Source organism: Cupressus sempervirens, chromosome 7 (genome assembly GCF_028749045.1).
Source record: "Cupressus sempervirens isolate cs-2001-9-10 chromosome 7, ASM2874904v1, whole genome shotgun sequence".
Classification (NCBI taxonomy): domain Eukaryota; kingdom Viridiplantae; phylum Streptophyta; class Pinopsida; order Cupressales; family Cupressaceae; genus Cupressus; species Cupressus sempervirens.
This window is the reverse complement of record NC_143124.1, coordinates 526,925,169-526,997,257: the sequence shown is the minus strand read 5'-3', so window position 1 is coordinate 526,997,257 and position 72,089 is coordinate 526,925,169. Positions and strand designations below refer to the sequence as shown.

At 33.6% G+C, this 72,089-nt stretch overlaps 1 protein-coding gene across 1 annotated transcript; it reads right to left on the bottom strand.

Annotated features, from left to right (window-relative positions):
• Positions 1–54,291: 54,291 nt before the first annotated feature.
• Positions 54,292–59,327, bottom strand: LOC149547839 (exocyst complex component 5-like). The gene is made up of 6 exons (XM_089794807.1): positions 58,936–59,327; positions 58,666–58,837; positions 55,368–55,686; positions 54,913–55,014; positions 54,662–54,743; positions 54,292–54,552 (listed from the first exon to the last, which is right to left on the bottom strand). Exons 3-6 carry the CDS (start codon positions 55,464–55,466, stop codon positions 54,521–54,523), a joined length of 315 nt encoding a protein of 104 aa, XP_089650933.1. The 5' UTR covers positions 55,467–55,686; positions 58,666–58,837; positions 58,936–59,327; the 3' UTR covers positions 54,292–54,520.
• Positions 59,328–72,089: the final 12,762 nt, after the last annotated feature.

Sequence of the window (72,089 nt, the reverse complement as noted above, 5' to 3'; positions counted from 1 at the left end):
ATTTTGGATATTCAATGGGTTCCACTATTGGTCATCATTCTAAAAAAGGAGGAAAATGGTAAGTCTACATAGATTATAGAGAACTCAATTCAGCTACTAAGAAGGACTATTTTCTACTACCATTTGTAGATCAGGTTCTTGATAATCTTGCAGGAAAGAAGTACTTTTCCTTCTTAGATGGGTTCACTGGCTACAATCAAATACAGATAGCACTAGAGGATCAGGACAAGATCACATTCACGTATCCATGGGGAATGTTTGCCTACTCAGTCCTACCATTTGGTCTGTGCAATGCACTTGCAACTTTCCAAAGAGTTGTTCTTAGTATTTTTTCTAACATATCTATAGACTGTTTGGAGATATATATGGACAACTTCACCACATATGGGCATACCTTTAAGGAAGCTCAATAAAATCTAGAAAAGGTTTTGCAAAGATGTAAAGACTACAACCTATCCTTAAATAGTGAAAAGTGTTTCATGATGATGTAGGAAGGTGTGGTGTTGGCACACTTTATTTCCTCCAAAGGAATTGAAGTGGATCCAACAAAGATAGAGGTTATATGCACATTGTCTGTACTAGCTAAATTGAAAGATTTCAAGAGTTTTCTAGGAAATGTAGGGTACTATTGATGCTTTATCAAAGATTTTAGTTAAATTACAACCCCTTTGTATAATTTTCTTCGAAAAAATGTAGAGTTTGTATGGAATTCTAATTGTACAAAGGCCTTGATGCAACTTAAGGAAGTCCTTTCAACAACACTAGTTCTCTGAGGACCAAATTGGGAGCTACCTTTTCACATACATACTGATGCCTTAGAGCATGCCATTAGAGCAATACTTGGCCAAAAGATGGATTCAAAGTAACATGCAATTTACTATATTAGTAAAAATCTTCAGGGAGCCGAGTATAATTACATTGTAACTAATAAAAAATTGCTTGTTGTAATTTATGCTATGAATAAATTCAGACATTATGTTACAAAATACCATATATTTGTACATACAAATCACTCTGCTATCAAATATCTGATGAATAAACTGGCAATCTCTGGATGTTTGGCTTGGTAGTTACTGTTAATGCAAGAATTCAATATTACCATTATCAATAAACCACATAAGGAAAATTTTGTAGCTGATTTCTTATCTAGTCTTCAAACACTTGATGATCTTGCAGCCATAGAAGATAGATTTTTTGATGAGCGTCTCTTTCTTTTGTCAGCACAAAACCTATGGTATGCTAACATTTCCAACTACCTAACAACTAGTAAGACACCTTCACATTTCTCTACAAAGGAAAGGAGGTTGTTGGCAGAAAAGAGTTCCAACTTTTCATGGATCTCTAGTTTCATGTTTTATATTGGACCAGATTAGGTGATACAAAGATGTCTTAGAGAGGATGAGAATTATGATGTTCTTCATGCTTGTCATGATGAACCCTGTGGTGGCCACTTTGCTTCCAAGAGAACTGCATTAAAGATTTTAAATATAGCCTACTACTGGCCCAGGCTTCACAAGAATGAAATTCAATATACCAAAAGATGTGACAAATGCTAGAGAATGGGTCAACCAAAAAAAATAGATGAAATGCCCCCATAGCCACACATAGTGGTAGCACCATTTGATAAATGGTGGCCCTATTGAGCCACTTTTAGAAGGGAAAAGTTACATTCTAGTATGCACTGATTATGTCACCAAATGGGTAGAAGAAAAATCAATGAAGCATCCTCGTGATAATAATGTTGCAAAGTTCCTATATGAATGTATCTTTACAAGGTTTGGCATTCCAAGAGAACTACAATCAGATCAAGGCCCTTAATTTACATCTAATTTTATGGCTACTCTAATGGAGGAATACAAAATTAGGCATGAAAAATCTTCCCCATATCATCCACAAGCCAATGGATAGGTTGAAGTGACAAATAGAGAGCTGTAAAACATACTCACTAAAACAATGTCATTGCATAGGAAAGATTGGGCGGCTCTACTTCTTGAAGCCTTATGGGCATATAGAACAACATGGAATCTACTACTAGGTTTATGCCCTTTGAACTCCTATATGGAAAGAAAACTATAATGCCCATTAAATTTGAGCATAAGACTCTACAGATAGCTTTGGAACTTGTTATTACTCTTCCTACAATACAAAAGGATAAAAATTTTCATCTCAATGAGTTGGAAAAATGGTGGAAGTTAGCTCTTAACAACAAAGAACTAATTCAGAGTCAAAGGAAGCAATGACATGAAAAATTTATCAAAGATAGGGAGTTATCTATTGGTGATTTGGCGCTCCTGTATGACTCTAGATATCAACACCATCAAGGGAAATTTTAGACCAAATGGCTTGGTCCATATGAAATTGCAGAAATTTTTATTAATGGAGTAGTCCAAATGTCAACAATTGATCTAGTCAAGTTTAAACTCCTGGTTAATGGGCATCGCTTGAAGATATATCACAAACTAGCAACCTGGGAGGAATTTCTTCAACAGTTTAGCACAATAGAAACATCACTTCCTGCAACCACTCTTTCTGAGTCTTCCACTCAGATGCTTATAACCCCTTGAATTTATTTCAAGGCCTTCATAATAAAATTTCAAATTTTATGTGAAATCCATTTCTTTTTTTGGCTCACTCCATCTCATCTACTTGTCTTTTCATTATCACTCCACTTCATTAATTTCCATATTATGGTATTACTTGGAGCACCCTTCCTATCACATATCACGTCAGTTACATTTGACCCCTCTACATTTATTTAATTTATTATTTATTTAGAAAATTGTGTTATTTTATTTTTAGAATTTGCAATCTCTAAGGTCTAGTGGGACCTAGTCTCTAATAAGTTGGGGGGAGGGAAAATCAAAATCATAAGTTGATCTTAATTTGGCATGTAGGATGTATAGGGGAAAGGTCACCTCAGTAATGAGTTGGCAACCCTTTGTATTTTTGAAGTGTGCAAGAAATAATTTAAAAATGAACCATTAAATTATGATTTCACATAAAGTACATAACTCTCATTAATATGGCATATTTTTTGAGCACGATCTTCATCCTGAATATGTTTCAGTGATTAAAATGCCGTCATGTAGTACTAAAGGATATGATGTTTTCAAGTGCCTAATTGAAAGTTCTTAAATTATTTTTCTCTTTCTCGATGTGCCATTATTTAAACTAAAACCCTTGTAGCTATTTCTTCTCAGATTTTCAATCAACCATAGTTGAACTCATCAGCTATAGCATTCCTCAAAGGATAACATGGGTGGAGAACCTCAGCAGCATGAACTAGTGAATCACAGAGTCCTACTGGCAAACCCAACAACATGCAATTTGTTTCAATAGTGGGGTTGGTTAGCTTACTGCCTTAGCCTCAAGCAATTTGATCAAGAAATTACATTACAATTTCATAATATGCTATGAGATGGGTATGAAATTGTCAAGGGTATCAGGATACAATTTATAGAACAAGTGGTGGTAGAGGTTACTAGTCTACCTACAGATGGGGAATGATGGACATAAGATATGGATGCACGAGTTGCAAAAGCATAATTCACAGTTCTTGGAGACCCTCTACTAGAGGAAAACAAGAAGCAAGGTACATTATGGTTATCTCTTCCCCTTCAATTCATTCAACCTACTGAGTTTATCATAAGGTATTTTACCTGTGAGGGACAATATACCTATTTACATGTTGTTCATTTCAAAATTTTGAGTGATCTACAACATGGTGACTATCCTGTAAATCTCCCTAGTTTTCTTTACAATATTGTTAAAAGGCAAGCTGCCTATGTACAACGAGGAAAGACTCATTTGGTATCCCACCATTGCTTAATAAGAGCCATAATAGAAAGGAAACTGGCTAGGTAACATCTAGGGACATGGGATGATTTTGTGAAACTCAAAATAGTGGGACCCCAAAGGAGTGGACCTAAAGGGCAAGGGATGGGGACAATAGAGAAAACTATCGTAGGAGTTAGAAAGGTAGTATATAAAATAGTTCAAGAATCTTTAGCTTTTGTGTCCACACCTAAGGCTATGAAAAAGATAATTCCACCTTCAAAGGCTTAAATCTATAAAAGGAAAAAATCACACAAAGATACCACAAGGAAAGATTTTAAGGAAGCACCTCTAGTGCCAAGGAAACCATATCTAACCTTAATAGAGGAAAATCTATTAATAATAAGGGTAAACAAACAATCTCTACCCTCGTAGTATGATGAAGTGCCAGACTAGATATTGAATTTTCTATTCTACATGTTGATTTAGAATCTCCAATTCATATGCCTACACAATCCCCAAAGCATACAATCCATACCCCTAAACAAGAAAATGTTCCTGAGGAAGCTTCTTCGAAGCCAAATAGCACTAATTGTAGCTTTATTAATATAGATAGTAACACAGACTCTTCAAAGAAAATGATGTTTGATTTTGAAAAACAAGAACAAGAGGCCAAAAATTTTCCACCAAAGGAATACTCATCATTTGCATAGGAAAAATTTCAAGAAATTATTGAGACATTTCAAATGAATAAGGCTATGGTGCTCTATACTGTAGCCATTGTGCCTTCAAAAAATGTGCCTCCAGAAAAAGTTAACAGTCTTGTTGCTCATCATCCCTTTGAAGATGACAACCTTGTTACTCATCAACATGACAACCCTATTGTTTGACACCACACACCACCAGACATTTCTACTCCATTAACAACCAGTCTTAGTTTGTACCAACAGTTTCAATAGTAAAAGTCAAATTGGGACCTAGAGAGAAAACAATTGCTCAAAACTATAAAAGAACATTCACATAAAATTAAAGAGAAAGATAGTGAAATCATGGTCCTACAACAACATGTCACAAAGGTGAAAGAGCTCATTCCAGAGCTTATAAGCTATAGGTCACCATCCCCATTTTATACACTATTCTTAAAGGAACAAATGATTAACTTTCAATTGTCTCAAATTTCTCAGGGGTTGAATCCTTCTTTGCACACTCCCCATGATTTTTTTGTAGCATTCAAATCAGTCCCAATGGAAAATCAGTCCCAATGGCTATGTAGAATCTCCTCTTTGAGCTATATGTCCATAACCTTGCTATTCCAAATGATAGGGATTCAAATTCTCTATTATATGTGGGGGATGTAAAATTCAGAGTGATCATGTCATGGATGCAGAATGAGATCAGTCAAGAGAATCAGGCCTCCCCTTATAGGGAAAAAGAAATGTTGGAACCATTGTACATTTAGCCTGAGGTATGAAATACTCACAGGGTGTTCTTTGATTGGCTCTCTGTTACTAATAATGCAAGTGGTGCTGCTAAGATTTACCCTATCTGAGAACATACATTTCTAGATTGGGAACAACATTGTTCCAAAATTGCTCCTGACACCATAAGGGCTTCTACTCAAAGATGGGTCTGATTGTCAAAGGATTTGAAAACAAGGGCATTAAACTCTTTGCAAAATTTGGAGATGACTATTAACAAGATGCCTAGGTATATGGTGCTAGGTAGAAGTCAAAATAATTATTGGGTTCCTCTTCATTTCCAACCACCAATACTCCTACATCCTATGCTCAAAAAGTATGATTCTTTTGCTGATTATAATATGGCCATTGAAGATCAAAAATGAGAAAGGTTAAAAAAAATCATGGATACTTTAATTATAGGGCTAATGAATCAAGTGAAAAGATTGCCAATGATCTTAGGCTACAAATGAGAATCAAGAATTTATAAATGTTGAAGGGACCAACATTAGGTTAGTTGGGGGAAAAAATGATGGCATAAAGAAATAAATGTCTTTTTGATCCTTTTGTGAACATTTGTTTATAACATGCTGAACTTTGTCATCCTTTAAATATAATATTTTGTACTTTTTGATGTATAAGATATGAACATATGCCATAGAAATGATAATCAAAATTATGGCTAAAAGGGTTCATTTTTTTGATAAAAATCTTTCTTCATGAATGTTTGGCATGGGTAGATCTTCCTGCAACCAAAGAGATTGCAAAGATTGTCAATTGAATATTAATGCTTTTTCTTTATAAATCAATAAATATAAATAAATGCTTGTAGGTCTAGGTATCCAAGCCAAGTCAAAATTAGTCAAAATAGCTCAAGTTAAGGTCTAGCGATGTGGAATCATGAGTATTGAAGGAGATGCGTCATGGCACCATTATAGCCAAAAATTTAGCAACAAAACTAGAAGGGACCTATTTAGCAAAGTAATAAGGGACCTATTCAGTGGCATAGAAAGGGGACCTATTCCAATAGAATAAGAGGGACATGATGAAGCAGCTGAATAGGAGAGCAAGCATCTAGGTGATCAGTTAAAAATGCAAGGAATTATTGTGTGGTACCTAGATTCTTGGAAGTTATTGAAGTCATATAGTAGAGTAGATTTAGCATCCTCTATTCTCTATATTAACAAGAACTTGAGAAGATACCTTATGTTTTTATTATGTTGCATGTTTATATGAATTTCGAGTTGTAACAAACTATCATTTATGAGGAAGTCATGATTGTAGGAATTTGTTATTTCCTTTCTTTTAAATAAGACCTTTTTTGTAGCTCAAAGGTCAAGTAGTGAATGAACGAACATAGTTAGATGAGAGTTACCTGTTATATTCTATTGTTTTTCAAGTCAGTGTAATGTTGTTTATTGAATGAATACATGAGTTTACAAAGTTTCTACACTTCAATCTGAGTTTATCTTTTCTTCATTCTTCCATGGGATCCCATGTGGAAGGTGGAGTTTACTTTAGCAATTAGGAGTTAGACTCAGTTGTCTAAGTTAAGTTTAGAACTGTTGTTCCTATATCCATTGGAAATAGAACCAATTACTATTCCTACAATAGTAGGTGCATAGATGTATGGTTAAGTAGTTATCTGAGTTTTCTCCTAGTCATAAGATAGTTGTCTTTCCTTTTGATCAAATAGATTTCCTTAATGGTTTTTTTATTCAAGGTAGTAGTGACTTTTAGTAGAGGCTAGAGAATATACTTTGCAGACATCATCTCAAGTTCACACTCCTAGATTAATATTTAATGAAGATCAACATAGTACTTTGGTAGTAAAGGATGCCCAATGCTTCAACTAAAAAGGTGTTATATTGGCTTGACACCAAATATGGAATAAATAAATAACTTGATAAGTCAATTGGGAGATAATTTTGAAGCAATCATGGATAACTATTTTGAGGAATTCAAAAATAAAAATAAAAATCAAATGAGGATTCCAAAATCTATTGTAGATAAATATTGTAATCTCCTACTAGAGAACCCAAATGAAATAAATCCAATATGTTACAAAGTTTATGAAACTATTTTTTTAAAATTTTAAACAACATCAAAGTAATAGTGCAGAAGTAATATACACATACACAACATTTACACAAATGCAATTACAATATAAATTTCATTCCTGAAAGGTTTCTTCACATTGAGTCACATTTAAAAAGTTTATAATAATTAGTTTAATTCTCTAGTACAATGTCTCATGATCATAAACAAATAATAGATATATCATCTAATAAGAAAATGCATAAGTACAACTGATACAATGAAAATACATCCATCGCACATGTTGGAAGATATAAAAATAGATACATCAGAATACAAGATACATATTAACATATATACATCAACTAAATATATGTCTCCAAGATATGAATATGAATGATAAAGGTACATCTCTTACAAAACACATCCAATAGCTAGTGATGTGAGGGGGACCGAAATGATAAGAAGACACTACCTCCTGATTGCATCTTTACCAAGTCAAGCTTCTACTCTTATTGTGTAGGGAAGATAATGAAAAATCCACAAATGGATAATCAATCATAAAAAATTCTTAGTAAAGGAATTCTAATAGCCAAAACTACCTCAAAATTAACACAAGCTACTCAAGAAAAAGAGAAAATCAAAATCAAAAGGAAACTCATTCCAATACCAACATCACACATCAAGTCCACATCTAGATACCAAATACAATATTGTATCAAATCAAGATAAAGTTTATGAAAGGTATCCACCTTAAGTCAAAGGCCACATGTCCAAGAATAATAATCAATAGATAACAACCATCATCAATAAAAGAAAATCACGAGCAATAAGAACATCCAACAATAAGTGCACCACTAAAAAATAACTGACACTCATCAATAAAAGTCAATTGTCAACAATAAATGACATCCAATCAATGAGTAACAACTCACAATAAATACACCATCAAAAGTAATATTCAACAAGTACACCAATAGAGGAAAATTTTAAAAAACTATGAATGAGACTCAGGCTACATTCTAGGGAGTGTCATCATATGTTTAAACTACTTGAGTTACCCTAGACTAGTCTCTCATTAGACCCTAGAACCTTAAGCATTGAGTTACCCTAGACTGGTCACTCTAGACCCTGTACCCTCAATGTGACACATGCCAAACTAGAATACCCTCTCATGAAGATGAGGAAGACCACTCATACCTCTCACTAGATATCACCTCATCCCTATCCTTAGATTGTAAAAGCACTCAAGGAATGGGGAGGAAAATATTTATAACTTATCTTTTTAGTGTATCTCAAGGAAAAAGGGCTAGGAAATATATTTTAATTACTATATTATCATGTATTAGAAAAATTACAATGAGTTTCTTTGGTAGCCACTTTAGGCCCTAACCCCATTGCAAGAACTTCAACAGGCATGCATCTAGACTACCTTCTTAAAATTCACAAACCATAATTATGTAACATAGCACAAAAGTAATACTAATCAAATTTGGATCCTTAGTAGGAAACACAAAAATAACATTGGTGTTTGAATGTTTATAATAACTATGGGGAAGGGGGGGTGAATCAATTATCCAAGGTCCAAATTTTTAAATAATTTTTTTAGTACTTAATAGATTCATATCCATAAAACCATAGACATAAATAATAATTACATGCAAATATAACCAATAACAAAAAATAATAGATCACACAAAAAATAATACAAGGCACCAAGATTTAATGTGGTTCGCCCAATCCCTGGGTTATGCCCACCAAACAACAAGTCTGATATTATTGTGATCTAGTGATTACAACTTGATTATAATCTGTAATCCCTTACAGCTTAGTATTGTTGCAAGAACCAATTTTGCATCACAACTTAATGAAAATACCTAACCCTAAGCCCTTTTATACAAGTATTTTATGTCATTTTAGGGTTATAACATGTCGGCCATATGTATAGTACTTTCTTGATCAGTCACCACAATCTAACAATCTCCCACTTGGGGACTGATCAGGGTCCACACTAAACAAAAATCTTTCATTTAGAGACTGATCTTATAGCTATACCACTACCACATGGGGCTCCCACTAGATCAAACCACCCTAGACTTTGCTATTCTTTGATTCATGGTCAGTCTAGAAGACCAACCAAAGCTGAAGAGGAGTTCAAATTCTCTCTTGTTACTACCCTTGTTAACATATCTACTGGATTGTCATTTGTATGTATCTTCTCCAGCTTTAACTATCCATCCTCCAAGATTGATCGAATGAAATGGTACCGCAACTGTATGTGTTTGGTCTTAGAATGTAGAGTTGAATTCTTTGCAAGATGAATGGCACGTTGACTATCTATAAACAAATAATCATCCCTCTGAGGGTATCCCAATTCTTCCAAGAAGAACTAAAGCCATATCATGTCCTTGGCTACCTCTATAGTAGCAACATACTCTACCTCTATAGTGGTTAAAGCATTAACCCCTTGTAACTGAGAAACCTAGCTCACAACTACCCCACCAATAGTAAAGACATAACCTATAGTAATCCACGTAGTATCAATATCCCCTACCAAATCTAAGTCAACATAGCCCTCTAAATCAGTAGTAGAGCCTCCAAAGTGTAAACACTTATTAGATGTTCTGCTCAAATATTTTAGAATCCATTTGACTGCATTCCAATGCTCAATTCTTAGATGACTCATATACTTGCTAATGACTTCCATTGCATGTGCAATATGTGGCCTCATACATACCATATCATACATCAAGTTTCCTATAGCTAAAGAATAGGGTACCTTGTACATCTTATCTTCCTCTTCATGTGTCTTAGGACACATCTTCTTAGTCAACTTCAAATGACTAGGTAAAGGTGTACTGACAGCTTTAGCATTCTCCATAGAGAAACATTGCAAAACCTTCTCCACATAATCATCCTGAGATAGAATCAATGTTCTGTTCTTCCTATCTCTACAAATATTAATACCAAGGATTTGTTTTGTTGCCCCCAAATCCTTCATAGAAAATGCATGTGCTAATTAGCTTTCAGCCCCTTAATGTGATCCATGTTAGACTTAGCTACAAGCATATCATCAACATATAAACATAAAATAATGTAGCTATCATCATCTAACCTCTTAAAGTAGACACAATGATCTAAATGACACCTATTGTAACCATGCTCATGCATAAAATTGTCAAATTTTAGACTCCATTACCAAGGTGCTTGCTTCAAGCCATATAATCTTTTTTTCAATTTGCACACTAAGTCCTTAGATTTGACCATAAATCCTTGTGGCTCAGCCATATATATCTCTTTATCCAAATCACCATGGAGGAAGACTATTTTAACATCTAGCTATTCTAAATGCAAATCTTCAATAGCCACAAGACTTAAAATAGTACGAATAGAAGTCATTTTAACAACAGGAGAAAATATCTCATCAAAATCAATTCCCTTTTTTTGTGCAAATCCTTTTACAACTAACTTGGCTTTAAATCTTTTCTGACCCCCTTCCTCTTCTTTCAACTTGTAAACCCTTTTATTCTATAAAGCTCTTTTACCTGCAAGCAAATTGCACAAATCCCATGTCTTATTCTTTAGCAGAGAGTCCATTTCATCTTTCATTGCAAACTCCCACTGAATCTTAGTATCCACTTACACAACTTCATCATAACTTTCATGTTCACTAGCATTAGTAAGTAAAATAGAATACAAAGAGGGAGAGAATCTTTGTGGAGGTCTAATCTGCCTTGTTGACTGTCTAACATTCATTGGTGTATGTGGTGTTTGTTGTTGTGGTTGTTTCACATCATGAGAAATGGCTTGAACATCAACTTTTGGAGTATCATCTAGCACTACATAATCATCTTCTTTCTTCTCATATTGCTGCAACATATCTTTGTACAAATTTTTCTTATTGAATATGACATCCTTGCTTCTTAAAATTTTATGATTTTCAAAATCCCAAAGCCTATAACCAAATTCATTAATGCCATATCCAACAAATACACATTTCTTTGACTTAGCTTCTAGCTTGGTTCTATTTTCAAAATCTATGCGACCAAATGCTTCACAATTGAAGGTCTTGAGAAAAGAATAACTCACCTTCTTACTAGTTCATGCTTCCTTTGGAATACCACAGTTCAAAGGAGTAGATGGACCTTTATTAATCAAATATATAATAGTATTTCCAACCTCCACTCACATGTGTAAGGGAAACCCAACATGCAACCTCATGCTCCATGCGCACTCCATTATAGTCCTATTCATGTGTTCAACCACTCCATTTTCCTATGGAGTCCTTCAAATAGTTTTCTATCTATGAATACCATTATTGGAGCAATAATCTTCAAATTCATGATTGCAATACTCACCACCATTATAAGATCTGAGACATTTTTATTTCTTACCAGTCTCATTTTCAACCAAGCATTTTCATTTCTTAAAAGTTTGAAATACATCAGATTTCTATCTAAGGAAATAAACCCATACTTTTCTATTTGCATCATCAATAAATGTAACATAATAATGAGAGCCTCCAAGGGAAGATACTTGAGCTGGTCCCCATACATCTGTATGCAGAAGCTCTAATTTCTCCTTTTTTTTTTCCTTCCTAGTCTTCACAAAACTCACTCTCTTTTGTTTTCCATACACACAACTTTCATAGAAATCCATATTAACACATTTCAAATTTGGTAAAACTTTCTTGAATGAAGTTCTTTCATACCATTCTCACTCATGTTCCCAAGTCTGTTGTGCCACAATGCTATATTAGAATCTATAGCAGCTATTTGTTCTCCCTGCTCAACTGTAAAAATTATTTCTAAACATTCATTTTTCTTTGAAATAATGAAAGTAGAAGGAACAATATGAACTGTATAAACATATAAGGTGCCTACTTTCACACATTTTGCTACTACGAGGGAACCTTTTGAAACCTTCCAATTTTTATCATTAAAAGTAACTACACAATCCTCATCAACGAGTTTCCCTACTGAAATTAAATTCTAATCAGCCTTGGAACATCTCTTACCTCATGTAGTAGCCAATGATTCCCATTTTGCAACTTAATCTTAATTTTTTCCTTTCCAAAAATTTGACAAGGTTCATTATCGCCCAAATAAACAAGCCCAAAATCCCCTTGGACATAATTAATGAAATAACCTCTATGAGGTGTAGCATGAAATGAAGCACCAGAATCTAAAACCCGTGAATCATCAACACTTTCTAAAGATAGAAGCAAAGCATCCTCTTTGGATTTGTTACTTACCACATTTTCCTCCTTGTCTCCATTTGGTTTATCACCTTCATTTTTCTTTCAATTCCAGTAATCTTTCTTTTTATGACCTAGTTTCCCATAGTACCAGTAGTCTTCGGTCCTCTCGATTGAGGCCTCCTCCCCTTTGACTTTCCTCTTGATTTCTCACAATTTCCAAAGTTACTTCCTCTCTCAATTGTTCTGCCCCTGCTTTGTGCATTCAAAGCACTTTCTGATGTAGATCCACCTGAGGTTTTCCTACAATTTTTCTCACTCAAAACAACATTGATCACATCTTCACATTTTAGGGTACTAGATCCAGAAACAAAATTACTCATAGCCATTACCAAGCCATTCCAACTTTCAGGCAAAGAACACAAAATCAAGAGAGCCCTAATTTCTTCATCAAAATTGATACTCACAAAAGATAACTAACTAGTAATAGAATTAAACTCATTCAAATGATCTACAACAGATCCACCTTCTACCATTTTCATATTTAATTAACACTTCATGAGAAAGACCTTGTTGAAGTGGAGGGCTTTTCATATAGTGGCGCTAGGGTTTTCATCAACTCTTCTATCATCTTCGCTTTTGTAATGTTAAATTCCATTGATGGTGCTAAGCATAGCCGAATGCTTCCAAGTGCCTTTCTATCCAAAAGATCCCATTCGTCATTTGACATAGATCCTTGATTCTTGGCTTTGCCTTCCAATGACTTCCATAAATCCTTCTGATAAAGATAGTCTTCCATTTGCATCTTCCATAACTAGAAGTTTTGCCCATTAAACCAATCAACCCTTAGCTTACCCTCATCTGCCATCGCTCCAACTCAACCATGAGACTCCCACTTAACTATGAGACTTTCTTGTAGAGGATAACTGAAAAATAACTTGGCTCTGATACCACTTATTAGCATTAAACCAAGGACATAAATAACAATTACATGCAAATATAACCAATAATGAAAAAATAATAGATCACACTTAAAAGAACACAAGGCACCAAGATTTAATGTGGTTCACCCAATCCCTGGACTACGTACACCAAACAAAAAGTCTAATATTATTATGATTCAGTGAGTACAACTTGATTACAATCTATAATACCTTACAGCTTAGTACCACCACAAGAACCAATTTTGCATCACAACTTAATGAAAATACCTAACCCTAGGCCCTTTTATACAAATATTTTATGCCATTTTAGGGTTACAACATGTCAACCATATGTCAGCTACAATGTTGGCCATGGCCCAATTTTTTTTGACCCCAAAGAATTTATGAAGTATGTACAATACTTTTCTGATTAGTCACCACAATCTAACAACATGCATCCATTAGAACATCCAATACCTTAACTTAGTAGGCCATTTTCCTAGGTCAAAATAACTTTGTAGAAATGTTAGCATGAAATACCACAAACTTATTCACATAAGGATTTTACATGGAAACCCAATTTGGGAAAATTCACTAGTAACATGCTACCAATTTTCACTCTTCTAAAGTGATGCCCTATTAAAGGCTAACTATGTTAAAGGTTACAATACACATTGTTAAATGTGACCTGGATAAAGAATTTCAATCACCCTATTAGGAGTGAGCTTTGTTAGAGGAATTTATAACATTCCATTAGAATGTCACCCAGTCAAAGGATTTACAAATGACTGTTAGGTCAAATTTAATCTAAAGGATTGATCTAGATTGATATAGTTGTTAGAAAGTAACAACATGATTTAATCTGATAATAAATATAACTCACTTGTAGATTAAAAATCTTTGGTTTAGTCCTCCATTTTGCTTGGAATTAATACTCTTTATCTCTGACAACTTGTTTACCTAAGCATTCATCCTCTTAAGCCTTCTTTCTTTGTATACCAATTGTAGACTCTTATATCTGATTACCATATGAAGCAACACCATAGACTTCTTGTCTTCCTTAGGTTCTCACACATGATAACAATTGCTCCTAGCCTAGTATCTCTATAAATTGATAATTTAGGTCTTTTTTTGCTTAACCATAATCATCCATTCTAGGGTTAGGTAAGATTCAATGACTCTACCTACTTTTTCATTTAGTCCCATCTAGAAAATTCTTCTATAATCCTCTTTGAATTCACCTCCAAATAGTTTATCTTGAATTTTGTGCCACCAAATCATCAAAGAAATCTTCCACATGCATCACACAATTCAAGAACTCAACTTTGTTAGCTCAGATTTGTCAAACCTTTAATTAAACTCTTTTTACTATCACTTGACATCTACACTATTCACTAAGCAATAATAGTCTTCTGATCCTTGGCCAACACTAGGTTGTTCGGCATCAACTAAGTCTTCCTTAATTGGTCACTACTATTATTTACTTGATGCTTGAAACATACTATTTTTTTTTATGCTCGACACATAATTAATTTTTCTTAGCCTAAACTAAGTTTACTCAACTTATACTATTTTCTTAGCCATGCTTGGCAGACACTTTTTATGAAAAATCTTCTTCTAAGCTTAGATTAAGTAACCATTTACTTTAGCCTTAAGTAGATCAAAAATACATAATATCATCAATGTCTTACTTGGTCTTAATGCTCCTTTTATACACCAAATAACTCAACCTTTCTCTAGGTACTCTTGTTATCTTATCTATTCAATTCTTCTTTATCAATCAAACAAATGATAATATTTAGATCAAAGAAAGTTTGATCTTAACATATCTATGTAAAAATCAAAGCGATGGGAGTGGAGAGTGATGGGAGTGAAGAGAGCGGGTGTTTTCAAAATTTGAATTCATGCAAGAGAGGGAATTCCTTGGATGGTCTATTTCGGGTCCCTGGACTGGAGCACAGACAACAAGATGGAGGCTATCTAGCTACTCCTGGCACTGGGGACAGGTCAGAAAGTGCGGTTGGGGGTCCAGCTGTCCTAATCAAGGAAGCAACCAAGTCTCCTTTGGTTTCCAAAACAAATGTGCAAGGACCTAAAAAATGGTCCTCACTCTTTGGGGTTAAACCCTTTGGTAAGTCCTCTTTCCCACCTATTAAAACTATTTAGAATTTGGTGATTGGTTCTTGTGCGATAGCCATCCCGAATGAGATTGTGGATCACAATATTCAGACTATGGCTTCTACTTTGGTTGGGAAATTTCTGGGGCCTAGACCGAGCATTGATGAAGTTAGGTAGCTCATAAAACATAAATGGGCTCTCAAGGGCCAAGTCTCGATCTTGGCTATGGTGAAAGGCTTTATGTCTTTCGATTTCACTTGCTTGGAAGACCTTGCTAGCATTCTGAGTGAAGGGCAATGGGCCATGGGTCGTTCTTCCCTTGTGCTCCAGAAATGGTCATCTGGCATGAGCTTGAATGATTCTTTTTTTGCCCAAGCTCCTGTGTGGGTAAGACTGCCAGAACTACCACTTGAATACTGGAATGAGGATGTCTTTGGGGGTATAGCTAGGACCTTTGGGGAACTTCTCTCAACAAATCCAATTACTGCTTCCAAGTGTCACCTCAATTTTGCATGCATCTACATTGGGGTGAGAGATGGAATAGACATGCCTGAGTTCATTGAACTTCATTCCAAACTTGGAGTGCACAACCAAAAAATCATCTATGAAACAATCCCCTTTGCGTGCTTCCTCTATCTGAAGGTTGGTCATAAGGCCCACCAGTGCCCCAAAGAGGCAAAGAAGAAGATCATGAAACTAGTCATCCCTGATCATACCATGAAACTTGCTACACACCCTTCTGGTAAGGGAAAGATGAAGATGCTACGGAGGCACAAAATTTTTGTGGTGTAGGGGAGAAAGGCTGTTAGCCTAAAAGACACAGTAGTGAAGGACACTATTCAGAAGGATCCCCCCAAGGAGAATGTTGTTCCCCCCCCCCCTTGAATAGGGCCCTGTCTTGGAAAAGACAAGCTCAGATCCATTGGAGGACCCTAAGGTGCAAGTAAGCTCCCCCTCCTTAGCCACGGGTCCCATTGTGGAGCAAAATCTCCCTCTGGAAACTATAGTACAATTTTCTCCTGCAGCGAAGGAAGTCCCTCTTTTAGGAGCTACAGTGTTGAATCATTTGGAATGGGAATCCCCAGCCTTGGAAGAGGATATCCAAGCTAAGTATCTTGCCCTTGAGAACACTCTGGCTTCTTCAGGGGTCATCACTAGCAAGGGAGGAGATTCTTCAGCCCCTATAGGAATTGGGGCCAAGCTTCATCTCCTCATTAAGAACACTGATCCATCACAGCTTGCCCTTTGGGAAGATAGGTTAGATAACAATGTGATGGATAGCCTTGACGATTGGTGCATGGTCAAGAAGAAAAAGAAGAACTAGAAGAAAAATTTCCCACCCCTATCTCCTGCTTCAACAAGAAGTAGGGTTAAAGCTGATATTGGGTCACCCCCCAAGGGAGTAGGAAGAAAGAACTTAAATCAGATTCTGCAAGAAGAAACAAGAAGGAACTTGGCAGATGGAAGCCAGAGGTCCATCAAGGATTTCTTAGGAAGTAAGAAATGAAATTTATCTCATGGAACATAAGGGGCCTTAATGGGGCTCACAAACAGGAACTCATTAGAAATATGATTAGAGACCAAAGACCTAACTTTCGGATGTTACAGGAAACTAAGATGAAAAGGGACCTGGTAAGAAGGATATCTTTCAATAAAAATTTTTGCTGTGAAGCTTCTGATTCGGATGGAGCTTCAGGTGGTGTCCTAACCTTGTATAACACCAGAGCTTTCAAGTTAACTACTCTTTATAGCTCTACTAATGCTCTTCTTTGTAAGGTTTTTCACATCGAAAGAAATGAATCTTGGCTAATCCTTAACTTGTACACCCCCAATACCAAGAAAGAAAGGAACTACTTCTAGACCAAGATCCTTGGCATCTTATCTAATTGTAACTTGAATAAAGGGATTATAATGGGGGACTTCAACTCACCTCTATCTAATTCAGACAAAAGGGGTGTCATGCCCCAGATCAGGATAGCAAATGCGACCTTCCTTCGTTCATTCAAAATCTTGCTTTCCTAGATTTGGACCTTCAAGGTGGCAGCTTCACTTGGTCTAACAAAAGAATTGGGGGTGATAGTATCTAGGTTCATCTTGATAGAGCCCTCATCTCCCCTGAATGGCTCCTCTCCCACTCCTTTAGATTATCCCTCCTCCCCAGGGTGGGCTTTGATCATTCCTCAATTTCTCTTTCTACCTCCCCCCTTTCTAGCAACAAGGCCTTCCCTTTTCGCTTTGAGAAAATGTGGCTCTCACACCTTGCACTGGAAGGTAATATTTCCCATTGGTGGAGCATTGAGGTTGAAGGCACTACAGTGTACAAAGTTGCCCAAAAGCTGAAAAATGTGAAAAGAAACATCAAATCATGGAATAGAATTGAATTTGGCCACATCTTCCAGGAGAAAGATGAGGTATCTGATCAGCTCTCTTCTATTCAGGATGAAATCCAACATTCAGGATACAATGCACATAATAGCCAGCAAGAAAAGGCCATCCTTTCAGATCTACACAACATCATATCTAAGGAAGAGCTTTTCTAGAAACAGAGATCAAGAGTCAGTTGGTTGAAGGAAGGAGACCGCAATACCAAATTTTTTCACCTAACCACCCTTAAGCACTGGGATAATAATAGAATATCCAACATTGTAAAGGGCTAGGTTCAGATTACCAAAGAGGATGAAATTGAGAAGGAAGCTGTCTACTACTTCTCATCTCTCCTCTCTATTGATCCTTCCCTCTCCAGGTCTGAACAAGAGAAATCCTGGTGACCATTCCCCCAATTCTTTAAGATTACCACAACTCCATGCTGAAGGAAATCCCCTCCTTGGAGGAAATCCATCAGGCCCTTTTCTCTCTCCCAGGGGATAAAGCTCTTGGCCCAGATGGTTTCCCTACTTTCTTCTTTCAGATCTTTTGGAATGTTGTGAAAAAGGATGTGGTTAAAGTGGTTCAAGAGTTCTTTCGAACCAAGAATTTTCTTAAAGAACTTAATGCTACCTTTCTGGTCCTCATCCCTAAAATCTTGGGTGTTGATTCTCTGGATAAATTCAGGCCCATTAGCCTCTGCAATTCCTTCTATAAGATCATAGCCAAGGTTCTCACTTCCAGGCTCCTTAGAGTTCTCCCTCTGATTATCTCTCCTCAACAAACTGGCTTTGTCCCTAGCAGGTAGATCCTTGATTCAATTGTTTCGGTTCATGAGGTTATCCACTCTCTTGAGGTGGGAAAAAGGAAGGATTCCTTCTTAAGCTAGACCTGTCAAAAGCTTATAACAGGGTTGACTGGAAGTTCCTCTTTTCTATTCTTCATGCCTTTGGCCTCAATGATCAAGTTTGCAAGCTCATCTCTTAGCTTGTGTCTTCACCCTCTTTGTCGGTTCTGGTCAATGGCCACCCCTTTCCTTTCTTCTCCCCCTCTAGGGGTCTAAGGAAAGGAGACCCCATCTCTCCAGTCCTATTTGTTATCATGATGGAATGCCTTGGTAGACTCATTCAGAAGAAGATCAGGGACAGGTGTTTAGTGGGTTTGAGGCCTTCTTTGGGTCCATCCACTTTCACTCATCAACAATTTGTGGAAGACACAATTTTGGGGGGCGAAGCTTCAGTTTAGGAGGCCACGACCTTCAAAAGCATTCCTAATTCCAGGGTACTAGCCAAGCTATTAACTTAGAAAAGAGCTCTATCTTCTTCCTCAACACTCCTCTGGAGAGGTAGAAGAAAATTGCTTGAATTCTGGGTTGTGGCATTGGGTCCCTACCGGTGACTTATCTTGGGCTTCCTCTAGGCTCCAAACCCCTGGACTCCTTTTGGACAAGCATTATCGACAACTTCAACAAGAAAATTTTTGGCTAGAATGGGGCCACCCTCAGTCAGGCTGGTAAATGCATCCTGGTTAACTCAATTCTCCAGAACCTCCCCACTTATGCCCTCAGTCTCTTTGGGATTCTGGTTAAGTTTGCGGATAGAATGGAGAGGATTCAGAGGGACTTTATTTGGACTAGAACTGATGACCACAAGAGATACCACCTAGTAGCCTAGGACCAGGTTTGCTTGCCCAAAAGCCAGGGAGGTCTTGGAATTAGGAAAATTTCTCACCTCAATCAATCCCTCTTAGCTAAACTCCCTTGGTGCATCTTCCAAGGCACAAGGGTTTGGAGGGACATTTTGGCTAAGAAGTACCCGGGAGGCCTGTCTCTCTCCTTCATTTTCTAAGGGGCTGAGCTGCCATTGGGTTCTAACATTTGGAACGGTATTTTGAAGGCCCTTCCCCTTGCTAAATCTAGGGCCAAATGGAAAGCTAGAATGGGAGACAAAATCCTTTTTTGGCAAGACAGCTGGCTTTTTCAGGAACCCCTCAATAACCATCCTTCATTTGGCAGGTGGGCTGATCAAGCAATAGGCAGATATGGTATGTTGGTTAGGAACTATAGAAATGGAAATGAATGGCACAATCTGGCAGAGCTTTCGCAGGATCTTGAGCCTTTGATGGCCTCTTTGAATGCTATTAACATCAACCAAATAGGTAACGCCTTAGTCTAGGGAGACTCTTCTGGAGGCCATTATATTGTAGCCTTAGGCTATCTTTCCCTTGTGGGAATAGGGGAGAAACCTATTTGGGCCAAGGCCTGGACCCCTGGATTAACGCCCAAAATCAACATTTTCTTTGGCTCCCCTTGCAAGACAAGATCCTTACCCTAGATAATTTAGCCAAAAGAGGCCAAATTATTCCCAATGGATGCTGCCTCTGTAAGAATGACCTAGAAACGGTTAATCACATTTTCATTCATTGCCCCTTTTCCCCTACAGTGTGGAGTCTTCTAACTTGCAATATGAACTCCTATTGGTGCCCACCAGCCAGTATCTAGGATGTCTTCATTCAATGGAGAAGCAACCACAAAGGCCTGGAATCCCAAATTTTGAGTTCTTGGATTATCCTACACTTTTGCTGGGGAATCTAGAGGGAGCACAACAATAGGATATTCAAAGACAGAGAAGCCCTTGAGGGTATTATAGCAGAGAAAATTGATGGCCTCATGAAAGAGAACTATTCCACAACTAGAGATGGACACATAAAGGACAGAGGGAAAATTAAGACCAGGAAAGAAGATAGGATCAAAAGAAGACAACAGGCTTCTTGGTCCTTCTCCCTCAAAAACTGGCATAAAGCCAATTTCGATGGAGCAGCTAAGGGGAACCCTGGTCCCGTCGGATGTGGTGGAATCATAAGAAATAGCTTGGGAGGGGGAATTACTGCTATCTCCTCCCCTATTGGTCACCAAACCAACCATTTGGCTGAAGCCAGTGTGGCCAAACTCACTATTAAGCTAGCCCTGGACTTAGGGATCGAACAACTGTGGCTTGAAGGTGACTCCCTAAATATAATTAATTGTATTTTAGGAGTAACCAAACCATCATGGACCATTGAAAGCATAATTGAGGACCTAAAATGGACTTGAGAAAATTTAAAAATTACCACATCAGCCATGTCTACCGTGAAGCTAACATGGTTGCTGATTGGTTCGCAAATGCAGCGGTCACATTCAATTCGATGATGATGTGGGGAAACAATAATCATTTTTTGGCGGCAGCTATTGAGCTCATCCGAAAGGAGAAAATTCAAGGTACCAACTCAAAATCTTTTTATGATGATGAGACATGCTAAATCATGTTTTAAAAAGGGAATCATTTGGAGTTATGCGGAACCCCCACCGTTTCATAATAATGTGTACGGATTACACGAGAAGAAGAAAGCTAGAGTTAAACCCAAAAAAATGCGCATTAAAGCTCTCATCCTTAGTGATTTTTCCATCTTTGAGCTCTACAATTATATTCAAGGTTTAGGGTTAGAGTGGCATAAAATCGCAATGGTGGGAGAAAGGATTAGAAGAGAGCCATGGGGAGAAATGGAGATCTAGAAAGAAAAAGGGAAGGTTTGGAAAAAACTCCAGAAGGGCAGCATAACCAGCTTCATGGAGAGGCTCCATGGTTTTGACACAGGGGTTACCAAGATTATGGTTGAAACCTGGCACAATGGAAAGGTCATAATTGATGGTGTCTCCCACCAAATCACAGAGGGTCTCATAGCAGAGGTGACAGGCTTCTCCCAGGAAGGCATTAGCTTCTTCAAGGATAAGAAGATGTCCGCCAATGCTGTCAACGCTTTCGTCAAGAATGACAAGGAGAAAAGAAAACTAGTAAAGATTGACACTTTCTATGACATAGAGTCCATCAAGAAGTTTTGGGGGCTTGTTCTAAGGATCATCATAGAGTATGTCACTTTGGAGCCCAGGTTTGATAGAGTTAGAACCCATGATTTTGTTCTGCTTAATCATTTTAGACATAAAGTGAAAATATCCTTTCTTTTCTATATTTATACTTCTATGACTAAGAATATAGAGAGTTACAAGAAATGTCCTATCAAGAATCCCGCCCTTCATGAAGGTCTTCTGCTCCTCATTTTTGAGTTTCTAAAAACCCATACAAGAGTCAAGTTGGGGCTTCGGGTGGCTCCTCGGAGGACACTACTAGCTCAGACTCAGGGGAAGTGTGCGTTGTGAAATCTGTCAAGTCTAAAACCCCAAAAGAAAAACCCTCTCCCCGCTTCCCTAGCAGGAAGAGCCCCAGGTGCCATCCCCCTAACCCCCCTACCCCTCCTCCTAAGGAATCTAGTGGTGAGTAAGATACGGAGTCAGAGGAGGCAGATTCAGTGGTAGAGAAGGAAAGTGAGTTGGAAGATGACAAGGAAAAAGATAATGACAAGAAGGAGGTGACCCCCATGGTAACCTAGGATAACCCCAAGAAAAGAAAATTGGACCAAACCCCAACCCATGATCATCTCAGCGATAACGCTGATTTTCCCCCCAGCCCTACTGCACCCACCTGCCCACTAGAGGTCCCCATTTTGCCCCCAGAAGAGATGATAGAAATTATGGTTGAAAAGGGAGGGGAGGCCATCAGGAAAAATAAGAGAAGAGCCTGGAAAAATTTCAATATGGATAGTGTCAGTATGGGCATTGTTAGAGAACCTGCTAAAATCCAAGTGTTGGGGGATCTTGACAGTAGCACCCACTATGACAAGCTCCTTGACCCAACTTTTTGGTTCTCTCTGACAATGTCCGTGAAATGGGTTTCAACTTCCTCAACAATGCAAAGAACAGCCTGCTTGACAATTTTCGCTCTATTAAGTGGCTTTTTCGAGAAATTGAGACTCTGAAGGACAGGTCCAACCAGACCAACAACAGGGGGGAAGTCAAGGATCATGAGGCCAAAGGTAGTAAAGACTAGGTGGGTAGCCAAGAAAAAGATAGAAGCTAGGACCCCAGTGACAATCAAGAGGACAGAATCACCCAGCTCGAGTAGAAGGTCCAAAGGCTAGATTTCGTCTACCAGGTTGTGACTAAATAGATTGTGGATACCCTCCATGCCTTGAATGAAAACATTGTTAATCTGGAGGACTATCTAACCAATGCCAATCTTGTGGGGAACGTGGAGCAGAGTACAAAGCACAAAACCAGCTGAGAGGATCCTCAGAAAAAGACTGGAATCTAGGAAAGTCAGGGGGACCAGATGCATTTCCTCCCCATGATCCAGGAGGAAGAGGCCATCCAGAAGGAAAGTGACGCTGTAGAAATCCTGCAGGCAATGGAGAAGAAGGGACACTAGTCTACCTGCTAGGCTCTGTTCCTGGCCTTTGTTTCCCAGGCTTCGAGCCTTTTTGTTTCTGGCCTTTTGAGGTAATTTTTTTTTTCTGTCTATTATGCTATAAGTTGTTTAATGCTATAAAACTTTGGGTTTCAGGATCCCTGTAAAACCTGTTTTCCAAATCAAAAACATTTAGATCAAAAAGTGGTTGTCTTACCAACAAGTAGAAGGGTTGACATCATTAACAAAATAATTATTGTTCCATGATAGGTTCCTATTAGAAATAGATAATACTAGGGGTAGTGGGGGTGGGGGTGAATCAGTATATTCAATCTTTTTACCCACAACTGAATTTTGTTAATTACTTTACCACATGCATGAAAGGGAATACCAATAGTGCTAAACAAAATAATCAACCATACAAGAAGAGAAATCATAAAATCATGTTTTGTTAACTAGGGAAACCCTGGCCAAGGGAAAACCCTGGTGGGGATGAAACCCACAAGATGATTCACTATATAAAGGATCTGGTTAAGGATATTGACCCTGTTAGGAGTCTATAAAGCATATATAATGTCTTGAGTCCTTGTTAGGAGACTAGCCTCTATTAGAAGCCTCAAATCTATTAGGATTTTTTCAACCCTATTAGGAGTTGGTAGATCATATACAAATGTGTGCAAGAAGAACCCACTACCTTGACATGCAACTATACAATAAGTTCTTCAAGAAATAAGTATACATACAATATTGACATACTTGTTGTACTTTGAAAATATTCTAACTAAAAATTTTTCATACAAGAGAAACTACGCACATATCAATCTTCATCATATCTTGCATAATAATGCTTTGCATCATATATCATAATATCACATTCACTTGTTACTCTGATTTCACAAGATCATATCAAGTTCACAATCACTGACTATACTCTAACTTCACAAATGAAATCCTTTACTTATACCAAACATATTGGTAAATTCTTCCTTAGTTGGCTCACATGACATCCTTAGATTTGGCTCATTAGGAAATAGTAATTAAAATAATAAATCAAGTAGTTTAACACATTCTGTTGATATGCTCTGTTTTACGTTGTATCATTACTACATTACTAATTCCTTCATAACTAGAACTTGGTTGGTCATATGAACATGTACACTAGTATAAATCATCAGTATGATGTCATGCATCTCTGGTTAACTACACAAGAGAAAATTCCAAGAGAATATTTTGCTATCATCAAATATGTTATGTTGTTGTAACACTATCTAATACTTAGACAATTTTCCTTTACAAATGATCATGACTAATTTGCAAAAAAAATATGTTGTCATAAATGACAACCATATAACTTACCTTATCTAATTGATTGGTCATATTGCCAACAATCTCCCCCTTTGGCATTGCTAGCAACATTTTGGAAAAATCGGCTAAGTCCCAAACATGTTGTCATACCAATCAAAACAAATAACCATAACATAGTAAAAACATTGTATTCATATTTTGAAAGGATTACATCTCTGATTACAACTTATTACCCCCCCTTACAAATTACAATTATAATACAATTTTCTATATTTCTCCCCTTTTGACATCAATGACAAAGGTGCAAAAAAAATATATCTGTCTAAATCTGGTAGCTACATCAAAACTTGGAAAAGCAATTGCTGGAGTTGTTCTTCAACTATGCAAAGAGTTTCTTCAAGCTTTCTTTCAGTGCATCAAATATACTAATTACCACACATAAAGCATATGTGGCTAGCTCTACCACATTTAGGTCTACAGCCACAAACTTGTCATATGAGGTCTTTGCTGCCAAGTATTCTTCCAACTAATTTTCTAGCAACATTACCTATGTCAATAAGTGTTCTCTTAGGAGAGTGAATCTCTTCAAAGATTTCTCTTTTTTTTGTTACTTATTGTTTATGCTATCATGAAGTGTCTGCATTGTGTGCTCAATGGTATCTATCTTTTGATTCTACTTCAAAAAAATGTCAGTGAGCATTTGAAGCCCAATTATCTTTTCTTTGATTTGATAATCAAATTCTTGAAGATGAATGTATGCCAAGTTGCACTTAGCATAAGCATGTTTTTCTTCTTCTATACACTATCTTAATTCCTTAATGGATATATTCAAAGAATCTATATCATTCCTCATATTAGTGCACATGGTATTAAGGAGTTTACCATCATGCTCTATTTGTGTTTGAATTAAAGCCACATTAGAAAGTGTTGTGAATTCATTATCAAAAGCTTTGCACAAAATTATTGCACACAATTGAATATTTGCAAGGGTGTCAACAGGGCTTACTACCTTCTCCATTCTATCCAAAACTAAAGTCAAAGTCTTCTCAAAGGACTTGACTGATTTCTTTTTCTCAAGAAATTTACTTAAAGAAGATATGAGATTCTTCACTTCATCTTCTTCATCTAATTGTATTGTTGTTGTTGCTAGTTGGGTAGGTGGTGTGGAGGGTGTTACTGCTGCTACTGTCAAGGGTACACTTGAGGTAGCTACTTCAATGTTGGGATCAATTTTCTTCTTAGAATATGCATCTTCTTTCTTAGGCTATTGATTTGTTTCTTCATCAGAGCTACCATAGTCCAAAATATTGCCAAAAATGTTGGCACCAAACTCTTTGAATGGGTCCTCAGTTCTGTCAACTATCACATTGGTGTTATCTACTTGCATAGATTCACTACCAATGGTGATAAGTGGTGAATCACTTGAACTTGGTGTTGCTACTAGTTGTTCAAAATTGTGAGGAGGACTGCATGTTGTATGACTAGCTTCCTGTGTCTTCACACACTCCTCAGATTCTTTAGGCATAGGGCTTGCCTTCTTTGTTTGCACACTTTTCTCTATCATAGTGCTTTCCTTCTATAGCTGCACACTCTTTTCTATCATTGGACTTGCCTTTTTTGGTTGTGCACTCTTCTTAGGCATAGCGGACATGTATGAGACTATAGCCTTTTTAGTTTCCATGTTTACTTCTTCATAATTTCTTCCCATGAGGATAATGGATCTCTTTTTGTGTCTCAACAATGGTGCTATACCTTTCAAAATTTATTTTATCTCTTTCTCATTATTTACAATGCATAGCTTTCTCACCATATTAATTCTTATTTTCTTGTCTTCCTCTAATACTCTAATTTTTCTATTTATTAATCTATTATACAAATCTTTAGGCATCTGACCTCTTATACTATCAAATCTCTTACCTTTAAGAATCATATTTCTAACTACAACATTCTCTAGCTATCTTCTATCCATATTATTGTATAAATCATAGTATTTATTTAGTTGCACAAAATTTTTATCATTAATAATTTGCATGTTTAGATTCTCTACTTTGGGTTTCCATGCTTTGCGTCCTGCTAATGTCTTTGCTTCTTGATCAGCTGGTTCTACTGGTCTGTCACCAATTTCTTCCTCAGATTCAGAAGAACTAATTTGCAAGGTTCTTTTCTTCTTGCTTAGACCACTTTTAGTCTACTTAAATCTCTTCTTAGGAGGGGTTCTGGTCCTTTCAAGTCATGTAGACTTCCTAGATGTAGGTGCTTCCTTAGTTTTTACCATATTACTTTATGATTGCTACTGCACAACTATTGCATATGGCACAGTAGGTGCTTGTGCAATTATCTGAGCAATTGCAACCTCTTCAGTAGGTCCTACCACTATAATGGGTGTAGAGGTCAATATCTTAGATTGACCATTTGCCTTCATTTCCATACCTATCCCTTTCACCTCATCAAATTCTTTTCTTGTCATTCTTGATTCTTTCAAAATAGAATCAATCACCTTTTCCACCTTTTTCTTAGAGTTCTTTATTATTTGACTAGTTTTGACTTCTCTCATTTTCTAAAAATATGTCTCCCATCTAGGACACTTAAAATCAACTTTTGAGTGAAGGATTATCTACACATATCCTTCAATTAATTTCTCACTCATCTCATAACCCATAGGTTCAATAATTTTGACTCAAGGAACTACAGCTTCCATACAAGTGAAATCTATTTCAACCATAAAACACAATTCATCCTTGTATTTTTCCATTAGCATATGAGGTATCCTATATCTTTGCTTCATTTTTGCTTGGAAAGACTTCATTATTTTATCAATATCATTGTCTCTGACTGCTTCAAGTTTTGATCTATATGCACTAGTGATTATCTACATTGCGCACTCACTTCCATCCCAATTCATAACTCCAGGAAACTTCTTAAATGCATAGAAGAATATTTGAGTTGGTAGAGAGTCAAATCTAAAGACCATGCTCCTAGATTTCTTGATTCTTGATATATTATGTAGCAACTACATTTGGATAATGTCACATAGAGTAACATTTTTGCCTCTTATTGCCAAGTAGGCTGCATGAAGAAATCTTGTAGGGACTGAATCTATCCTAGATCCATGATTAAATTTGTATCTCAAGATTTTGCAAATCAATCTTACTCCTTCATCTTGAATGCTATTGACCTTCATGTTTCTGCCATCAAAATATGTGTTGAGATTTGTCTCAACAATCTTGTGTACATTCTTGATACTCACTAGATTACTTCCTTCATTACTTAGAGCTATGACCTTGTGAATTAGGTCATTATCAATACATATGATAGAGTCTCCCAACCATAAAAGATCATCATGTATTCTGCTTTGAATTATTTGTGTCCATTCATGATTGTTAAATTCTATGTAGAACATATGCTTAACTAGGTTAAGTTGTTCTAGATAGCCATATTCAAGTTTCAGTGACATCATTTTTGCACATCTTCTCCAATTCCTTATGTATTTCAATATTACCTATGCTTTCAATCTTGTAATGGATATAACTTCTTATATCCTTGACATGAAGAACATTTTTTTAAACTTGCAAAAATGCTCCAATAGGGTCATCAAGCAAAGAAACAAATGGACATTTCTTGAAATTATATCTAGGTCTATTGCTCACATTAAAAACTTCTTGTCTTGCCATTTATAAAAGCTTATGCTCAACAATTCAAAAAATACCTCAACTTCATGTATTAGGGTTTTTGGTGACTTTGCGTAACTGATAATCTCTTTAATTCTTAAAATCTTGCTTTTATCTTGCATTTTGATTTTGCACAAACAAATGATGTTTGCAAATCAATTTGCATCCTTTAAATCTTTTGCAATTTGTACTTTGCATTAAATGCATATTTGCCACTAGTTCAATATACTGTCTCTATATAATAGAGAGGTTATTCTTCTTCCATATCCTTATCTTGATCTTATCAGGCAATGCACACTTCACCATAGACTTCTGTCAATGTCTATTGCATGCTGTCAACTGTGCAAACTTTGATACTTTGTCTAACATTAGTTATCAATAACTGATACTCTGTTTCACTAAGAATTCTTAATTTTGGTAAGAGGAGTCACAAACAATAAGTGACTTCATTGTATTTTCAAGTACATCTTCTATAACTGTATGAGAGCTTTTTGGTTCCTTCTCCTTTACAAATCATTCCTTTAATTCATTTGTCTGCTCCTTCATATCATTTCTTCTATTATTCCTTCTGTAATTTTGATTCCTATTTAGGTCTCTTCTGTCCATTCTGCAAAACTTTTTTGTGTATCCAAAGTTATTGCATAACTGACATATAGGCACATTTCTTTTCTATTTATTCTATTGGTTGTTAGGTGCTCTATAATTCCTTGCAATGTGTCCAAGATTGTTGCATATGTAGCAAACAATTTGTCTTCTTTTTCCAATTTCATTGTAGTGAAATCTTTTTTTGTTTCTTGCATGGTTAGTGTTCCTATATATCCTACTATTTGTATTATTGCTATCAAATTTAGGTTTCTTACAATCTATTACATAATGACCATATCCATGATTGCAATATGCTTTTTCTTTACGTACATCACAAATTTCTTTGATATATTTATATCACTTGTATTGTCACAACAAAGTACCATAGGTTCAATAATTTCCTCCATTCCTTTTAGTAACTATTTGATCCATACCACATTTGTGCAATTCACTACAACAACCACATATTTAGCTTTTAATAGTATATTGTGATATACAATTTTGTTTTTTACTGGACTAGGTGACCAATCTCTTTCTTAAGAAAAATGCTTCACCACTTGTACTCTTTTTGTCATCAATGTTTCCAATTGAATTAACATTTGCATAGGCTCTTAATTCATATTTATCATTCTTCTTGTAGTATAGACCATAGTCTTATATTCCTTTCAAGTATCTCATGATCCTTTTAATAGACATCAAATAATTCTCCTTAGGATTTGTAGAAAACCTCGCAACAATTCCAACAACTAATGCAATGTTAGGTCTGCTATGAACTACATATTTCAATTTTCCAATCATAGACCTATACAATGTTTGATTTATTTTAGAAGAATAATTAGTTTTGGATAGTTTGTGTCATGTCACCATAGGATTACTAATAGGTTTTGAATCCTCCATACCAAAAGTTTTCAATATTTCCTTCACATACTTGGATTGAGTGATGTAAATAACATATTTCATCTGATATACTTGCAATCGAATAAAGAACTTTATCTCACCACACATAGACATCTCAAACTTTTTCTTCATTTCATTTCCAAATGTCTTAGACAACAATTTTTTCCCTCCAAATATGACATCATCAAAAAATATTTTAGCTAGTAAAATCCCTGTACCTCCTTCTGTCCTTAAGTACAGATTGTTGTTATCATCAGTCTTCTCAAAACCAATCTTCACAAGATAGTTGTGAAGCCTCTCATACCATACTCTTGAAGCTTTTTTTAACCATATCAAGCTTTGTGCAATCTACATACCATGTTCTTGTTGTTTGGATCAACAAATCATTCCAATTTTTCTATGTAAACTTTCTCTTCTAGTATACCATTTAGAAATGCTAACTTCACATCCATTTGATAAACTTTGAAACCTTTGTATGAAAACTAAAAAAGAAGAGTTCTTACTCCTTCCAATCTTGCAACTGGGAAAATGTCTCTCCATAGTCAATTCCCTGTCATTGTGTATATCCTTTGCAAACTAATCTTGCCTTATTCCTTGTGACCTCACCATTCTCATCCAATTTATTTCTGAACACCCACTTGATTCCAATCATGTTCTTGTTCTTTGGTTGGGGTATTAGAGTCCATAGTTTGTGCTTTTCAATCTAATCAATATCTTCTTTTATGTCTTTACTCTAGTCTTCATTCTCTAATGCATCCTTCATTGACTTAAGCTCATGCATGCTTAACAAATATGTATTAGTTCTCAATATATTCCTTGTCATTGGTCTAGATTCTTTATCTCCAATAATTTCTCCAATAGGGTGATTTCTTCTGACATACTTTAACAATCTTGGTTCTACTCCTTTTTCTACAATGGGTATGTCAACTTTAGAGTCATTGTGCACTTCTCTATTTGGTAACTTGACATTCCTTTCATGTACACTGATCTTAGTATGAGAATATATGTCAGCTTCTATCTGCAACTCAACATCCATTATATGTGACTCAAAATTCATTGATTCTTGTTGCTATTGATTTAAAACTTAGTTCACAACTTCATCAACATTCATCTCTTCATAGTATTACATGAAGATTTTGTACTCTTTAGGATCCTTCTTAGGTTCAACTTCATGTACCTCTTTATTGACTTGTACTCAGTTCAAGGTATAGATAGTTGTGCTTGTAGCTTCTCTACAATATTTTAGAGTAACATTCTTCTTCATCATCAGTGTTCTAGCACAATCTATTATTGATCTATTCCTCCTTCCAATGATCCCATTTTGTGGAGGAGTCCTAAGTGCAGAAGTTTGTCTTTTAATTCCTCTCTCTTTACTAGAATATCTCGAACTCATTTGATGTAAATTCTCCACCTCTGTCAGATTTCATATGTTTTAATATTTTATCAATCTCCTTTTCAACTCTTGCCAAGTACCACTTAAACATTTGAAAAGCATCAGATTTTTATTTCAAAAACATAATTGTCATCATCATAGAATAATCATCAACAAATAGGATAATGTACTTGTCACCTTTGTAGCTTTGCACATCAATTGGTCCACATAAATTAGTATGAGCTAATTCTAGAATTTATTTTGATGAGTGAGTCTTACTTTTAAATATATATTTTATCATCTTCCCTAACTAACATTGTTTGCAAATCACACTATCAAGTTTCTTTAGTTTTGGAAAACCTCTGACTCTTTTCATGTTACTGATATTGACTAAGTTATCAAAGTTAACATGACATAATCTCTTTTTTGTATTAGTCACACATCATCAAATTATACAAGAAGACAAGTATCATCATTCATGTCAACATAATTTTTTTAAATCTCTAGTATGATCTCTATTTCCAATTATTTTTCCCTCAACTTCGTAGATCGTAGCCTTCTTGTTATCAAAATCAAATTTACAACCTAAACTATTCAATTGTGGCACACTCAACAAATTATAGTTAAGTCCTACATAGTAAGCATTGTCACACATGATCTTTTCTATTAGTTTTATTTATCCTTTACCTTTTATCAGATAGGGTGCTTTATTACCAAATTCTAACACTATTCCCATTATAATACTCAAGTGTAATTAAATTAGTTTTTTCTGTAGTCATGTAATGTGAACAACCACTGCCAATGATCCATCTATCACTTTTATTCACACAAGATATTAATGTAGTGCCTCATCTTCATCAGAATCATCTTTCATAGAAACATACACAATTTAATCATCATGGTCATTAGATCCATCTTTTGATTCCTCTTCAGAAATGTGCAAGCCTTCTTTACTTTTTCTTTATAGTCTTTATTGTTCTTATCTCTTTTGCCTCTGCATTTATCTCCACTTCTATTATTCTTCTTCTCTGGACACCTTGTAGCAATATGATCAATTTCATTACAATTGAAGCATGGTAACTTACCTATGTATTTCCCTTTGCCTCTGTGAAATCTCCTAGCTAGAAATGCTTCAAGCTCTTCTACATTATCTTCATATGTGTCACTAGAAACATGTTTGACCTTTTTCTTCTTCTTATCTTTAGGTTCTTTTAGTGTTACTTTAGCTTGGAAAGTAGATTCAAAATTTTTAGTTTTGAAATCATCAAAATTAGAAATTTCAAAAGTAGTGAGTCTATCCATCAGTCCTTCAAGAGTTATATTACTGCTAGGAACACAACTTAGTTCTTGTATGGTAGAGAATCTAATAACATAGGTTCTCAATACTCTACTGATCATAGTCTCATTTTTAATAATACCATTTTATCCCTGATAGGATTCACGACATCTTTGATTCTTGGACAATAGTAGACTATGGTCTCACCTTCAAGTGCATTTTCATGTCATCAAAATTTTCTCTTGGACTTTTAGCTTTGGTTCTTAGAATATTCTTATCTCCACCATAGATCATCTCTATAACATCTCACATCTTCTTAACAGAATTACATTCTTTGATGTCGTCAAACTCTAAGTAGCTTAGGGCAGATGCAAGCTCTAACATTTTCTAATTGTGTTCTTTCTTCTTTTTTAGATCATCAGTATTAGGGGCTCCAATAGGATCAACATGCTTAGTGTTAATGGTAGATTGTGTATAATCCCCAAGTCCTCCTAGATGCAGCTTCATCAAACTTTTCCATGTAGGAGATTTTTCTTTGTTGAGTTTGGGCACCTCCTTTCTATATATCTTTGATCTTTATCTTTTAGTACCTTCAAACTATTTTCTTACAAGCACCAATGAATCTAATACCAATTGATGGAATGTTTAGAATAACTAAGAGTGGGGTTGGGGGTGGGGGTGGTTTGTGAATCAATTATCGAAGGTCCAAATGCACAAATAAAACTTTTTAGTACTTAAAAGATTCATATCCATAAAGCCATATCATGCATTTATCCATTAGAACATCCAATACTTTAACTTAGTAGGTCACTGTCGTAGGTAAAAGGAAATTTGTAGAAATGTAAACATGAAATACCACAAACTCATTCACACAATTTGACACAAGGATTTTACATGGAAACCCAATTTGAAAAAAATTCACTAGCAACATGCTACCAATTTTCACTCTTATAAAGTGATGCCTTGTTAAAGGCCAACCCTATTAAAGGTTACAATACACGCTATTAAATGTGACCTAGTTAAAGGATTTCAATCACCCTATTAAGAGTGAGACTTGTTAGAGGACTTTAGAAAATTTTATTAGAATGTCACCTGGTAAAAGGATATACAAAGAATGTTAGGTCAACCTTAATCCAAAGGATTTATTTAGATTGATACAATTGTTAGAAATTAACAACATGACTTGATCTAATAATAAACACAACTCACTTGCAAATTATAGATCTCTGGTTCATTCCTCTATTCTACTTGGCATTCATACTCTTTTATCTCTGAAAGCTTGTTCATCCTTCAAGAATTCATCCTCTTAAGCCTTCTTGCTTTGTATGCCAATTGAAAACTCTTCTATTTGGCCACCATATGAAGAAACACCCTAGACTTCTTGTCTTCCTTAGCTTCTTGCACATGACAACAATTTTTTTTGGCCTACTATCTCTATAAATAGAAAATTTAGGTCTTTTTTTTCTTAACCACAATTTTCCATTCTAGGGTTAGGTAAGATTCAATGAATCTACCCACTTTTTCATTTAGTCCCTTCCAGAAACTTCTTCTATGATCCTCTTTGAATTTGGCTCAAAATGGTTTATCTTGAATTCTGTGCCACCAGCTTAGCATAGAAATCTTCCACACATTTTACACAATTCAAGAAACCAACTTTTTCGGTTCAAATTGATCAAATATTTGATTAAAATATTTTTACTGTCACTTAGCATCCACACTATTCACTCAAAAATAATAGTCTGCAAATTCTTGGCCAACATTGGGTTGCTCGACATCAACTACAACTTCCTTGTGTGGTCAATACTATTATTTACCTGATGCTTAACACTTATTATATTTTTATGACACTCGACACATACTAAATTTTTCTTGACCTGAACTAAGTTTGCTCAGATTATATTGTTTGGTCAACCAGGCTTGATAGACACTTTTTATAAAAACTCTTCTTCTAGGCTTAGCTTAAGTAACCATTTACTTTAGCCTTAAGTAGATCAACAATACATAATATCATCAATGTCTTACATGGTCTTAGTGCTTCTTTTATACACCCAATAACTCAACCTTTCTCTAGGTACTCTTGTTATCTTATCTGTTCAAATCCTCTTCATCAATCAAATAAATGATAGCATTCAGACCAAAAAGTAGTTGTCTTACTAGTAAGTAGTAGATTTGATATCATTGACAAAATAATGACTGTTCCATGATAGGTTCCACACTTCAAACAATCTCTTTTCAACAATTGGTTCTCAAAACCCAAGTTCTCATAAATGCTTAATAGCATAAAGTTTATAAAATATAAATCTCAATTCAAATCATAAAGTACATCATGATATCAAGTCAAATAATCATAAAAAAAATCTTAAAAACACCTCCGGTGCACATCGTAACTTGGTCAACTAAACAACCCACAAAAAAACCATCATGGAAATAAACATCACAAGACTATAAATAAAATATAATAAAAGACATAGTTTTCAGTCATATGATATAATTCAATCAATAAGTTTTTCTTTTCAAAATCTACGGCATAATTCTTTATCCAAAAATTAATATAATAAATTAATAAGCATTATGCAAGCACCCAAGAAGACACAAAGTAGATAGATCTTTCAATAAAATTTTGCAATGGGTTTTCAAACCCTACCTCAAAACCATAGCTAAAATTTGAGACAAACTATGAATGCATGAAAATCCAAACCCTCTGAAACTTTCATCAATTCTTTTGATCCATTTCAAAATTTTGTTCCCCAAAACTTGTGTGTCTCTCAAATGAACTACAAACCCTCTTATAAAGAACCATAACCCTAACTAGGGTTTTTAAATTACTAAAGGCACTAACTTTATTAAATAATAATTATAGTAATTATTTAATCCTTTCATGCACACTTAAAGAACCTTTTAATTCTTTTGTTTTCTTTTCCTCCACTTTATTAATTAGTGCAACCACTATTTAATGCATAGTTTATTATTTAAATTAATAATAATAATTAAAGCTCATTATTAATGTAACTCTAATTTAAGTATTATTAATTAAATATTTATAATAAAGTAATATCAAATATTTAATCTTTTAACCCATTAATTCTTTTTTAATCCAACTTCTTAAATTAGACTTTTAAATTAAATATTTTAAATTGAAGCACAGATTTAATTAATTATCAACTAATTAAATATCTTCATATTTTAATTTCTCTTTAACCAATTTTCTAACTTAGACTTCCAAATTAAGTCTTTTAAATTAAAACACATATTTAATTAGTTTTTTAATTAATTAAATATTCTCATATTTTCATATTTTATTTTTATAAAATAATATTTAATAATTCTCAATATTATATGATTAAGCCAAATATTATAATTACATCATTTACCAAATAAATCACATAGCCAAATCCACATAAAAACAACATTACCAAAACTGGCTAAAACTCAAAATTAAACTTCAAAGGCAAAGATAAATTCATGGGTTTCAAAAAGGTGGAAAGTCAGTTACGAGTCCTCCTTGCAAGACAAGTATTTAGGCTATGACTGGGATTGGACTTGATCATTACCTCCTCATTCTTACCATTGAGTTATTGCGATAGAGCATGCTCATTCTGGCAATTTAGGGAAGTAGATGCCTAGTACCTACAAATCTATCTAAAAGATGAGCATGTACATGTACATATCTAAGCTAAATAGGCAATGATAGGGAGTGGTACATTGTGTAGATCCTAGCTAACAGATGACTATGACTCCCTCCCTCAACCATATCAGGAACACCAAACATAAATGCAAAACTCACACACACCATACACATGCAAGTATGGGGTAACTATAATATTAAATCCTACATATAAATAACATCATATTCTAACATGAACATCTCATCATCATGAGGACATAAAAAACATATTTTTAAGACATACCATATCACATCATCATAAAAGTAATTTCATTAACCAAATAAGAGCAATTAAAGCATGATCACTACAAGTAGGAAACTATTGTAACATGACAAAATCAATTACTCAACATATCAAAGTATTTCATTTCAAATATTAATTAAGGGCTAACACATCTATATAAGTGTCTTATAGAACTTTAACAACTAAGTATAAAATGATAGCAAAGGAGAGGCATTGCAAATATGTTGATGAGATAAGTTTCATGGTAGATACAAATTTTGATTATGCATAGGCAGTACTACCTAGAATTGCATGGTTAAGATCAATGCCTTATGGGGTTAATGTTGATGAAGTCACAACAATAGTGATTGCACTTTTGTTAGAAGATGTTGATGCTAATGTCGAGCCATTTGACACATATGACACAGTAACGGATCAAATGAACATATAGTGAAGTGATCCCAAGATAGAAAATAAAATGAAGAAGAAATTTCTTGAGGAGAAAGAAGTGAAGAAGTAGAAGAATATAAAGATACAACTGAAGTCAAGGAAAAGGCAAAGAGCTAGCTGTTGCTAAGCCTAAGGCAACCAAACAAAAGAAAGTGATAATTGTTGATCCCAAAGTAAAAGTTGATCTCAAGAAAGGTGTACAAAAGGTTGCTACACCTCAGGAGCATAATAGAAGAATGATAAAAATATCAAAGACAACCCAACCCCTAACTATTAAAAAAAAATTCAAGCAAAAAGAAAATAAGCCAATTCACCTGAGTAGAACATTCCTAATACGATGAAGAGAAAATTAGTTGTATTAGAGGAGGAAGAAGATGATGAAGAGATTGAGTCTAATGATTTGAGAAAATTTTAGATTATGCCGAGAACACCTCCAACAATTGTAGATAAGGTATGTCAAGAAATTACTAAACTAGAAACCTTGACATGATTCAAAGACATCAATTTTGATTTCTTAAATAAAGAAGATCAATAAAAACTTGAAAAATCTTTGATAGAATTAATGATACAATTTAAAAATACACCTATAGAGTTGGGAAAAGGTATTCCAAATTTTTTTTATACTATGGTTGATGCTAAGTGGAAGTGGGCATTTTCTACTGAAGGCCAGATCAGGGAGACCACTTTAGCATAAACAATGCTAGATTTTGTGAAGAAATTCATGCCAAAAGAAAGGGCATACACAAATTTTATGAATAAAGCTCATGAAGCTGAGAAAGAGAGCATCAATATATGGAATTTGAACTTGAATTACTCAATCCATTGATTATTAAAGAAGATGAAGAGAAAGATGAAATAAATGGAGAACTCAAAGGGGATGATGCAACAAAAGTTGCAAAACTTGCTGAGGAAATTAGAAAACTAGTAGAAAGATGTGAACAACAAGATGTCACCATTTAAGATATTCCTATTTCATCACCACATGATCAGAATGTGTTAACTGAAAAAGAGTTGTAAAATGTCAAATATGCTATATATCTACTTAGCACCAATCTAGTTATGTTACAAATCATAGATTATCCAAGGATTGATAATGCAAAGACTGATAATTTTGAGTTTACATAAGTTACCAATGATAGAAGTGTCAATCAACAAGGAAAGGCTATAATTGTGTTTACACAATTTAGTTGTATGCCTATACTATAGAATGAAGTGAAGATAGCAAAAGTCAAGGGAACATATTTGGCAAAAGAAAATAAGAAACCAAAATAGCAAGAAGATACATAGGCTCGTTTACAATTGCTGAGTGCAAAACCAAAAAAATCATTGACTAGAATACCTAACCAATAGGTGACACCTACTCAAGAGGAGCAACAAAAAGTATCTATATCCATTGAGAAGGGTAAAAAATTTCAAATATCACTACATATTGATGCAATGCCACAATCTTAGATTATGACTCAATCAGAAGAGATGATTGATGAGTCAGTAAGCCTAGATGAGGTAATCACTTTACCCATGTATGATTTAAACAACTTAACATTGGAGAAAATGTAGGAATTGCAAAATTTTCTGAGCCACAAGGCAAAGCAAGAACAACTAAGGAGAGAGCATAAAAAGAAACATGTATTACATACTATTAAAGACATTTTTGTTGATGCATTTGGAATCACTAGCTTGAATAATCAACATCAAATTTTGGATTAGTTACTGTATATAATTAATAAAGTTCAATCATAAGATATTGAGACCAATGATAAATTGATCCAATGGTCTAAGAGAAAATTTGAGCACAAAGTTTTGGAGAAAGTCTTTAGAGAACTTTTAAATAGACAAGTATAATTTTCTAATTTAGTCACACGGTTAGAAGTAATTTTGAAGACTATTCATTCTTTGTATATGAAGCTTTTTGATGTTGAGTTCTTCACATTGGAGAATCAATGATCTATTGATTTAATACATGTTGACATGAGGTCTTGTACTATATCATTGGGAAAGAATGAAATTTCAAGCTCACCCTCATATAATAAGTTAACAATTTCTCAAAAGGGAATAGCTAAGCTCATGACTTGAGATAGTGAAATGAGGAATAAATTGATATTAATTCAATTCATGTTGCTACCAAATTTGGAGGTTATTTAGAAGGAAGTGTCTATAATGCAAAATATCTTCAAGAAAGCAACACATTTCTCACATATTGAATGCCTCATTGATCTAGCTATCGAGATAGAAATTCATGTTTAATCTTTGGAGAAAGTAAAGGAGCAATGGAATAAAGGCTTTGTAGAAATTTTGACAAGTCAATTTTTTTTTTGATAAGTATAAGATAGCTCCAGTTAACCCTAATCCACAAGTGACATAAACGAGGGGGAAAATAAGAGTATAGCATAAAAAGGGGGAAATATACTAAAAATATGTTAGAGAAAGAGAAACCTATCTTTTTAGCAACCAAACTTTCCTTCTATTTAGAATTACAGTATGGAGAGCAATCCTTTGTTAGCTTGTACACTTCATTCTTTCATGTTTCGCCTAAAGCTTTTAAAACTGAATTTCCTTTATATTGGGTCACATTCCCTCTATTGACTTCCCCAGAAGTATCTTTCAAGAATCTCTAAAGAATATTCTTACTTTAAAGTCACTTGTGTTTCTATTCCCAAAGCCTTTGGATAAATTACCTTTCTCATTACCTTGGGACAAAAAGCCCCTTTCTCAATAATATTTCCTAGATTGGAGTACAAATAACAACACTTTACCCCTAACCTCAATCTCATGGCCTCAAAGATAGGTCTTGAGCATGCCTCACTGATGAAGAGATTGCAGTAGTTCGTTCAATATCATTCCTTTACTTCTTATATGTAAAGCTTTGGATATCTTATAAATCATTGTAGCTTTGGAAGCATAACAAAACACCTTTGCTTCCATTAGTGTACAATGGAAAACTCATAGATCTTCTCTTTTCCTTCTTGTTGACTCCTGAATTACCAATTTTTTAATAACCCAGTGATAAGAACACATACACCTAGGGGAAGCTAATTCCCATGTTCAATGCACCTATCCAAACACCAGGGCCAAATATAAGGTTATTTCATCTTCTTCTTCTCTTTAGGCTCTGTAAGGCCTAGGTGGGTGAACCTCAGATTCATTCATATGGTACCAATGTTAAAGCATGTACTTGAATCTAACAAAGAATATAATACCCTTAATCTTATAACACTTATTCAAACAACATAGACATGAAATAGCTAGAATCATGACATATGAACTAGATAAGCTAAGTGAGGGTAACACTTTTTAGCTCATCAACAAAAAGGGAAAAGGATATTTATTATAAATTTGATTTCATCATATTCCACATATGCAACAACAATATACATGTAATCTCCAAGATGACCAATCCCTTATCCATTGGGAAATAACATAAGAACATGCACCAGGATATCTAAAACATACTCATATATCTAGACATCAAATCTATCAATTCACTCGTAAACAAACATCTATTTTCATAATGAAAATCATACTTATCAAATACTTTCATGATTCTTGCAACTCTATTAATGCATATTAAGCAATTTACTTGAATCCTTGATCTAATACAAAAACATACAAAGACATAACTTCAAAGCCAAGTTGTAACCGGACAATATGTACCTTGTACAAATATCACATTAAATTACAAACCCATAAAAGAGGAGACAAATTTCAGATTGAAATTTCCAATAAAAGTTTATATTAATTTCTTTAAAACTAATATGCCAAATATATGCAACAAACTCATAGAACACAAAATGGACTATTGTATTATCTTAATAAGAAATTATACTATTGTTCATACATATAAAGATGCTAAAGAATGGTCTCACAGAAATGGAAAAACTTTTCAAATTGGAACCATCCTTGTAGTATCACAGTAGTGAAAGATATTTTTATCAAAAAATAGAACCAACTATGGTCTCACAGTAGTTGGGGAGACTCTTGACCCAAAAACTAGAACATTTACAATGAAAGAAGAAGAGAGATATATAGAGAAGAAGAGAAGCTCAAATCAAAATCTAATACTACCAAGTGTAAAACTAAAAATATGTCTTCTGCTACTATAGAAACTACCTCTTCCTTCATCTACCATGATTCAAATTTGATCAATGTGCTATTGCAAAATCTCTATAATATCTTCTTAGAATATTGAGAAAACCCCCTTCTGAAGGAAAACTAGATATGCAATCTGATTTGGTTTGTCTTCATCTTCCCTTTCCATGAAAATCCTCAACTACCTCAGTTGACAAAACATTATCACTTGCAATTGCCTTCAAAATATTTACTTCTTTCTTGGTGGTCATTCCATAAATATGATTTTATCTTATTTTCTTACTATCATACTTCACCTAAAAACTAAATCTCCATTAAGGTTGTATAAGATTGAGCAATCAATTCAATGTTCATATTTTAGATCTATTTCATTCATGTCTAGCTCTACAATCTCCATTTCAAATCAAATATTTCTGGCACCTCAAGCTCAAACTTAGCTAACTACCCATTGAAAACCATGTATCACCTTCTGATTGGTTGGACTTGCCTCCTTGTTTTGTACTTTGCAGATTCACAACTAGGTTTCATTTCATCTTTCTAATTGTTGTGATCATGTGCAATGGTTAGACACACTATTTTGTAACCTCATAGCTAATCCACTTAACTACAACATTTGATATGTGATGTTGCGCCAATTGTTTTCTTAACATTTTCATTGTCTTGCAGGTTCACAACCTGAAACCCTAACTGCCACACTTGAGCTATGAAAATATGAAAGCTTTAAATGCTGACTTCCCTAATCACTTTGCAAGCTCACAACTTGATCATCAACTTAGCTTTAACCTTCTATGAAGTTGTGACTGCAAAGAGCCTAACTGCTTGGTTTTTTTTTGCACTTTCGCAACTGTTTATTCTTCTTCGTGTCTTAGTTGTACGATCACACGAGAAAGGATTGCATTGACTGTTTCATGACCATTACAGCTTCACAACTTAATTGCTAGTTTCCATTTTATCCTTGAAATGCCACAAATAATTGTTATCTTAACTATCTATTTACTTCTCACAAAGCCACAAGATAATGCTTCTTTGACTAAGCTGGCTTATGTACATGTGAAGCACTAAATATTAACCTTGATTTCCGCTTCACAACATGAATGCTCAACTCAACCTTAACTCTTGTAATTATGTGAATAGAGACCATCAAAGCCTCACCACCTTAACCTGAGGTCTCATTTAACTCATTGCAAGCATGTGACAAGCTATTATTGTTAACTTTTTGCCTTTCATTCTCACAATTGCAACATAGACTTTAGGGTTAAATAGACTTCATGTGATCGTGTGCTAGCCATAGAAATTAACTGTGTTGCCCTTCCTCTCACCATTGTAACTTATAATTTTACAAGCCTTCACTATCATGCAACCATGTGTACACCTTAGACCTCTTTCCATGTTTCACTTTGTCATATTCTTACTTTGGTTAAAAACCTTGTAACTTAAAATTGTGAGAATATGATAGTCGTCAATTTATAAAGTTTGATGATTAGGAACATAACTCTCCATTCTATTATTTTTAGTGCTATGGTGAATCAAAACATGCCATATGAAAAACCATTCTGACAACATCCCTTTTGGCAAGTTGTGTTACATACTGGCCCACCATTTTCCATGTGTCACTTCATCGTATTCTTGCTTTAGTTAAAAACCTTGTAGCTTTAATTTTCAAGAATATGACAATCATCAATCTATAAAGATCCAAAAATCATAATAAAGTAACATTATCCTCACATCCTTGTGTCAATAACCAATGGAAACAAGCCACCTAGAGACTTATATAGTCAACAATTGTATTTGACACTTCGTATTATGAACAGGGCTCACTAGGACATGTGGTAGTTAGTAGTATTCTTAGAACCATGCAAACTCTCTCTTTTCACTTCCTTGCAACCTGAACCATGCAATTTGCTTTAATTGATGCGAAGTAGCCAATGATATGAAGATGATAGTTTCACTCGTTCACACCCATCAATGCGATTAGTGGCCAAAAGGAAGTGATGTTGCACTTGGAATAGGTTTTCAAGGTTGCAACTTGAAAAAAATCAGTTAGAAGTGTGAAAAATAAAAGATAATGGGCTCAAAACCTAGGGATATAAACATATAAGCATGAATTTTTGATGTATCCCTATTATGTCAACTTATGAATATTTCAACAAAATACACGACATAACCATTTATAGGGTTTCTATGAGAAATGAAAGACTTTTTTGAAACTCTAAGTAGTCTAGACACAAATTCTTCTAATTTCATAGGGTATTTCAAATTTCTTAGCTAGGTGAAAATTAGGCTAATAGAGAATCTATTTGGAGAAGCATGGCCCTTGGGGGTATGACAAGAATTTAGAATCATTGGAGGAAGTAGACTACACACCTGATAGAAAAACTTCTCTGAACAAGTTATTGAAACTAGGAAACGTACTCTAACTGTACAAGATGATGGCCTCGGGCCACCAAATTTGTTTGAAATTCTTATCTCTATCAAACACTTGATTTTCATTTACATCTCCCTAAAGTAAGCTATAAGTATCACTTCCATTAGTTTCACCACACACATTAGAATTACTCATTAGCAGATTAGTTGAAACAAAATCATTCTCATAGTGCATATAAAAAATTGAATCACTCTCTCCATCTTGCTAACTCTGAATATGCATATAAGCATGCTCTTGAATACAAAAATCAAATTGATAGTCTTCAATATCAAAAGACTCATGCATGCTATCAACTGGAAACACAAAGTGCTCATACTCTTCTTCATATAAAGAGTCATATTCATCATATATTTGCAACTCACCTTGTGTACCTAGATGTGGAGAGTATGTGAAATTTGATCCATGTCTACTTGCAGTCATGTTATTAATCAAATTCATTTTTTCATTTGCAAAAACTCCTTCACACTGAAAAATTGGTAGTAACCAAGTTTTAAAAATTGTCTTGAAAATGTTGATACAAAATATGACGATGATCATCATAGTCTTCATCTAACAAACTATTAGAGGGAACCTTGATCTTATCATTACAAGATTTATTAGCATATAAATAAAATCCATAGTCAGATTAGCAAATTCCACTATTTTCATCTTCATCATATGAAACATCTAAACTCATTGTAGCATTGTTAGCATGAAAATAATCTACAATAGTACAAATTTCCCTTCACTCACATCCCCCACATCTAACAAGTCATCATGTGCACATACATTTTAGATATTGTTATATACACCTTCAAAGCTTGACAAAGATAGTTCTGATTCTATATCTCTTTCCACATCAAAATTTGGGGGAGTGACATCATTAAATGAAGAAACATTATAAGGGAAAATATGGGCATCCTTAGAAAAACTTATATATTTTTCAAAATCATGAGCTAACAAAGCTAAAATTTCATCAGGGCTCAAGAAGACTTCCTCACAAATCTTCTCCTCTTGGCTGTTATTATTATCCAAATGACATGAATAAATTACAAGAGTAGAACCATTAGTAGTAAATTCTAAAAAATTAGAATCATCAATACATTCATTTTCATCATAGTAAGAATTATCTCTACTGTTGTTAAACACTTCTTAAACTTCACATACATTGTCACGAGATTCATTCTTAGTTACATATCCATCTTCCTCATGCTGACTGCAATCATTTGATTCACTAATATTTGAATCCCTCTCTTCACAATTAGAAGAAAAATTATCATTATTCATGGATTCATTACATTCATCTTGAATTTCAACATATTTACCATCATCAATATAAGATATAACATGTGCTCTATTGTTACCACTTTCCATCTTTCTCATGAATTCTTCAGCTTGCAAAAGCTCATGTAATCTTATAGGTGTTGGTTAGTTAACTGAATTAGGCATAAGAATATCTAGGAAAATACTAGGCAAGGAAGATTCCTTAGGTGTAGAAGGAAAAGGCATCTTCATGATTCCTGATTTAAAATTTTAAATAACATTGCTCAACATTTAGATCTTGAGTACTTCCTATTGCCCCTTTTACTATTTTGACAATCACATTGTGGACTTTCTTATTCAACATAGCAATATTATCAGCCACAGTTTCATAACTTTTAGAACTTGGTAGACTAACCTTAGATCTAATATTTGACTCCATTTTAAATAAAAATTCTACTTCTTTCTCCTAGTGCTGAAAATCATTGATTAGAGTTCTTGATTTCTTACACTTGACATTCCATAAAAATGAATCTCGTGAAAAGAAAAATACCTTTTAGTGTTGATGCAAAACTTTCCTCGGCTAATTTGGCATAGGTGCAAACTGAGACTCTTCCACACCATCAATGAAAACCATGTAGAGCTGCCACCTCCTTGAAGAGGACACATAAATCACAGTTGTGATTCACTTTCAAACATTCATATTTATTATAATAGCAAATGCAACAAAAATGAAAACTATAAATAAAAAACAAATAACTTCCTTTCCAAGAACTGCTATCAAGAGCTTTAGATCTTCTCATACAACTAAAAGCCATTCAAAATATACAATATGAAATCAACTAAGAAAATTGGTATAGAAATATAGAGTCACCACTCACACTTGTGAGAAATAAAACACAAATTTTCACTTGACAAATCTAAACTAGACTTTCAATTGTAGAAAACATAAAAATCATCAAACCACTCTTGTAGATTTACAAACTTGAAAAAGAGAACCCTATTGTTCATTCTTGATTCTAAACACTACGTAACTTTGAAAACACTCTTAGCTAAATTGATTGATGATGAATCACTAGTAATAGTGAAATTGACATTCAACCTTCAAAGCTACTACTATCTTGTATTAGGTAAGGACTAAGATATTCAATTTATACTAGAGATTCTTGTCTTTCTAATAGGCTTATTGTCATCCTATCCCCAACATAGTTGCCATTTTGTTGGCTCCTGAATTAATAGTTTTTTAATAACATAGTGATAAGAACACATACACCTAGGGGCAACTAATTACCATGTTCAATGCACCTATTCAGACACTAGGGCCAACTATAAGGCTATTTAATCTTCTTATCTTTGGGATCTGCAAGACCTAGGTTGGTGTACCTCAAATTTATTCATATGTTACCACTGTCAAAGCATTCACTTGAATCTAACAAAGTAGATAATACTGTTAATCTTCTAACACTTATGAAAACATGAAATAGCTAGAATCATGACATATGAAATAGATAAGCTAAGTGAGGGTAACATTTTTAAGTTCTTCAACAAAAAGGGGAAAGGATGGGTGATCCCACAATAGTGGGTGTCACTGTTTGACCAATTTTGACACTAAAATAAATATTTTTGAAACAAACATCACATTTGAGTGACTATATGTCTAAAACTATGAATAATTTAAAGATGACATAAACTAATGGTTTCTAATACTTTGTTCCTACTTTGTAAACATATTTTAATTTTATTTTTTTTAAATTATTTAAATCAATTTTTTCTTCTCTCTAGAAAAGTGGTACATGTGAAAAAGCAATATTTTTAAAGAGTGATAGTCATTTTGACAACCATAACTCTTTTTTTTAAAAAATGATAATGAGGCAATTCTTTTGATGTTGGATTTTTAACATCAATATCTAGAGGATGCATTTGGATGAATACTATATAGTTTATAAGTTTTGAAGTGACATCAATTGTAATTCAAACATACATTCATTTTGACAAGGATAACTTTAACTCAATTTATCATAAATCAAATTTTATTTTTTCAATAGAAAGCTACCTGAGTAACCTATTTTCTAGAAATTTTTCAAAAAAAATGATCTAATTTATATTTTTTTTCTAGTGTGTTGAAGTCAGTTGATTTTCAATCATTAATCAACCTATAATGAGTTAAACTCATATTTGAAATTTTTAATCAATATAACATGTATTAAAATTATAGTTGTTGGAAAGCTTGCTCCAAGAAACGCAAATTGACATTTTCTAATTTGCAGTAGGAGATCATTTGATCTCAATTTTTAGGGTCAAAACAACATTTTTAAAATTTTTATCTAAGAAAACAACAAGGAAATTTGTAAAATCATGTGTTCACACGAACATATTAAGCATGTTCATGCAAACACATGAGCCAAAACAATCTAGTGACCAACAATTTATTTTAATGTGTTCACACAAACATATAAAAAACATGTGATGATGTCACCTCAGCATTGAGGAGAAATGTATGAAAGTGAAGCTGAATTTTATAAAGCAAATGTGATTTTTTAAGTCAATGACAAATTTTTGATTTTTTTGATTTTTTGATGGGAAACAAGAAAGGAAGACAAAACAAACATGCAAGGAAGAGATCTCATGAAGCAAAACAAAGAAATCTCTAAAAAACTTTTGGTACTTTATCATCAAAATAAAAAAGGTATGTGTATATATATTCATGGTCTTGAATTTAATTATGAATCAATCTTATTTTTTTTTATCTAATTTGATTCATTTATAAACATGTTACAGACAATAAACAAGGTGAAGTTGAAGAAAATGTTGAAGGAGGCTTCACAAAAGTAGAAGAAGTGCATATGGGAGAAGGGTAAAGATCACTACCTACAAAATATCAAATGATGAATTTTGATGAAGGTTCAAGATCACTCCCTACAGAAGTTCAAGTGATAGAAGTCAGAGAAGGGTCATAATCTTTCCCTACAAAACCTTAAACAATGAATTTTGGAGAAGGCTCAAGATCGCTCCCTATAGAAATTCAAGTAACAAAAGTTAGAGAAGGGTCGGGATTAGGTGTAGGAACTAGTATGGAAGAACTCATAAATATTGCTCAATTTATAAAGGATGGAATTTATCATGAAAATTTATATCATTTACTTAAAATGGATAAATTGAGAACACTTGCAACTACTGTTCAACCCTTAAGTTTGTCTAAGAAAAGGTCAATGAATAAGATTATAAGAGAATTAATGACTAAATTTGATAACATTGAAATACTTGAACAAGTTCAGTTGCTTTTACTTTTGCTTACACAAAAGAAGTTGCAAGAGGTAATGAAATTGTTAGGTGTAGACACAACATCCAAGAAAAGAAGATTTTCTAACATGCAAATTTATGTGATTGAAAATGTTAAACAAGGTTTTAGAAACATAGGAAAGAAGTCTCGAACTAAAGATAAGTCCATGGAAAGAAAAGTGATGTTGATGTCTATTGTAAATAAGAATATGAAGCAAAATAGACACATATCTTCAATTTCATCTGAAATGGGTTTTAGTACAAAAACAATGAGAAAATATGTTAAGAGAAGATTAATTTTGGATGATAGTACTATGGAAGGCAATTGGGAAATCACGTGTAGAGCACCTCGTTCTGATAGGATTGATGAGGGATTAAAAATTTTAGTCATGTCATTTTGGATTGATATCACTCTTCCTTCATTAGATAGTAGAGATGTTATCAGGAATAAGATTATATGTGGTCAATATGAACATCATACGAAAGATTGGTTGGCCACAACACAACATGAGTTATATGTGTCATTTTGTAGTAAACATCCTTGTGTAAAAATTGGGCAAATGTTGTTTGAAAGATTGAAACCATACTTTGTGAGGTCAAACAAAGTGTTTGAAACATGTTGTTTTTTCCGCCATATTGAGTTTGATCTCCACTATTACGTATTTCAAAAATTTGTAGAAGATACATATGGTTTTTACACTGCTCCTCCTAGTAAGTGAGGTGAGTTTATATGTTCCATTTTTTGTGACAAAATAGATGATCCAATTGGTCAAATAAATTTCATCAAAAGAATATGTGAAACATGTGGTGAATTGGCTCTATTTCCTTTGAAATTTTAATATATCAATGTAACAAAAAAGGTGAATTGCAAAAATTACAAGTATGTGAAGAATGAAACAAAGTTGGGGAAAGAGACTAAAAGGTTGGAATATGTTGAAGATGATTTACCTATTGTAATATTTATGGACAGATTTAAGCATTTGATTCAACCTTATATTCATCACGCATTTTTTGCAAAGTGGCAAGCACAATAGTTTCAAACTTTGAGAGATAATTTCCTATTTGGAATGATTGTATAAGTTGTTGATTTTGTAGAGAACTATTCCTTTGTTCATCAGAAAGCAATTCAACCAGATTATTTCTTTTCTAAGCAGGTCACTATTATGGTACATGTTTGTTATAGACATGTATAGTTAGATTTGGATGGTGTTCAAAGTACACTAGTCATTAAAAAGGAATATCACTTTTATATAAGTGATGATAAAGAACATGAAATTACTATGTAGAACATCACTTCTATATTTTATTTTTCTTATTTGAAAGAAAGAGACATAAATGCTAATAAACATTATGTTTGGTTTGATGGATGTGCTGCACAATTCAAATCATTTAGACCATTTGATGCATCATGTAGATACCATTGTAATGAGAATATAAAACACATATGGAGTTTCTTTGAGAGTGGGCATGGAAAAGGTGAACATGATGGTGCCGGAGTTTGCATCAAATGCACTCTGTGAAATTATCAAATGAATAATAAGGGAGTTCATACAAATAATGCACATAATGTTGTTGAATGCTGTAAGACACATTTTGCATCTGACAAGGTTGGGACATCACCAAGAATGAGTCGACAAGTACCATATAGAGTCTTTTGGGAGATAACAAGTATGGATATGTACATTTGTTTAAATTCTATGCAATTAAGTTTTAAAATTTATCTTGATTCGTTGAAGTTTAAATTTACTTTGTCCATATTTTTGTAATGAACTTTCAGGTGTTAATATAAAAAATATGCATGGTTGCAAGAGGATAGAAAAGACACATTCCTTACATTTCATCATGAGTATAGATAATCACAATTGGATATTGAAGACAAGAGAATACTCATGTTTTTGTGGTAGTTGCATTGATGAAGACTATCAAGAATGTATCAATCAAACATGTGGATATACATGTGCATGGATTTCGGTACCCTTTGATGTTATTGATACATTTGATAAAGATAATGAAAATTTTGATGATATTCTATTGATTTTTGATGATTATAATCATATCTATGGATTGGTAAAAGTGGGTAAGTATCATAAAAATTAATCTCAACTTGTTATTTAATTATAAATGATTTTTCTTATATACTATACATGTATGTATACTTGTTCTATAGGAGATGTTTTTGCAGTGATTGTTGAGCCTGGAGATCATGAAGGTGTCAATTATTATTTATTGTGATGTACCATAGAGAGGACATAGTTATATGATCTTGAAGAAAGTGATGAAATGTTGTTCCCCATAGTTATTATACATACATGTGCATGTACATATATGAATTTATATATATCTAGGTACTTTATATCTATCAAAGTTTAAAATATTTAAAGTTGTGGTGCAAGTTCTGTTGTGATAAAGGGAACATATTTGAAACAAGAAAAAATAGTCCAACATGGAATACACTTTGTTGATTATCAACCTGACAAAAAGGATTTACAACATAGTCACTTGGTTGTTACCATTGGGCTTTGTCTACATCTAGTCAAATTTAACCATGTACATCACAAGTGGAGACTACATGGTGAAGATCACGAGAAGATATTACATGTTATAAGTGTACATCATGGTTGAACTGGGCTTTGAGGTGGTCTAATTTATTTTAAATCAAATTTTAGGAACTTTAAATGTAAACATTTTGTTAATATTAATTGATTTAACAATTAGAAGGGATGAATGTTATATTAATTTAATAATATTATCTTATAGCTATTAGTTCTTTTTAAGATTTATTTTATAATAATTTGAATTAATTTGAAGTTATTTGTCTTGATATATCCAATTTTAGGACCTTTAAATGTATTCATCTTAATAATATTAATTACCATGGATGAAGGTTTTTAAGAATATTATATTTTGTAATTTTAAAAAAAAAATAATGTGTTGGCTTATTTACTACCATATTTTTATCCACATAAAAAAAAAAAAATGCATCTTTAGTCCTACTAATTGATTTAACAATTATAAGGGATGAATGCTATATTAATTTGATAATATGATGTTATTTATTACTTCTTCTTAAGGTTTATTTTATAGTAATTTGAATTAATTTAAAGATTGGCTTGATATATCCAATGGAAACTTCTAAATATTCAATTATTGAATTAGGTGAAGAGAGATTAACTTGATTATTTTATAATGATTACAAATAAATATAATGTTTTAGATCTATAATCTAATTCATTTGGGTTAATTTAGTGGTTTTAAGCACCTATATTAATATGCTTGGCATGAAAAATAATTCAACAACTTAGATAAAATGGGTACACAGTTTGAACATAAGCTAGTGATGATAACAATACAACATTAATTATATGTAATTAAAACCCTTTTTTTTTTTTTCCCTCAATTATAAATTAGGTTCATAGATCAATTTGGAACTTCTTCATATTTAACTATTGAAGTAGATAAAGAGAAGTTAATTTTCTTATCTTATAATGATCACAAACAAATCTAAAGTTTAAAATCTATAATTTAACTCATGAAGAATGCTCTACTAAAATACAAAAATATACATGTACGTCTCAAGAATGAACATCTAGATTAATATCTATTCTGAAATGTATGTATGCAAACTGTGTGAACAACAAATGCATGCAAGTCTCGAATAAACATGTATAAATAACATATAAATAGTGACATACATGTCATCCAACTACTAAAGTACTAAATAGTAAAACAAATAGTGAAATGTACATGTTATCACACTAGTACAAAAACAACAATGTATTACTAAATAAACTACTAATATTTGTAGATATGTTACTAATTTTGATCACATGATCAATGGTAGTTAATTGCCAAACATTTATCTCTCAACCAAATTTATGACTAAACTATTTTAATCATTGATTAGATCATTGATTTAGTCATTTATTGTTGTTACTTGGTAATTTATTTGATAATTTTGGTAGTTTATTTGGTAGTGTATATGGTAGTATATTTGGTAGTTTATTTGGTAGTATATTTAGTAATATATTTAGTAATTTATTGAATCATTAATTTAGTCATATTAGGGCACACAATGGAATTGAACCACCATCCTCCTACTTATAAAGTAGGTGCTCTTCCATTGAGCTAGTACCCTTTAAAGAATAATGCAAAAATTTGACAAAGTTGTCTTCCCAACATTAAATCTACCATGATCATGGTCATTGTAACATGATATACTCTTCTCAAAGAACACAATTTTAATCATTATTGAAAACAATAATCTAAATCTTTATCAATAACAATTCAACAATTTTAAATTCTTTTGTTCAAGCATTTTAAAATTATATTTCATGTCAATTACAATTTTTTAAATTATTGTAGTGATAGACTCTTATAAAATATAATTTGGAGCACTTCGGGCACACATAGGTATTGTTTCTTGTGTTAACTTCTCAGGAAAAGATACAAATGATTATGCAATTTATGTCAAGAAAATAGACCTTTACATTAAATAAAAATATCAAACACTATTAAAAAATCACATCAAATCAACTATTTTTTTCTTTTCATAGTCTCTACAATAATTGAGACTAGCTTCTGTGCATTTGAAAAATAAAGTCACTTGTTGTAATGACAAAATGTAATCACCATAATAATACCAATGTCAAGAACATTCAAAAGTTGCGTATGATGGATATACATAGGACATGTTGAACTGTGCCAATTCCTACCATGACCTACGAGACTATTTTTTGGGAGGAAATTTTTGTTAGGAATAAACAAAAGACTACCAAAAAAATCAATCCAACATGCTTCAACTCCAAGAATGACAATGCATCCAAATTTCTTGTCCCTGTAATTCCATTATTAGACAAGTCCAAACCAATTACAATAGCCAAGACATGAATGTGTTGAATAACATCTATTGAACCTTTGGCTCAGTTAATTTTTTCGAAGACATTGGAACTATATGTGATAGAATAGAAAATATAATCAAGAAAAGAAAATATTAACATCATATTTACACTCTATATGAAAAAAATATTGAATTCTATTCAACATGATTAGAAGGTGTAAATAGAGTTCATTTAAAAACAAAATGAAAAAAAAAAAGGTTCAGGAAATGTAAGCTCTGCCAAGACAGGATTCAGAACCTTTGTTAAATCATTATTTATCATAAAGGAATGCAATACTTAGGTAGATTATCTAGTTTATAGAGAAAAATTGTGATAATAAACATGCGACTCGTAGACTCTAGCCATACTCCCAAGTGAGAAGATTATGAACACCATAGAGATAAATGGTGCAAATTTATGTGCAAGATATATAATCATTGTGCTTGTAGCTCTCTAATATAATGAACTCTTCTATAGTATCATTACATGAATTATTACTAGACCAAAGTATCAATCTAACCAATGATAAGTATCTAACAATTTAAGCTCATGTAGGATTAAAAAAAGTTTGCTCCTTTAATAAATAAATAAATAATTGAGAAGTACAAAATTAAAGCAAAGATTAATACATTTCTTAATCATGGAGGAATGGCCTATTGTCATTTTAAAGTGAATATTTTATTGGATTAATGAATAAAAGTTAAAAACTAACGTAAAAATACACTTCATGTTGGTATTGAAGTTTAAAGTTATCAAAATGTATATTCTAATAAGTAATCATAGATGTTAACAATATAACAACATATTTAAATAACACTTTAATTAGTGACAAAGAATGAATGTTTCTAAGATTCATTAAATATTACGCATCATTATAACGTCACATGAGCAAGTAAAAATATAAGGAGATGATTTTATTTCTATACTATATATTTATATGTATAAAATCATATTTTGAGTGTATAACTCCTTTTTTTAAGCATACATAAATACTGATATTAATATTCAAGACCATATGGAATTAAATGAGAAGTGCTAGTGATCTTTATAAAAAAAAGAAGTGATTGATTTTACTAACCATTAATCATAATGTATACATACTTTTGTGAATGATGTTCTCCCAACTTGTACATGGATAATCATCATCATAAATATCAATTTCAATTGATTCATTTGCAAACCTCCTAAGATATTAAAAATCAAATGTTCAAAGAGATAAGTTAATGTTTAAATTATTGATTTTCTTTTCTAATTCAAATGTATACAGCAGCACAAAAAGTGCCATAAGTTTTAGATTTCAATGCCAAATTTAAAACTTCAATATATTTCAAAAAGAAAATAGACAAAGTAAAAAAACCTGGAAAGAATTTTAAATATTTTTTTCATAGATATGAGTAAATTTTTTTGCAACTTTGCACAAACAAAAGAATAAAAAATTAGCAAAAATATATACATTCACTTATAAGAGACTAAACACTTCCAATATTTGTGTCAAACTTATTCTAATTTATTTATTCTTTTGTTAAACAACATTTATTTCTCAATATTACTATGTTATTAATTTTTTTTCTAATTCAAGTGTATATAGCAGCACAAAAAGTGCTATAACTTTTAGATTTCAATGCCAACTTTAAAACTTCAATATACAATGTAAAAAAATCTAAAAAGAATTTTAAATAATTTTTTCAAAGATGTGAGCAAATTTTTCTACAACTTCGCACAAATCAAAAAATAACAAAATAGAAAAAATTTGTACAGTTACTTATTAGAGACTAAACACATCCAATATTTGTGTCATATATAAGAACTTATTATGATTTATTTATTCTTTTGTTAAATAACTTTCATATCTCAATCTTAGTGTATTATTGATTTTTTTTTTCTAACTCAAGTATATACATCATCTAATCAAAATAAAGTAATGCATTTTATGTAAATGGAAAAGACTGCTTACAGAGTTTTTGTGCAATTCTTGCAGCCTCAGCAACACGACTATCATCAAAGAAGAGTGGTGAGAGCTCCATTAGATCATCCGCATTGCTGTTGAACTCCATTAAGTACTGCAATGTTACATAAACAAAATCAATTATAAGAGGAAAACCTATTTTCTAGTTAATAAAAAACATGAAAACATAATGTGAGATTCATAGAATGATTTCAAAATAATACCTGAAATTGCATCAATAGAAGGAGAAATTACTCTGATGAGTTCTATAGTTTGATTAGCAGTGTATCTTTGTGAATCTGCACTCTGTTAAAACGTATTTAAATCATTTACTACATGAAACTAGATATCTACTAAAGCTTGAGTCTGAAATATACCAAATATTATAATGTTCCATCAGTTTTTCAATAGGATTTCTGATTTCTAAGAAACATTTAATTGAAGAAACATCCATCCATATAAGGTGCAAATTCACCTGTAAATGGTCACCAATCTTTATTACAGTCTGACCAATGAAAGCGATGTGAGAATCTAACCTGTTGAAACTCTCAAATAGGCCATCTGCTCCTTTTTTTAACTGAAAAAACCAATGCAATTCGTATCTACTAGCCAGCACTTAAAAAATATGGAATACAAACAATAACTACATCTAAAAGTTACTAAGCTTGTGTGGATGGTCCCACTAGAAAATATAACTGATATTTACAGGATGCAAAGTTCACCCATGCAGCATGACAGTTGTCATAGGATGTGGCTCAACACCATAACATGTGGCTAATGCAGAACACATGAGGGACCAGCTTATCGCAGTCGAACACAAATTTTAGCATAAATAAATTGGTTAATTGCCTTTCATATTCTACCCCCTCTTTTGGGGATTTTACGATTATATTATGTGCCTACGGTCATCTCTACAACCTCTGGTTGTACCTGGCTGTCAACAATTGGTAACTCGTCAAAACTGAACATGTCATCTTGGCACATATCCTCTTGCTGCACATGTGCACTTCCATTTTTAGTCAAAACCATATTCTCAACAGGGAAATAATTTATAACACCAACAAGAGGTTTCACATCAATGAATTTATCAACTGATTCAAAGGAAATACCCACTGTTTTTGTTCAACTATGACAGTGTATAAATTATTTTACATAAACTCATCAATTTCCATCTTCATTCCATTGTGAGCAGAATTAGGCAGATTCATAAAAGAAGCACTTCCACTGCTATCGGCCATCAACATAGTCTCTACAAAAGAAGGTCATAAATGTCAAAACGCTTATGCAATACAATTTGAAACTTTCTATTAATTCTGGCCTCACAGTCTGCCACTCTTCTCTTTTTCCTCTCAAAGTATGTCAATCTTGCAGAGAATGCTTTTTCCTTAACCATTTACAATAATCTCGTAACCATTTTTTAGTATAATTTTTATATATTGATAAAATTAGAGGGGCGATCAAATAAATGTTAACTTTTGAGTGGTTTAAATGGTTCATTTGAAATCGGTCGGTCTAGTTTCTTCAATAGTGTTCATCTAAGTGTAATTTCTAATAAATCATTCAAACAAATCAAATAAATAATATATCACTACTAACATTAGAATTGACTTAATCTATTCAATTTATTTAATCAACTACTCCAGTAATGAATCATACAATTTGATCTCAAATGTCAACAACAAAAATCATACATAATCATATTCAGAAATTCAAAATCTTAGATATCATTATGAACTGTACAAATTTCAGCAATTGGATTACTTGCAACAATCAAATTGCAATAGCAGGGCAATAAGCAACATTAGTTGCTATCAAATTTTTATTTTAATAAATCTTAAGTGCCAACCAAAATCCCCAAAAAAGATGATATATTAAAAGTTCATTTTTTCCAGGTATGTAGAAGAGTTTACTGCAGAAAAATGCATAACTAATGGGATGGGACATAGTTTGCAGACTCGGACTCGGAGAGTACTCGGCAAGCCCAAAATTTTCAACTCGGGAAAAACTCGGCAACTCAGAAAGTACTAAAATTTAAAATCTCTTAAATAAACATATATATTTTTGTAGAATACAATTATAAAATGTATTAAATTAGTAATTGACATTTCAATAGAGAAAATGTATAGTTTTATAACACTAAAATGATGTGAAAAATACATCTACTCCAATGTTTTCCATGCATCAACATGTTTACCTACATTTTTTAACATCTATAAATATGCAAGAGTTAAACCTAAGAGTACTTGTCCAGCAAAAAAACTTAAAGAGTACTCGGCAACTCTGAGAGTACTCAGAGAGTTTGCAAACTATAGGATGGGAGATATGCCAGATTCACAAGTGGATAGATTGTGTGGATCAATGATTCCGTTAAAGGGTGGGACTCTGGGAGACAAGTCAGAGGGTCACAAGTGCATAGCCTATGTGGATCACCCAATCAATAAAAGGTTTGGATCTTTCTCAATCAACATATTTTCCTTGAACAATTGATATCTATATTCTATATATATATATATGTTTCTTGCATTTCAAGAAAGGTATTGGAAGTTTTAGCGATTATATTTTTTAACTTTTTTAATACCCACAAATCTAACCAAGGGTCTAATGATACACCTTAGTACTTGACAATAGATCATATGTTTTCATGGGCTGTGTAGTTAGCAGTGAGAGAATAAGTCCAGAAATGGAAAAAAAATTTCAGAAAAGTAGCAGTGTTCAAGATGGGTATGCCTATAGTGCTAAGGATACTATTCAGAGAGATTTGATAAGAAGGGCTGATATGGACTATGAGACAGACATGAAATTTCTTGAAAGATAGAAGAGACAACAATGGAGAATGGGATTGTGTTTTTTTGGCCTCAGAGAAGACTTCTCAGGCAGGCTGAAAATAGAAACAATGAGAGCTCCAGAGTATTTCCAGCATAGAAAGGCCTCAACTAGGTTCTTTGGGAAAAGCCATTACTTATTGGAGGATTGATAGAGGATTTGCCATATCCCTGCTTGTAATCTCACCTTAAGGGGAAGCATATGAAGTAGGTAGACATAATTATTAGGGCTGTTAAAGTTTGCCTTCATTCAATAGAGTCATGGACACCATGCATGAGTCAAGTTTTGAAAATCCTCTAAGGTCATGCTTATATTGAGCTTCTATAATGCGTCTGTCTAAGGGTATTTACCAGTGGAGACTATAGTCTATATCTTTGGCAATGAGAAAGAAAACATTAAACTTCTCAACAGCATCTCGAAGTAGCCATAGTGGGAGTGGATTTAGATGTAGATGATGAAAATTCATACTATAAGATTAATTGTTAATGAGTGAAATGAAAATTTCAGATTTCTTAGCTGGGTATGTGGTACTCACTACAAAAGTTACAACACTCTCAGAAACCAGGAGGATAAGAAGTTAAACAATGTCATATATTAAGCGAAGGCAATATATAGCTCCTTGTATTATTTTTAGCAGATTTTTATTGGAAGGAATGTAGACTGTATTGTGGCATGCAAAAGGAAATGCTACGTTTTTCTTTTAGACGGAAATTTTTTTTTTTTGCAGAGGAAAAACTGAGGAGCTCAAAACAGCCAAGGGAGTTCTATGATTAATTATTTTTATCTAGATGCACCTTGTGCTACTTGTGTCTAGGTGTTGGAGAAATTATGTTGGCAACTCAAAAGAAGGCGTGTTTGGAATTGAATGAGGGTGACAGCCCATGATTTTGAGATTTTGGGAAGAATATGAGAATTGAGAACTGGAGGTTGTGTGGTGGAGTGGGGTACTAAGGTTTAGATAAGCTCAGAAGGTTTCAAACTAGTTATAGAATTTTCCCAGATCCACTTACCATATACCGAAGATGATATGCTGGCACACACATGTACAATATTTCTGAAGGAAACTTAGTAGGAATGATGCCAACCATTTGCATTTGGCACAATAGTTTCAGACTATTACAAGATTGTGAATTTTGAGAATACCCTGCAATCATGCCATTCCAAGAGACCACATTCTTTGAGGGAATTTTTTCAAAGAGCTAGAAGGCCTTATTGAAATAGCCATGCAACACATATCCCATCACCATTGTAGTCCATGAAATAATATCTCGCCACTTCATTTTAGCAAATAGTTCATTCGCTTCCTCTATACTACCATATTTTGTATACATAGAAATAAGAATAGTATCTATGATGATTTCTGATTTGAATCTAATTTGCATAATATGGGCATATATATATTTACCTTGTCTCAGAAACCCTAGCCTTGAGTTCGGACTCAGAACACTGATTAAAGAGAACTGACCAGCTTGTATACAAGGCGATGTCATTTGAATAAGGAGATTGAAGCATTTCGTCATGCCCATCATTGGGCGTATAGTTAGATATGCACTCTGGTAGATAGTTACATATGCACTCTGAAAAAAACAAAATTTAGAGCAAAGCCTGATGTGGAGATCGTGGATAGCAAGAGGAATTTTGTTGATGATGAGAGGGGTGAGAGAAAATTCGTTACCAATAAAAAGAGCCAGACGAAATTGGAGGACGATGAGAGGGCCACAAGAGAAAATGGTTTGATGATGAGAGGTGTAAGAGAATTAAAGACGCTCTGCCACCGCCTTCACATTCACCTCTGCGACCATCGTCATTGCCCTCACCGTCTCCATCTGTTGTTTAAAAAACTCCAGAGGAGAAGATTATAATCTTCATCCTTCGCCCCAGATAAAAATGTACACGAAAACATGGATCGGAAGACTTTTTCGCGGTCACTAACAATTGTTCCCGACTGCCGCTTGCCGATAAACGTGCCCAGAAAACCCCATTTGCTGGTTGCGTTAGACTTTTCAAATACTTAACCAGTGCATTGCACGACAAAACATCTCACTAAGCCATTTTGTCAAACACTTGACGATATCATCAATTTTACCACATTTTGCATAAAATTAGTAAAGATTTGTCATAAATTTGTAATGGGATTGTAATGTTGATATGTTATTCCGGATCTAAATTTTTAGGGATTATTTTTCAAATTATTTCAAAGCGATTTTCTGGTGGGGTAAGCCCACTCTCATTTTATAGAGATTTTGCGTAGTATCAGATAGCATTCGAATAGTTTCATTAGGCCTTAAGCTGCCTATCATTAGGCAGATTGCTTGACATTGTTAACATGTTATTTGTATTATAGGTATAATAATTATAAAAAATATTTTTTTAATATGCATTTTAATATTAATATATTATTTTAAACTATTTGAAGTTGGATATTTAAGATAATTTTTTATAATTTTGCATTCTATGATATTTTAAAAGAAAATTATAATATATTTTTTAATTATTCTTTGTGATCGAATTTTAGGAAGAGAACATGTATTTTTTATCATATCTAATCTATTATTTAGAAGATGAGATGTTATGGTTCATTATAAAAAAATGTTGTTTTATTTCAAAATAGATCACATATATACTAATGGAAAAAATATTTAAAAACATTAAGAAATCAATAGAACTAATCCACACATACACTTTAAAAATAATTCATTTGATCTCATAACAATTGACTTATATAAAATTTGGTGTTACACTATAATATGGAATATTGAATGTTAAACTTCGAAGTAAAATCTTTTAGATTAATTTGGCACTTCCTTGGACGCACATGTAGTCCTCTATTGTGGCCTATGGGTCTACTTCTATTTTTTGAGAATAGAAACCGATATAAAGTCTCAATTATGTAATAATCAACCAACTAAAATGACTTTGAGGTACAAAAACTATTCTAATCATTTTAGTACGAATATTATATATTATGTTCAAATTTGTGTAATCATATTATTGTTATAGTTCGACACATCAATTAAAGAAATCATAAAACAAAAATAATAATAAAATAATTTGGAAGGATATCCAGAGACCAAAGGAAAATTTGAGAAAGGGAATGAGAAAGACATAAGTGAAGGAAATTTAGAATAGAGCAACCTTGAGAAGGAGGACATTCAGACTATCTTTGGTGGAGGGGTTAAAGACAAAGATATTCTTATTGTGAATCCTATTGAGGTGAGAGAGGAGGATCAAATGGTTAAACCTACCTTATCTGCTACAGAGACTGGAGGTCATGACAAGGAGGACCTTGTTCAGAATGAGAATCCTGTTGAGACTAGGGAAGAGGAACAAAGGGATAGGGGGGAACATGTAGATATGGTTGGCTCCCCTCCTCATGAGTTTGTAGATGGTACCACTGATTCTCCAGAGAGGGAAACTAAGCTCTCCTTCCTACATTCTGCCAAGCTCAAAGTTGACTCCATTCTCCATGTTGATTCTTGGATTTATAATGAATTGATGGGGTTGAAGAAGAAAGTGGAAACTCTGCAACACATCCAGGATATCGACTGTGCCAAAATCAGCCATTTGGAAGAGCAAATGGGAGATATACCTAATAAACTCAAAAACTATGACTAGAATCTCATAATGCTTATCAAGGAAAGTGGAACAAGGATGGAACAGGTCATATCTAGTATCTATGTTGCTGCTGCGAGCCTTGGCAAAAGAGTCAATGAAGAAATTATATCTCCTGAGGGTCCAAGCAAAAGAACAAGGCAGAGCTCGAGGAAGAAAGCCCTGAAAGATGTTGCTGCTTCGACTGCTGATTCCATCCAGGATACTGCTGTGATTGGTAAAGAGGCTATCAAGATGATTATGGAGCTGTAATAGTTGCCTTGGATTTTTGTTCTTTGGTTTTGTCCTATTTTGGCCCTATTTTCTGGATGTGGTACTTAGTACTGGTTTTTGGTCTAAACTATTTTAGTGGTTCTAGGTCCCTGTAAAACCTGGGTTCTCTTTTTTTGGACTATGTTTATGGTTTCAGGTCCCTGTAAAACCAATTTTGTTGTTGGTTTCATGACTTCTGTCCTGGTGGTTTTATTGCTTTATCTTTTCTCTAGTTGTTAAAGGGTTTTGGGGTCCCTTCAAAACTTTCTTTTACTGTAATCTAAAACAATAATAAAATAATCTAAAGAAGTCACTTAATCACACTATACTTATTAGGATATTTTATAAATTATTTTATATTTTGTAGAATGAGATTAAAAGTAAATATCACAATAATATATATGCTACCAATAGGATGATTATTTTATGTTTCAATATTCTTTCTAAGTTCTTTTGAACAATCATTTACAAGATACATCAATTGAAAATGAGATGTCATTGTGTTTCATAGAAGTTATATTATTTCTATTCTTTTTTTGAAGAGTTATAGAGAATCTAATGTTGGATGACCTATTTTGTAGATGGTATGAAAATGGTTTTAGATTTTATGTCTATGCATTTTGTCCTCTTTTAGTTTCTTGGATAGAATAACCATGCGAAAAAACTACACCTCAACAAAGATAGCATATGGTGCCTCAAAGAAATTAAATACAAATATATTGATCCAAACCAATCTCTTTTCACAAGACATTTTTCAATTGATCTTGAGGCTTTATATGCACATCTATGGGAGTAAAGTGTTGGCTTAGAAATGATATAAGACTACCATGTCCTTTGATGAAGGTACACTCTGATACCACTGACGAAGGACCACACCACCCTTACGAACTACAACCAAGAATGCAACAATATGGAGACAACGAGATGAAAAAACAATTTTATTACACTTGAAAATCCAATAGTAATTACAATAACATTTTTGCAAGATCTCTCAAGATCTAATCCAAACCCAAGCTAGTCCAGATCCACACTCTCGTAGAAACCTCCAAGATCTCAACTTGTGCTCGCAAGCCACCAAGCAACCTCCTTGTTTCTAAACCGCATCCACTAGCTCTTCTCCAACTTTATCCAAGATCCAAGTGTAAACTGCCTCACATTCAGCGCTCTATCTACACACTCACAAGTCCATCACAATCCTGCTATAAACTGCCTCACATTCGGCGCTCTGTCCATAGACTTAGGAAAACTCACTCTTCACTTCCTCCTTCTCTTTCACACTTTCTAGCCTTCCAAGCTTTCCAAGCTTCACCTTCCACAACTTTTACCTTTCCAAGCTTTCCTTCCAAAGCTTCTACTTCCCGAGCTACTCCTTCTCGAGCTTCCACTTCTCAAGCTTCTCCTTGAGCTTCTACTCCTCGAGCTTCTCCTTCTCGAGCTTCCACTTCTCAAGCTTCTCCTTGAGCTTGATTAGAAATTCTCATATGCCTTGCTTAAATAGGCACTTACCACCCAATGCATGACTTATCCACAACCTTCTAGAATTCCTCCACAACCTTCTACAACTTCCATAACCTTCTACAATATCCACAACTTTCTACAATATTCATAACTTTCTAGAATTCTACCCACACACCTTGATAAATGGAATGACAACCATTTATTTTTTATTTTTTTTCTATTATGCCACCTATGCACCTCAAAAATAGAAATTTCTCTTTTCCTTTCTTTTCTTCTTTTTCCCTTTTTTTATTTTTTTAATTATTTCTCCTCTAATTTTCGTCACTTTCTCTCTCTTCTACAATATTTTTTTTTTTTCAATAATTTTCCCATGCAAGATGCTCTTGCATCAGACTCCCCTAGTAGATAGAAAAGTGTGTCCCACACTTTGACGCCAAAAAGAAAAATCTACAACCATCTTCATCTTCACCAAAGGCTTCCACCTCAACAGGGACAATAAAACCACCATGCAAATCTTCCACATCTGCATTACTCTATCAAACACCAAAATCTCAACCATCCAATTAGCATGCTCACTCCCAAGAAAAAATTGAACATAATTTGTCATCAACAAACCCTCATTCACATCAACAACTAGTGAATCCACACCAGTAGCAAGAAACCCCACATCAGCAATAACAAACTCCATATCATCACCAACATGTAGATCTCCATCAATACATGCCAAACTAGCAATATCATTGCTCACAAAAAGATGCTCTGCAATACATAACTCACCTCCAACAACAACCGGATCATCCACGACCAAGTGCTCTGCAACATACAAGTCACCACCAACATCAACTAGATCATCCATGACCAAATTCTCTATAGTCTCCATGTCAAACTCAACCAACTAATCATGAAAACCAATCTCCATCCCAACATCAGCAAGGTTAGGAATATCCTCGGCAACAACCTCTATTTGCTCTACAGGTTTTGCATCAGGCTCCACAAACTGATCAACAAGACCATCCTCTTCCACCTTAACCTTCTTAGCTTGATCAGCCAATCTAGCATCCAACCGAGAAAACATCTTAGAAAAATTCCTCCCCACTATTTCATGGATTTTCGCAATCATCTTAGGGTCCAATCCTCTTGGAGCCATCTCCCAAGATCTTCGTAAACCCTCTGCAACAAATCCTTCCCACGCTCCTTGTGACAACCTTGAATTGTTTGCAAGTCAGATCGCAACCTGCCACCTCACACAAACAATCAGGAACCACATCACAAGTCTAGGACAACGAATCTGCAATCCACCAGCTCTCCACAATCATGCCTCAACAAGTTCAGTCTTCCATCTCTACATCAATCGATCAATCTGCATGTCCTCCCAAGGTCTTGGTGCAAACTGCCTCAGCTTTGACGATCTGTCTACACGCTCAGGAACTCCCACTTTGATAAAATTCACCCAACCAAGGTCCTAGTACAAACTGCCTTACACTTCGACGATCTACTTGTACACTCAAGAACTCCTACTCCGATACCACTTGATGAAGGTATGCTCTGATACCACTGACGAAGAACCACACCACCCTTACCAACTCACAACCAAGAATGCAACAATATGGAGACAATGAGATGAAAAAACAATTTTATTACACTTGAAAATCCAATAGTAATTACAATAACATTTTTGCAAGATCTCTCAAGATCTAATCCAAACCCAAGCTAGTCCAGATCCACACTCTCGTAGAAACCTCCAAGATCTCAACTTGTGAGCTCGCAAGCCACTAAGCAACCTCCTTGTTTCTAAACCGCAGTCACTAGCTCTTCTCCAACTTTATCAAAGATCCAAGTGTAAACTGCCTCACATTCGGCGCTCTGTCTACACACTCACAAGTCCATCAAAATCCTGCTGTAAACTGCCTCACATTCAGCGCTCTATCCACAGACTCAGGAAAACTCACTCTTCACTTCCTCCTTCTCTTTCACACTTTCCAGCCTTCCAAGCTTTCCAAGCTTCACCTTCCACAACTTTTACCTTTCCAAGCTTTCCTTCCAAAGCTTCTACTTCCCGAGCTACTCCTTCTCGAGCTTCCATTTCTCAAGCTTCTCCTTGAGCTTCTACTCCTCGAGCTTCTCCTTCTCGAGCTTCCACTTCTCAAGCTTCTCCTTGAGCTTCTACTCCTCGAGCTTCTCCTTCTCGAGCTTCCACTTCTTAAGCTTCTCCTTGAGCTTGATTAGAAATGCTCATATGCCTTGCTTAAATAGGCACTTACCACCCAATGCATGACTTATCCACAACCTTCTAGAATTCCTCCACAACCTTCTACAACTTCCATAACCTTCTACAATATCCACAACTTTCTACAATATTCATAACTTTCTAGAATTCTAACCACACACCTCGATAAATGGAATGACAACCATTTATTTTTATTTTTTTTCTATTATGCCACCTATGCACTTCGAAAATAAAAATTTCTCTTTTCCTTTCTTTTCTCCTTTTTCCCTTTTTAAATTTTTAAAAATTATTTCTCCTCTAATTTTCGTCACTTTCTCTCTCCTCCACAAATTTTTTAATTTTTAATTTTTTCAATTTTTTTAAATAATTTTCCCATGCAAGATGCTCCTGCATCATCCTTCTTGCAAGAGGCACCTAAATACACTAAAAACAAGTTATTCATACATTACGCCCCCAGTGATTTGAAATTGTTACCTTTCTTTCTAGCACATAATTTTTCCATTATAAATTAACAAGATATATAGAATATTGAGATTTAGTAATAATTTGTTTTAAATTTGAAGGCTACATTAAAATATATAATAATTTTTCAAAAAAAAATTTGTTGCATATGTTTGTTTAACTTTTAAATTTAGAATATTTTTAAATTGGATAGAGGTGTATGATGTTATGCATAATCTTTTCTATATGAATATTTTTCGCTAACTTCTTTTTATGCTAAAAATGAAAAATATCAATACCTAGGAAAAAATATAATTTCACATTATTTTCTCCATTTTCTTATTTTTCAATATTGTTGAAAGAAAGACCCCATAAACGTGTTATTAGAGAGGGAACAATTATGAATTCCATAGCCTTTTCATGGTTTATTTGAAAAATCCATAATTATCCTTACTAGTGAAGATGCTCATCTCTATTAGTCATTTGTTTTTCATCCATATATGGTTATAGTAATATGAAACTACCATCTACTCCTTGCAAGAGGCACCAAATTATGTTACAAACAAGTTACACATACGTTATGCCCCATGACATTTGAAATTGTTATGTTTCTTTCAATTGTACAATTTTTCCACTATAAACTAACAAGATATATAGAATACTTAGATTTTGTAATAATCCATTTTAAATTTGAAGGCTACAAAGTATATGATAATTTTTAAAACTTTTTCATTGCACATATTATTTTAATAATTTGGTAAATAAATTTTTTTATAGTACAAAAATAGAAAGGGTACTTTTTGTCTTTGAAGGGGAATCAAAATGTGATTTTATTTGTTAGACATATTAGAGGAGATTTATGAAAAAGGGAAGTTGGTTTTCAGTTTTGAATGCACATAATTGAGGGAGAGGATTTTTTGTTCTTTTTTTAATTGTTAAGGGGAGTCCTATGTAATTTTTGAGACAAATCATCATCACTTAGTGCCCTTTTGAGTTCATAATCAATTGGTATCTTTTTGAGTTTATTATTAAGTGCAATAGATACTATTTGTGCACCAAGAAACCTAGGAGGCAAAATAGCTTGTTGTAGGGCTCTCATGAGGGGGCTTAATCTCTATGCATTATGATCAAATTCAAAAGAAAAAATAATATACGAGTTATAGTCATTTATACTTGTAAATTATAAACAATAAGTAGCACTCATTATAATATATTAATATGATAAGAAATCCATTGATCATTCAATTAGTCATTTGTTTAGGCGACTAATTAATAGTGTCCAATTGTTTAATCATGTATTTGATCATTTATTTACTCACTTATCTTTTTCTAACCCTGTGATTTTACATGATGACCAGATTAGTCATTTATTTAGTAACTTATAAATTACAAATCATTACTAGAATTTGATCACTTTTAGTCATGTAGTCATTTATTTGCCAATATTCTACTAGTGTCAAAGTACTGAAATACATGTATGTAAGTCTCTAGAATAGGTAAGCATGTATACAAAGTGTCGAATATATAAATGCATCAAAATATACATAAATCTAGTACTACTAGAGGGACCCCTCAAGACTCATATGAACAGAATGACCCTGTGATTGAGTCTCTTGTACATCCTGTGGCCTAGGTGCAACAACTGAGCCCTGCAAATATATACATTAGAGCTTTCTAAACATACATGTGTGTGTGTGTGTGTACATGAATATGAGTGCATATAGTTTGAAACATAAATAACTTTACAAACTATTTAAACTTGTACCTAAGCACTATTGGGTGTCTCGATAGAATCCTCTCTCTGATGTACATGTCCTAACCCAATGCTAGATGTAATAATGTGCTTGGCAACCTATGCCTACACAATTTATTTAATTTATTATAATTTTTAATATCTATCTCAACTATTTTTAAATTCCATATTTTTAAATTAAAAAATATTATATATGTACCTAGGTCTTGGGAGTTGGAGGATGATCATCAGACTCCATCATATCATCTATCGATGCACCTCTAGTACTAGTGTCAACATCTCTTCCTAATACACCAACAACATCTACTGAAGCTCCACCTATTAAAGTACCCTCATTGCCACAATCTCTAATTGCTAGTAATGATGAGTGAAGTGATATGTGTAACTGGCTAGGTAATGGTATAGAATTATTATCGAGTTAGAATAACATGTCCATGTATGATAAAAATCCCATTCTCTAACTAGTATCAATCTCAGATAGCCCTCATAACTACTCACCAAAATCATCGAGGACCTCAACTATGATCTTGACATCTCTAACTCATATGTCTGAGACATCTATAGAATGTCATGAGCCTAGTGCAGAATGTTGTGAGCTATGTTGTGTGGAGACTGTCACTAGTGTGGTTTGTGCCTGTGGAACTATGAGGCTTTGATGCAGTCTAATGATGTCCATCAATGAGTGAACTAGTATCCCTTGTGTATTAGAAATATAATAAATAACCTGCAATAGATCATCCAAAAAACACAATGCTAGATCCATATGTGTGTGTTATCCACAAAGAGCACAAACATCACCTGGTACTGGTAGTCTAGCAATTTTATATGCCTCATTAGGGGAGGTGCCTAAAGTGCTAATTGATGCCTCTGAATATGCTCAACCTAGACGAATCCATCGAGTATAAATATAGTGACCAAGAGATTCAAATGTGATACTGGCAGCCACAGATGCAATGTGTCCAATACTGTCAATTGCTCCCCTTTGGGAAGTAATCACAACTCTATCAACAATAGGAGCTAGTGCTAGAGTCATTGGAGGAAGTCTCTACTCAATGAATTATCTGACATTTGGAGGTGGTAGACACTATGCACTATGATACTGGTCATGATCTATGATCCAACCTCACCCATGTTCGCAATAATCTAGAATATCTAAGTAGTTGACGTTGATCCCCACGCAAAACTCCGTGTACAATTACTTTGCAAAATAAAGAGGTATATGATCATTATTAGGATAATGACCATGCAGGGTGAAGAAATGAGGATAGATCATACTAGCGACAATATGATCTATGCAATGCATCACTTGATAGCCCCTCACCTTGCTTGGGTAGCCTCATATGATAGAAACAAATCTTGTTTGATGACATCTTTGGGGGCCACCCGCTTGACATCATCAAAAGATGCATCTCTCAAAATCTTAGCTCTAAGCTCCTTAGATATGGAAGCTAATACATCAAGGGTAAATGCATGATGTGCTCTAAATCTACTAGCCAAATCCTGTAAATTCTTACATATGGTCACAAAGATGTCTCTATATAAACCATCATTAGAGGATAATATAGACTACTCTAATTTAATAACCTCCTTCTCTGCAAATGTAAATAGTGCATCAATATCAATGCATAGAGGTGTTGCAGCAGGAGCTACACTAGGAATTGTAGCAGGAGCTGTACCAGGACCTACAATAGGAGCCACACTAGGAGCCACACCAGGACTTGCAATAGGAGCCGCACCAGGACTTGTAGCAAGAGCCACACCAGGACTTGCAGCAGGAGCTGCACCAATAGCTGTAATATGAGCCTCACAACGAGTCACAACATGAGCCCCACCATGAGCCACACCATGAGCCCCACCATGAGTGGCACCACAACAATCACCATGAACTACACCATGAGCCATAATAGGAGCTGTAACAAGAGCCACAATAGGAGCCACAACATGAGTTGGACTAGTAAAAGTCACAATAGGAGCCTCATCAAACTTAAGCTGATGAGCAAGTTGATCATGTGAAGTCATATCTACAATGGTCGAGCTATTATTTTTTGTAAATACACATATACATACATGTAGTCTACTACACAAATTTATATTTAAAAGATATAAATCTTACATCACCTAATCTACACATCAATATGTCATACATGAGAAAGAGATCTCGTTAGGGTTATAATTTGAGTGAGATTAGGGTTTGAGTTTGAGTTAGATTAGGGTTAGAGTTAGGGTTAGATTAGGGTTAGAGTGAGGGTTTGAGTTTAAGTTAGAGTTAGAATTAGTGTTAGGGTTAGGGTTAAGCTTTAGAATTAGAGTTATAGGGTTAACAATAGGGGTATAGTTAAAGTTTGAGTTAGCAAATTAAGGTTATTGTTATGTAATTACAGCTTTATAATTAGGGTTACATAACTACCTGGGTTATATATAGGGTGAACTCGGTTTTAGGGTTACGAGTGGAACTAGAGATAGGATTATGATTAGGGTTACAATTAGAGATAGAGTTAGGACTAGGGTTAGGGTTAGGGTTAGAATTAAAGGGTTATCTAGTTGGGGATTGAGTTTGAGTTAGAATTAGAGTTAGGTTAGGCTTAGATTAGGGTTTAAGTTTGAGTTAGGGTTAGATTTTGGATTTGAGTTTAGGTTAGATTAGGGTTACAATTAGGATCAGAATAGGGGTTGGAGTTGGAGTTAGAGTTATAGTTAGAGCTAGAGTTAGAGTTAGGGTTTGGCTTAGGGTTAGGGTTAAGATTTAGAAATAGAGTTTTAGGGTTAACAATAGGGGTATAGTTAAAGTTTGGGTTAGCAAATTAGGGTTATTGTTATGTAATAACAATTTTATAATTTGAGTTATAGAACTACCTAAGTTATATACAGGGTGAACTAGGGTTAGGGTTAAGGGTGGAATCAGAGATAATATTATGATTAGGGTTACGATTAGAGATAGAGTTATACTAGGATTAGGGTTAGGGTTCAAATTAAAGGGTTATCTAGTTAAAGGTTTGAGTTTGAGTTAGAATTAGAGTTAGGGTTAGGGTTACATTAGGGTTTAAGTTTGAGTTAGGGTTAGATTAGGATTTGAGTTTGAGTTAGGGTTAGATTAGGGTTTGAGTTTGGATTAGAGTTAGACTAGGGTTAGGGTTAGGGTTAGATTATGGTTAGAGTTGGGGTTAGAGTTAGAGTTAGAGTTAGTAAGAGTTAGGGTTTGGCTTAGGGTTAGGGTTAAGATTAGAACAAGGGTTATATATAGGGTTACGTAATGTTAGGATTATACTTTTTAACTTATTATTTTGTGTTTTCTAATATTAAATACTATCTTTTTTTTTGAATTTATTTCCTAATGTTAAATTAATAATTTTCTAATATTCTAGAATAATATTTTTTTATATTTTTCTAATATTTTCTAATATTCTAGACTAATTTTTAAAAATATTTTCTAATGTTTTTCTCTTATTTTTTTCTATTGTTTTTTCTAATATTTTTCTAATAACACTAATGTTTTCTAAATTTATTTCATAATGTTATACTAATATTTTTCTAATATTAGTGATAATGTTTTAAAAAAAAAAAAAATTGTAATATTTTTGTAATATTTTATAATATTCTATAATAATGTTTTTTTAATATTTTAAAATATTTTTCTAATATTTTCTAATTTTTTATACTAATTTTCAAAAATATTTTCTAATGTTTTCTTAATATTTTGTAATGTTTTTCTAATATTTTCCAATATTTTTTTAATAAGACTAATATTTTTCTAAATTAATTTCATAATGTTATACTAATATTTTTCTAATATTCTAGATTAATAATTTTTTAATGTTTTCTAATGATTTTCTAATATTCTAGACTATTATTTTTTTAATATTTTGTAATGTTTTTTCTAATATTTTCTTTGTTATGTTTTTTTCTAATATTTTATAATATTTTTTATAATATTTTTCTAATAAGACTAATATTTTCTAAATTTCTTGCATAATGTTATACTAATATTTTTCTAATATTCTAGACTATTATTTTTTTAATATTTTTCTAATATTTTGTAATATTTATCTAATTTAACACTAATTTTTTTTCTAAATTTGTTTCCTAATGTTATATTAATATTTTTCTAATAACACTAATATATAATTTTCAAATACAAAAATTTTATAAATGAAAAAATAAATATAATTAACTAAAATTATTAACAAATAAAAATATTAAATTAACGTGGAAATATTCTTTGATAACATAAAGAACATTAAAAAATTTAAATAATAACATATAAACATACCCAAAATAGCACAACAACCAAAATTTAGAGGAAAATGACACAAAATGATGCAACTCGCTCAACACTCTGATACATTCACTCCAACATCCGAAAGAAATCTACCACATCATAAAAATGAAGAGTAAAAATTGAAAATGAGGGTTTTAAACTATAAATCGCTATAAAATTACATTCGCCTGAATATGTATTTCAATTATGTTCACATGAATATGACTTATTTTACACAAATATGTTCATGCAAACATATCATTCTATTATGTTTACACGAACATAATAGATATGTTCACATGAACGTGTGGAAAACAAAAATTGCATTTGTTTTTCCAATGTTTACTTAATTTCTTCATGCCACAAAAGTGGCACTCACTATTGTGGGATCACCCAGATATTGATTATAAATTTGATTTCAACATAACCTATATATGTAACAACAATATACATGCAATCTCCAAGATGATCAGTCCCTTATCCATTCGGCAGTAGAAAAGGTTAGAACATACACTAGGATATATCTAGACATCAGATCTATCCATTCACCTTGTAAACAAACATCTATTTTCAAAATGAAATTCATAGTTATCAAATCCTTTTATGATCCCTACAACTCTGTCAATGCATATAGAGCAATTTACTCGAGTCCTTGACCCAATAGGAAAACACACAAAGGTATACAACTTCAAAGCCAAGTTGCAATTGGACAATATGTAACTTGTACAAATATCATAGAAAATTACAAACCCATAAAAGAGGAGACAAATTTCAGATTGAAATTCCCAATAAAACTTTATATTAATTTCTTTGAAACCAATACATCAAATG

Excerpts from the sequence above, each read along its gene's own strand:
- LOC149547839 (XM_089794807.1), bottom strand. The coding sequence starts at position 55,466 with ATGGTTTTGACTAAAAATGGAAGTGCACATGTGCAGCAAGAGGATATG. Across the intron at positions 55,015-55,367 it reads TACCAATTGTTGACAGCCAG|TTAAAAAAAGGAGCAGATGG; the intron begins GTACAACCAGAG and ends TGGTTTTTTCAG. Across the intron at positions 54,553-54,661 it reads TTCTATTGATGCAATTTCAG|TACTTAATGGAGTTCAACAG; the intron begins GTATTATTTTGA and ends GTAACATTGCAG.